This window comes from Triticum urartu, chromosome 3, assembly GCF_003073215.2.
Source record: "Triticum urartu cultivar G1812 chromosome 3, Tu2.1, whole genome shotgun sequence".
NCBI classification, from domain to species: Eukaryota; Viridiplantae; Streptophyta; class Magnoliopsida; order Poales; family Poaceae; genus Triticum; species Triticum urartu.
Window position 1 is genome coordinate 440,865,957 of NC_053024.1, and position 72,089 is coordinate 440,938,045.

Here is a 72,089-nt window from a genome sequence, read left to right on the forward strand (position 1 = left end):
TACCCTGCAGAGCCGGCTTCACTGGTGTATGCCGATTTCGGGGAGCCCTGCGTCTTGCAGGCGGGAAAGTGGTCGACCCGCGTGCTGACCGCGGGCCCTCCCGCGGGCCACGTGGCAGCGAGACCCTGCCGACGCACGCGCACGACGGGACGCCGCCGCAGGCCCGGGCCCGCCAATCCTAGGCCTCGGCCCGAACGCCGATCTTCTGCGGCCCAGGTGGACCGCTCGCCTTCCCGTGGCGATTTTATTTCGCCGTTAGGGCGCAATAAACGCGGGACGTGGGGGAGTGGGCACGATCGATCCCCACGTTTCCCCACGCCGCGCCTCCTCGGCTCCGCCACGCGAGCCTATAAGTAGGGGGAGGAGGGGGAGAGATAGAGGTCGCACGCTCTCTCTCGCTCCGCCCCTTCTCGTCCTCCTTTCTTCCTCTCGTTGCCGCCGCAGCCTCCCGTCTCAGCACCGCCGCGCCGCCACATCGTCTTGTTCCCATGGCGCTATCGAGCTCGTGGGATGGCTCCAACGTCCATGAGGACCATGTTGAGTTCCTCCGCCAGACTCGGCGCCTGCCCGACGCCAACCTCGTGCGGATACGCCTGGCGCCAGGGACGGAGATCTCACCGGCACCGGAGGAGGGCGAGCGGGTCGTCTTCCGCTCGCACTTCCTGCACGGCTTCGGCCTTCCGGCAAGCGGATTCCTGTGCTCCTTCCTCGAGTTCTACAATCTTCAGCCGCATCATCTCACGCCTAACGTGGTGCTGCTACTGTCGGCCTTCGTCTCTCTCTGCGAAGGTTTCTTGGGGCTGCTCCCCACGCTGGAGCTTTGGGGGGAATTCTTCCAGACCAAACTCGGCACCGTCATCGCAGGCGTGCCCGCCCCCTGCGGGGCCTTCATCGCCATGAGGAGGTCGGGCGAGAACAACCCGTTCCCGTCCATCCCCTTGATCCAGTCGGTGAAGATCTGGCAGAAGTCGTACTTCTATGTGAAGAACGTCGCCCAGCAAGGAGACCACGTCAACCTGCCGGCTTACGTAGCCGGCCCGCCGGCTGGGAGGCAGCCCTCATGGAGTTTCCGGTCCAGGTCATTGTCTCAGGCCAGGAACGCGGTCGTCTCCCGGCTTCGGGTGATGATCCAGTCGGAAGGCCTAAGCGGGGCCGACTTGGTGGCCGCCTTCGTGGAGCGCCGGATACTTCCTCTCCAAAGCCGGCCCCACATGATGTGTCATATGAGTGGCCGCTTCGACCCAAGCCGGCTGAGCACCAGGGAGATGCCTCACAGGGAGGTGTCGTACATGGTAAATCATATCTCCAATTGCAAGCTCGCCGAGGACTGGCGATACGGCAAGGCGCCGTATTCTCGCGCCAACCCTCCGCCCGTGGTAAGCTTTCCTCTCTTTCTTCTTTTTGTTGGTAGCCGGCTTTACGATGGCCGGCTTCTGATCGGTCGGTTCTTCTTAGCAGAACCCCCTTCTTCCGCCAACGACCGGGGCAGCAGGGATAGAACGCCAGTACGTCCCCGACCGCACGGTGGACGACGTCGATGACCCGGATTTGGGGGTGGCCGCCATGGAAAACGCCGTCGTGGGGGACGACGCCGAGCCCGGAGGCACAGGGCTTACCGCCAGCTTCGAGGACTGGCCGGATGATGCCGAAGCCGAAGTCGCCCCGCGTCGCCAGTCGGCGGCCGACCATCAGGGCGCGGGCTTGTGCACCGCGCCGGCTGCCGGCGGCGGCGCACAGAAGCGCCGGGCCGCATCAATCCTCTTCGGCAGTCGGCCGAAGAAGTCCAAAGCCCCCACCGCGGAGACCAAACGAGATGAGGCGGCCGCGAAAGCGGCCCGCTTCCGCAAGGCGGTGAAGCAGCCTCAGGCGGTCTCAGCGTAAGTCGTCAATTGCCTGGTCGCATGCTTTTCATCGTTCTCTCCTGTTCGAACATTCTTCCTAACCTTTTCCCACTCGCTGGACAGGGTGCCGCTTTCCCTTGAGCGGGGTCTGGGCGGCTCCGTAGTTGGGCCGACTGGAGGGTCTTCGGGCTCCCGCCGCGTGGACCCCCGCGCCGACCTCAGGGAGGCCACGGAGCGGAACGCCCGTGAGGCGCGGGAGGAGCGTGAGGCGGCGGAGAAAGCGGCCGCCCAGGCGGCGAGGGAGCAGGCCGACGCGGCAGCCAAGGCCCCGGCGGAGGCGGCGACCGCGGAAACGGAGGCGGAGGGTTCACGTAACCAGCCTCCGCTGCTCGCCATTCCCCTCCGAGCCGTGGCCCCTGACACCCCATTCCCCCTGGCGGAGGAAATCGTCCAAGACCCGCCACTGATGGAGAGGAGGGAGGACCTCGTGGGCTTCGCGGGGAGAGCGCCGCCGGCAGCGCCAACCGGAGCGGGCCAAGGCAGCCAATCGTCAGCAGCGCCAGAGGAGCCGGCCGGGGGTGAGCCGGAGGACGGAGCCGGCTTCGTGGTGCAGCCGGTGACGCGTCGGCGCGCAGGGGGAGGCGCCGCTCCGCCGGAGCCGCGCCGAGTTGCGGGCGCTGGCCAGTCGGCGGAGGCTCTGGAGGCGGCAAGCACCGCCACGTCCGAGTGGACTCCCAGCGGGGGGGACTGGCGAGCTGAATGTGGCGGCTCAAGAGGTCCGGAGCCGGCTTCAAGCTCAGGCCGCCCTGCTGCAGCAGTACACACAGGAGTTCCTGTCGACGCGGGCCGCCATCCAGGTGAGTCTTTCATTCTTGGCCGCTTTGGTCTCTTGATTTGTTCCGTGGGGGCGCGTCAGCGCACCCACTGGGTGTAGTCCCCGAGATTCGGGCCGACTGCTGAGCAGTCGGGTCGGATCTTTCTTGACGACTACCTTATTTTTGCTTCCTGTCTGAACTTCCAGGAATATCATAACTCCCGTCCTGCCGCCTTCAACTCCCAGGCTCAGGAGTTGGGTCGGAAGACCGACGACCTGGCCGACAGCCGAAGTAAGTGCTTGATCTTGTCTGTCTCCTATGGGGGCGCGTCAGCGCACCCACTAGGTGTAGTCCCCGAGATTCGGCCCGACTGCTGAGCGGTCGGGTTGGATCTTCCTTGACAACTTTTTCCTTATTGGTTTTTTTTCTTTTGTTCTTTCAGGGGCCAACGCCGATTTGAGGAGGGAGCTCGGCGAACCGCAGGCCGCCCTTCGTACCAAGGATGCTGAGTACGCTGCCTTGGTCCAGGAGCGTGACCGCCTGGCCAAGAAGCTGGCTGACCAAGAGGGGAGCCACAAAACGGCCCTGCAGAAAGCGGAGGATAGAGAGGCCGCCCTGAAGGCAGAGTTTGAGACTGAGGCGGCGATCTGGGCTGAGACCCGGCGAGCGCTGGATGAAGGCTTCGGCCGCATCCAGGACTTGATCGACGGTAAGCCGCCTTCCTCGCTCCTCTCCTGCCCCTTGCCGCCTGGTTTTTGGCCTGACTTGTGCTGCTGCCTATTTTCTTGTGCAGACTACTTTCCCGGCTACTCCACCTTCGCCGCCCAAACCATCGAGGCCCATCGCGAGGCGCGCCGTCAGGCGGGGGTCAACATTGCGCCGGACGCGAATCGGACGCTTGAGGAGCAGCTCTTGGCTGTCCAAGCGCGGCAGCAGCCGGCTCACCGGATGCTTCGCCGGCTCCAACGTGCCGGGGCGCAGGTGTTGGCCGCCCTCTGGCCCGGCGAGATGATCCCCCGCACCCCAAGCCGGACTGCCGACTGGCTGGAGGTCGCAGTCGGTCGCTTTGAAGCTTGGAAGGTGTCGGCGGCCCGTCTTGGAGCCGGTCGGGCGTTGGAGTTCGTTCGAGCTTGGTACCCAGGGCTGAACCTGGACCAGCTGCGCACTTGGCGGCTGGAGGCCGACGCGGAGCTGGAGGAGGTGCGGCCGGCTATCGCCCAGCGTGCTTCGACGATCGCCGAGTGCACCGACATCAGCGTTTTTGCACCTGAAATCAATGATGACGGCGTTGCCCAGCCGGAGGAGTGGTTCGGGCTGAACCCGGCGGTGGGCGAGGACTCGGCAGAGGAGATCGCCTCCAGCGACGAGGGCGAGGATGACGAAGAAGAGGACGGTGAAGATGTCGAGCCGGCTAGTGGACCAACCGGCCGGCCTCAGGCTGATCGTGCCTCCAGCAACGAGGCGTGTGGAAGCGCGCCCTCTGCGGGAGGCAGTGATCAAGCCGAGGTTCGCCAGCCGGCCACTCCTTCAGCCGGCACAACCGTCTCCGCCGACCAGCCCGGCTCGTCGGTCGGTCCGCCAGCTTGACCTGCCGTCCTTATTTTTCCTGCTTGTTGCCTTTTGAACAATTTTTATTAAGCTTTCGCAATTCCACCCACTGGGGGTGTATCCAAACTATGTTGAATGCTGGCCTCTTGGAGGTCTTTTATGTAAATATTATTATGCGCATGTTTGGTTTCCATTCGCGTATGCTTTTTATCCTTAGGCTTTTTCCTTTGCCGCCTTCCCTCTTTGGGGAGGCAAGTACTCGAGCTTTCTTGGATTGAAGTGAAGTGAATGGAAACCGGCCGGCCGGCTACTTCGGTAGTCGGTCGGTGGTAGGCGGCAAACCGGCTTTCGTTATATTAGTCTTGGTTCCTGGCCATTTTTCGTGTGGGCATCCTTTCCTGCTTTCGGCTCTTGCCAGCCGGACAGCCGGTTCTTCGAACTGCAACTTTGGCAAGAGCTAAGCCTGAGTGTCGGCACACTACTTGTCTGACCGCGGGTAGGACTTCTAATATAACTCCAGTTGGCCAGTCCCCGGGCCGACTAGTCGAACCCGGTGCCGGACGGAACAAGTAAATGAAACGACAAAGTCATAAGCATGATATTTCATTCATAGATAAAAGATGGCAGTCCCCGAGCCCTCCTTGGGGGGCCTATTGTCTCGTATTTAGTACAAAAGTTGGCGTGATACATACTGCATTTCAACTGTAAAATCTTCGAAGGAGGTTGGCGTTCCATGGTCGTTCCGACTCCTTGCCGGAGTCGTCTCTCTTTCGTGCCTTCGGCTTCTGCGCGTCGATCAGGTAGTAGGAGTCGTTGCCTAAGGCTTTGCTGATGACGAAGGGGCCCTCCCAAGGGGCCGAGAGCTTGTGCTGGCTGGCTGTTCGCTGGATCAGCCGGAGCACAAGATCGCCCTCTTGGAAAGATCTTGGCCTGACCTTCCGACTGTGGTAGCGGCGCAAACCCTGCTGGTAGATGGCAGACCGGCTGAGGGCTAACAGCCGGCCTTCTTCCAGCAGGTCGACGCCGTCTTCTCATGCTTCCTTGGCCTCCGCTTCCGTGTACATGGTTACTCGAGGCGAGTCGAACTCGATGTCGGTTGGGATGATCGCCTCGGCACCGTACACGAGGAAGAAAGGAGTGAAGCCGGTTGACTTGTTTGGGGTAGTGCGCAGACTCCAGAGGACAGCCGGCAGCTCATCGAGCCAACAGCCAGCTGAACGCTCCAGTGGTACGACCAGTCGGGGCTTGATGCCGGAGAGGATGAGGCTGTTGGCTCGCTTGACCTGGCCGTTTGACTGCGGGTGGGCGACGGATGCTAAGTCCAGCCGGATACCTTGGGCTGCGCAGAAACGTGCCAAGGCTCCTTTGGCAAAATTCGTGCCATTGTCGGTGATGATGCTGTGTGGCACGCCGTACCGAATTGTTATGTCTGCGATGAATGTCACAGCAGTCGGCCCATTCAGCTTCTTGATCGGCTTTGCCTCAATCCACTTGGTGAATTTGTCCACGGCGACGAGCAAATGCGTCATGCCGCCGCGCGACATCTTGAATGGGCCCACCATGTCCAGTCCCCAAACGGCGAAGGGCCAGGTGAGGGGAATGGTCTTGAGTGCCGAAGCCGGCATGTGTTGCTTGGAGCTGAAGAGTTGGCACCCTTTGCAATATTTAACTAATTCTTTGGCGTCATCCAAAGCAGTCGGCCAGAAGAAACCATGGCGGAAAGCTTTGGCGACGAGTGATCTTGAAGCCGCATGGTGGCCGCATTCTCCTTGGTGAATATCTCTGAGGATTGCAATGCCCTTCTCTTGCTCGACGCACCGTTGGAGGACTCCAGTGACACTGTGCTTGACGAGTTCTCTGTTGACGATTGTGTATGCTCCGGCTCGACGTTGGACTTGTCTTACCTCTGCTTCGTCAGCCGGCAGATCTTGGTTTACTAGGAAGTTGAGGATGGACTGAGCCCATGACGGAGCCGCGACTTCTCCTACTACCAATGTGGCTACTGCCACCAGGGTGGGCGGGCTGGGTGGTGAAATGCTGGAGTCGGCCGCCGGCTGTAGTGTTGGTGCAGTCCCCGGGCCGGCTACTGCAGTCCCCGAGCCGGGTGTGGCAGTCCCCGAGCCGGTTGCCGAAGTCCCCGGGCCGACTACTGAAGTCCCGGGGTCGCCTGCTTGGTTCTTCGAGCCGGACCCGGCCGCGTCAGGGTCAGGCGGTATGAAGATGGAATCGGACTCTGGAGACGGCTTGATGGACGGCTTGAGGAGGCGTTGTAGAGCGACGCCGGTTGGTATTGCTTGCCGAGTGGAGCCTATTCGAGCCAGGGCATCGGCTGGCTCGTTGTCGGCTCGCGGTACGTGGAGGAACTCGCGTCCTTCAAAGTATCCGCTGAGTTGTTGGACCAGGAAGCGGTAGCTTGCCATATTTGCATCCTTGGCGTCCCAGTCGCCGGATGATTGTTGAACCACCAAGTCTGAGTCGTCATAACATAGGATCCGGCGGATGCCGAGTTCCTTGGCAAGCCGGAGCCCGTGTATGAGTGCCTCGTACTCGGCTACATTGTTGGAGGCGGCAAAGTGAATCTGCAGCGTGTATCTGAGCTTGTCGCCTTTGGGAGAGGTAAGGACGACGCCCGCTTCCAAGCCGGTGCGCATCTTGGACCCGTCAAAGTGCATGCGCCAATGGGTGGAGTCGGGAGCCGGCGGCAGGTACTGGGTCTCGGCCCAGTCGACGAGGAAGTCGTCCAGTGCTTGGGACTTGATGGCGGTGCGGGGCTGGTAGAAGATTGTGTAAGGGGCCAGCTCGATGGCCCATTTCGCCACCCGGCCGGATGCGTCCCGGCTGCCTATGATCTCGGCCAGCGGGGCGGTGCATACGACCGTGACGGGATGCTCTTGAAAGTAGGGCTTCAGCTTCTTGGCGGTGAAGTACACGCCGTAACACATCTTCTGGTAGTGCGGGTAGTTCTACTTTGAAGTGGACAGCACCTCGCTCAAATAATACACCGGCCTCTGGACCGGCTGGGCTCGGCCTTCTTCTGGGCGTTGGACTACGATGACGGTGCTGACCACCCGGCTGGTTGCGGCAATGTAAAGGAGCATGGGCTCTTTCTCAGTCGGCACCGCTAGGACGGGCGGCGTGGCCAGCATCTTCTTCAGCTCGTGAAAAGCTTGGTCGGCCTGGTCGTTCCACTCGAAGTGAGTGCTCTTCTTCATGAGGCGGTAGAGGGGGAGAGCTTTCTCTCCGAGCCGGCTGATGAAGCGGTTCAGGGAGGCCAAGCATCCGGTGAACTTTTGGACGTCTCGAAGCTTGGTGGGGATCGCCATTCTCTCGATGGCCTTGATCTTCACCGGGTTGCATTCGATGCCGCGTTCGGAGACCACGAACACGCATTTCTCGGGGTTGAGCTTGATTTGGAACCGGCGTAGGTTCTCAAACGTTTCTTTGAGGTCTTCCAGCAAGGTGCCGCGCTTCTCCGTCTTCACCACAATGTCGTCCACGTAGACGTGAGCGTTTCTGCCGAGTAGCTTGAGGAGGCACTTCTGCATGCAACGCTGAAAAGTGGCACCGGCATTTCTTAAGCCGAATGTCATAGTCAGGTAGCAGAAGGCTCCAAATGGCGTGATGAAGGCGGTCTTCAGGCGGCCGTCCGGATCTAGCTTTATCTGGTGATACCCTGAGTAAGCATCCAGGAAACTCAACAGCTCGCATCCGGCCGTGGAGTCTATCACTTGGTCAATCCTCGGCAGGGCAAAGGGATCTTTAGGGCAGGCCTTATTGAGGCTTGTGTAGTCTATACACATGCGCCACTTGTTGTTCTTCTTTAACACGAGGACCGGTTTGGCGAGCCACTCTGGAAAGAAAACTTCCATAATGAAGCCGGCTGCCAGAAGCCGGGCTATCTCCTCTCCCACAATCCTGCGTTTCTCCTCCGACAGTCGGCGAAGGGGTTGTTTGACTGGCTTTGCGTCTTCTCGGACGTGTAGTTTGTGCTTGGCGAATTCCTTCGGGACGCCCGGCATGTCCTTGGGGGACCATGCAAAGATGTCCCGATTCTCATGGAGGAAATCGGCGAGCTTGCCTTCCTATTTGCTGTTTAGGTTTGCCCCGATGACGGCAAACCTCTCTGGGTGCTCGGGGTCAAGAGGTATCTTCTTCGTCTCCTTGGCCGGCTGGAAAGATCCTTGAGCATCATGCTCCTTGGGATCGGGGGACACAGCCGACTACTTGCCGGCTATGGCCACGACTCGGTCCAACATCTTCTTTTCCTCGGCAATCACAAGGGACTCGGCCAGCCGGCTGCTGGCTGCTGTGCACTCAGAGGACTTCTTGTAATCGCCGGCTACGGTGATGACGCCTTTGGTGCTTGGTATCTTCATCTTGAGGTATGCATAGTGGGGAACTGCCATGAATTTGGCCAAGGCAGGTCGGCCAAGCAATGCATGGTAAGGGCTTTCCAGGTCCACCACTTCAAACCAGATTGCTTCCTGGCGGAAATGCTCCTTGTCCCCAAAAAGTACATCAATCTTGATCTTGCCAATGGGGGCGCAGGACAGGCCAGGTACGATGCCATGGAACACTGTCCGAGTAGGCATGAGTTGCTTTGTCTTGACGTTCAGCTTCTCCAGGGTGTCGCGGTACAAGATGTTGATGCTGCTCCCGCCGTCTATCAGCACGCGGGAGAAGCGGGCGGCGCGTCTGTCCATCGCGAGGGTGGCTTCCAGGACCAGCGCATAAGAGCCGGGAGACGGCTTCACCTCTGGATGGTCGGCCTGGCTCCAGCTGATGGGCTTTTCTGACCAATGCATGTGTCCGGCGGGGTTGGCAGCGACCACGCTGACTTCCTGGTGCTCTCGGCGTTTGCCACGCCGGTCTTCGAGCTGGCTTGTAAAGACGATGTAGGTTGCTTGCTCGTTGGGGAATTCGTCGTGCACTGCTCCGACTGCGGGCCGAGCGGCCGGAGGCGGCGGGCCGGCAGGCGGAGGCGGCGCGAGCCCCTCACCCTTAGAGATTCGGGTGAGCCAATTGCACTTCCGGGTTGTGTGGTTGAACGGCTTCGCGCCGCTATGGAATTTGCACGGGGCGTCGAGAGTTTGCTCGTAGGAGAAAGCCGGCTGCCAAGCCGGCCGGCCGCCCTTGGGCTTCTTGGGCGCAGGTCGCCCTTCAGGCAGCGCATCTTCGACCGTGGCCACCTGCCGACTGGCGGGAGGCGGCGCAGGGCCCTTGCGCTTGTGGTCGTTCGGGTGTGGGCGTCGGCCGGAATCCCCTGCCGGCGTCTTGGGCGCCGGGTTTAGTACTTTCCCGGACGCGTCTACCCGGAGCTCGGTCTTCATCGAAGAGTCGGCGGTGGCGTATTTGTCTACTATGTCCAGAAGCTCGTTGAGGGTAGTCGGCTCGTCGCAGAGGAGCTTGTGCTTGAGGAGGGTACCTTCTTGGCACCCGGCAGTGAAATATTCGATGGCTTGCACCTCGTGCACCCCCTCGCAAGAATTGCGGAGCTCGGCCCAATGCGTGAGGTAGTCGCGAGTGGATTCGGCTGGGCCCTGTACGCACAGGGAGAGCTGCCTGGGCTTGGGGGCCCGCTTGTAGGTGCTGGTGAAGTTGCGGATGAAAGCTTCGGTGAAATCTAGCCAGCTGTTGATGCTGAGAGGCTTAAGGCTGTTGAGCCAGGTCCGCGCCATGCCTTGCAGCATGAGGGGCACGTACTTCACGGCAACACGCCGGTTGCCATTGGCTATGCTGACCGCCGTGGAGTAGTCGATCAACCAATCTTCCGGCTTCACGGAGCCGTTGTACTTGGGCGTGTCTCTTGGGAGCGAGAACCCTTTGGGGAAAGGCTCGTCGCGGATGCGGGTGCCGAAACAAGGCGGGCCGACATCGTCTTCTTCTTCCAGCGCCAGGGATCGCACCAGGCGGTCGATCCGATGGCGGGCGTCATTCTCGCCGACTCCTTCGCGGCGACCTAGTCGGCCGCTGAGAGTCGGGTGCGCCACTGGCGGCGGGGTGGGATATCTCTCTCCACGGGGTCGAGGCGGAGGCGGGTTGCCCCGCCATTCCATGGCTCGGGGATGGCCGTCCGCGTCTCGCTCGATGGAGATTCGGGTCCGGCTTCGGCTGGCTGCCGGCTCTTTCTCGCGCCGCGCGCGGGCGTTGCTCGTAGTCGGTGTCTGGGACGTCGCGCTGTGGTCTCGGCGCGGGGGAGGGCTTCCCGCGCGGGCGTTGGCTTCGTGCCGCCATGCGGCCGCGTCAATCAGTTGCTGGATGCGCCGGGTCATGTGGGGGAGTTCTTCGGCCTCCAAGCCGTCCAACTCATCCACGGCCGCCTTGGCGGCACGCAAGTTCTCGAGCGGAGTAGCATAGACCGGTCGGTCGACTCCCAGCGTGTCGGCGATGACGGCGCCGTGTTGCTTGACAACGCCGGCCTGGCTTGGCCCGCCCGGGGCCGGCGTGCCGAAGGCGGCGCGGTTAGCTTCGCGCTGGTAGGCCTCAGTGAGGCGTCTCACGGAAGTCAGCCTCCGGCCCTCTGCGAGGAGGGCGAGGCGGCGCGCCTCGAGTGCTTCATCGTCGGCATCAGCCGGGAGGGGGTGAACAAGTCGTGGGCCGCCGCGTGTGGGGCGTCGTGGGCGCTCTTGTCAGCAGCGCCGTCGTGGCCGATGACCATCACCTCGGTGGTGACAGCGCCGCAGCCATCGGCTCGGGGAAGCGGGTCGTTGTAGATTGCGACGTTGGTGGGGAAGGTGCCGAAGGAGGCCGCGTCGGAGTCGACAGGCAGCGGGTCGGTGGAGCCAACCGACTCCAGATCCACAGCGGGCTCGCTGGAGACATGGAGCTGGCCGAGGAGGTTAGCGAGGTGGTCGGTGCCCGCATCGGAGGCGAGCTCGTCGGAGATGAGGGTTTCGTCGAGGAGATCGGCGGGGCTGCTCGGCGCGCAGATGCTGGTGACGCCTTGCAGCGCGTCGTGGCAAGCGCCATCGGCGTGCCGGGCTGGCTACGCTCGCTGGGGAGAAAGAGGGTTCCCGTCCAGAACAGGTCTCCGGACGACGGTGCACCTGGCCCCACGATGGGCGCCAAATGTCGGGTGGTAGGTGCGACATATGCCAACAGGTGGCTTATCATTGTGGGAGCCAGTAAGACGTCGCCGGTGCCTGGAAACGGGATGAGGCGAAGACATGCACGCCGGCGAATCTTACCCAGCTTCGGGGCTCTCCATGGAGATAACACCCCTACTGCTGCTCTGCGGGGTCTCCGCATGATCACTAGATGGACAAGTAACTACACAATGCTCCTTGAGCTGTTCGGTGGAAGGAGGAAGAAGGGCACGGCTAGCTTGCTTCTTCTCCTTGCGTGGTGTCTAAAACTAGCTAGGGGTCGAACCCTTTGCATGGGTGCCCCGGGGGGTTTATATAGGCCTACCCCCCGGGGGTACAATGGTAATCCGACTGGGCGCGGGGCCCAGCCGTCTGTGACTGCGCTCGCCGGCTTCTGCGCCGGCTGCTGGGGCCCGCCGACTGGTGGGTCCCGCCAGCTGCCGGCCCCTTGGTCGACAGGCAGGCCCCACTGTCCAGGACCTGGTCGGCGGCTGGTTACTGTTGCTCCATCTTGGTGACGTGGGCTTCGTCGTGGTAGGCGTGGCTACAGTGCCGCCGCCCGGCGGGCGATCGCTGTAGCCTCACCGTGTCTTGTCTCCTTAATGGGGCGTCTCCTTCGAGGGAGGCAGCAAGCCGGCTGCGGGGAGCCGGCTCTGTCTTGGGCCGACTGGGGGAGGCCAGGCCGCCTTCGGGCGTCTCTCTGCCCATGGGGCCCACCGCCCGTGGGCCGCGCTGGCGGCCCGTCGTGGGTGACATCAGGGTCAACATGGCAACAGTGCCGCGCCGGACGGGTCATGCCCACCCCGTACGGCGCTCTGTGCCAGGCGTGCTCCGGGATTCGGGGGTGGCAGGCTTCACTGTAGCCACGCCCCGTCACATCGCCGCTAGGTGGATGCAAACTTTGAGGGTACGGTCTCGACCGCTTTATGGGAGCCGGCTTCTTGGAGTCGGCCTTCTCACGGCCGGCTTCTCGAAGTCGGCCCTCCCATGGCTTTCTTCATGAGGGCTAAAGTCGGGCCGCCTTCCGAAATCCGGCCTGGGTGACAGCCAGCAAGGGGAAGGCGGCCCCATGTCATGGATTCTTGAGAGCCGGACGGGATCGTAATTTTTTCAGAAGGGCCAGGGGAAGCCGGCTAGGCTACCCATGGCTATTTACTCCGACAACAGATGCGCATAAATAAGATGCGCCCTGTGTAGATAGTAGCCCCTGAGACTCTGTGCGTTGTCAAAAGTGACGACGCGCAGAGGATCATAATCCCAGGTCTAATATGCCACCTTCATACGCAGGTGGCGAAGTGTCCGGTGGCCAGCCGGACTGATGAATTTGCCGAGCTAAAGCGGCAACTTGACGTGGCAGATGCCGACATCGCGCTTGTCAACAAGCGGCTTGAGGAGGCACAAGGTATGTAATTCCTCCGGCGGCACCTGGTAAGAGGAGCTTTATGCCAATATCTTACAATGTGTGCGCTTGATGCAGATGGTGCTGCTGCCATGGAGAATCTTCGGGCGGAACTTGCCCGAGCCAAGGAGCAAGCCAGGAAAAGTGATGCGGCTGCCGGAAAGGCAATTGAAGAGCTGAAAGCGGAACAGGCTGCTCACTGCCGAAGCAAGAAGGAAATGGCCGAGATGGCCGTGAAGCTGAAGAACGCTGCTGACCATTGCAAGCTTCTTGAAAAAGAAGATCGGGCGGAACAGACGGACCTGAAGAAAGCCGTTGCCGATGCCAAGGATGCTCGCTCTGCGATGAGAGCTATGAAGGAGGAGCTGCGTTAGGCCGGAGAGATCGCGGCTCGAAAGCCCTTTATACTACGGAGGAAGTTCTGTGATCCTAAACATGCTCCGTTAGACCAGATGTGGAGTACGGCGGACACCTATCTGGATTTAGCAGCGAGTGCCGCAGATGCGGCCGAACACTTCCGAGATCAAGAAGATCGCGAAGTGGAAAAGCTCTTCTGGTCGCAGTTCCACAATCCAGAGCGTCCACTGTCATTAGTCGATCGTTTGGCCGAATGGGCCAAGCTAAATAGGTTGTCCGGACTCGCCATGAAGTATGTCATGAGTCATCTGTGGCCAGAGAGGCCAGAGCCGAAAAGTTATTTCAACTTGGTGCAGCAGTTCCTTGGTGTGGCACCGCATATCAATGCGATGAAGAGGTCAGCGTGCATAGAGGGTGCGCGGATGGCTCTTGCCCGTGTCAATACATACTGGGCGGAAATGGAAGCCACCGCTGTTGCATCCCCAGACTCGGATGGAAGCCGAGTACCTGCCGAGCACTATTTTCAGGAAGTTCTGCAAGGCGCTCGTTTAATAGAGACGCAGTGCTCGAAGGATACTATATTCGAATAGAATATATTATTGTAAAACAATATTTTGATAAATTGTAGAAGCTTTTTATACTTGTGCCTGCAAGTATTATAATACCTCCTGTGCGGCCGTTTAACATATATGTATATATAATATGAAAGATGGCAGTCGTCGGCTTCAGCCCCCACGCACATAATGCGGGGGTGTTCGCAGAAGGTGCATTTTCACACTTGATCCAACGTCTTGGTCCTTCAAAGGAGGTGATAGCGCAGCGAACTAGGCAATCGGACTATGATGCTTTATCACTTTCACTTAGCCATAGGAGTTTGACAGTGAGACTACTTACATAGCCCCTGGTGGCGCCTGCGCTCGCCCAAACTCGGGGCGCGTATGTGCCTGGTCAGGAAACGGCCCTTCATTAATGCGGAGGAATCCTAAAGATTCCGGTAAGTCATCAAGTGGTTGACCAGTCTCACGCTATATCATGATAGTCAGTTTTCGGCTTTCTCTACTGAGGTGCTCGCCTGGCTGAACCGGGGCACAATCGCAGTAGTTCTCGGGTGCCGCCTTAGCCGATAGAGTGGAACGTAAGGCAGCCAAACACAGGAGCCGGGCAAACCCAACATTTGACCAAATACATGATTCGGAGCTGATGCATATAAGGCCAAACTCGCAACGCCGAACACTCCCTAATGTATTCAGTCTTTATGAGGGCGGGCGGGATAACGCCCTTAGTAATAAGCCCCTAGTGTCCAGGTACGCGCAAAACTCTGACGTGGCCACATGCCAAAACGCCAGCCTCCTCCTTGGTTATACCAAGAAACCAGGGGATGTGTATAAACAAGAGACAGTAAAAAAGGTTTACGCAGGGTCTTAATCTGAAAAGAATCCTTGGAACGGGTCCCTGCTGCACGTCTGCGCCTGTGTCTCCGTTGTGCCGTATCCTGGACGGGCATAGCACGGTGTTCATCTGTAAAAGAGAGGAACTTAGTTTAGGAAAGATCGTGCCGAACATGAGTTATACTAAATAAACGAAGTATAAATCGAAATGGGTAAAATTGAGCTTTATTGTCTCTTGTTTTATATGCGCGGAGCCCCTAGTACAGGGGTATACGGCTATTAAGCCTTTATCAATTGTATGTTTATGCCAGACTCGTCTAGCCGTGTCCGTGGTCTTGACGACCTGTTTAGGTGCTTTGGCTGGTGAAGCCGCTTTATTGTGGGGCTGTCAAGGCAGCCGCACTGTCTTCCGCGCGGGGGGAACACTCAATGTTTTCCCTTTAATGAGATGATGCCTCGTGGACCATGCATCTTAAGCGTAAGAGATGCATAATGCAGTATTGCGTTAAAGCGGGCGAAAGCTTCGCGTCCCAGCAGTGCTTGATAGCTACTTGAGAATGGGGCGATGTGGAAAGTTAGCTGTTCGCGACGGAAGTTATCGGGGGAGCCGAACATAACTTCTAGCCGGAGAGAACCCATGCAACGGGCATCCGGGCCTGGCGTTACCCCTTGAAAGGAGGTTTTGCTATGTCGAATTTTTGTTGGGTCTATCCCCATGTTGCGGATTGTGTCCTGGTATAACAGGTTTAGACCGTTGCCGCCGTCCATCAGGACATTTGTAAAGTGGAGTCCGCCGACTATTCCGGCGCTGGTCCTTGCTGCGTCGGGGTTTTCCGTTTCCATCCCTAACTTCGGATGTACTTGGGTCGCTGGTGCTACATCTTGCCAACCAGCTGTCCTCTCCTGCGCAAAAGCGGGTCATGAGGCTTGTTAATGCGGCCATTGTTATTGGCTTTTCTTGGCCGAGGTGTCTGGCGAGCCATTCGTCTCGAGCGTTATGCTTAAAAGCTGCTAGGGCTTCGGCGTCCGGACAGTCGACTATCTGATTCTTTTTAGTAAGAAATCTGTTCTAGAATTTCCGGGCTGACTCTCCGGGCTGTTGAGTTATGTGACTGAGATCGTCTGCATCCGGAGGGCGGACATAGGTCCCCTGAAAAATTGCCCGGAAAGCATCCTCAAGCTCCTCCCAACTTCCAATGGTGTTTTCGGGAAGGCTTTTAAGCCAATGCCGGGCTGGCCCTTTAAGCTTGAGGGGTAAGTATTTTATGGCGTGGAGGTCATCTCCTCTGGCCATGTGTATGTGGAGGATATAATCCTCGATCCAGACCCCAGGGTCTGTTGTTCCGTCATACGCCTCTATGTTTACGGGCTTGAATCCCGCTGGAAATTCATGGTCCAGCACCTCATCGGTGAAACATAGGGGGTGTCCGGCACCCCTGTATTTGGGTGTGCCGTGATGTTCGGATATTTGTTGTGTTGCATTGCTTACTAGAGCTTGCTTTCTTGGCCCGTAGATAGATCTGGCTGGGCCGTCTTTTTTATGCGGATCCTTTGGTGGATCGCGTGACGGCTTGTGTGTGGCGCCGCTTGCCGCTCCATGCTGGCCATGCGGCCGTCTATCCGACCGGGTGGCTTTCCTATTTTTTGACTACGGGGGCTCTAAGGCCTCCTCGTCAAATTCAGGCAGTAGCTTTCGCTTTGGATAGCTTTTTGTGCGGCGACTGCCGCCATATTTGTCTGCGGTGTTGCGTACTTTGCTCCATCTGATTTTGAGTGCATCTTCCGCAGTTTTGAGCTTCCGCTTCTGCTTTTTCAGGCTATGCGCAGTGGCGACGAGCCTTTTGTGGAGGTTCTTCTGCTTCATGAGTTTATCCGGCGTAAGGTCATCCGGACTATTGTTTTCGCCGGGGACGGGGTGCTCGGTTTGTTTATCCAAGTTGCCCTGTTCGGACGTTTGCTCGAAGGCATGTTCGTCGTCCGCCGGCTTGTCCTGCTCTACGGCTGGGTCTGTATGGCTGCTGTCTCTGTCGAGGCGGGGCTTGGAGCGGCGCTTAAGTCGCCGCTTTGATTGCTTTTCGAGTGAACGATCCCTCATTGCATCCCTGTGTTCCTCGTCGTCGCTTCCTTTGGGTGTGTCCACCATGTATACATCATGAGATGAGGTGGCTGTCCAGTGCCTTATAGGCATTGGTTCATGTTCATCTCCTACATCGTCGTCCATACCGTCGATGTCTTCGGAGTCGAAGTCGAGCACGTCGTTTAAATTATGGACAGTGGCTACGAAGTGGGTGGTGGGTGGGCATCGAATTTCTTCGTCGTCCACATACCAATCCTACCGGTCATAGTCTGGCCAGGACTCTCCTGACAAAGAGAGAGACCTGAGTGAATTCAGAATGTCGCCGAAGGGCGAGTGCTGAAAGATGTCTGCGGCGGTGAACTCCATGATCGGCGCCCAATCGGATTCGATCGGTAGGGGCGCGGAGGGCTCGGAGTCCGGAGAGGAGTCCGACACCTTGGAGTCACGGGCTTCGCAGAGGACAAGGCTGGTGCTCGGCTTGATCGCCGTAGAGATTGCAGCCCCCGAGGCGGTGTCTAACCACCCATCCTCGATTCGTGTGATCGGCTCCGGGCTAGAGGTCGGAGCGGACACAGGTGCGGCCTCCAGGGCATTGTTCGGCGGCAAAGCTAGATCATGCCCATCGTGACAGTGCGGCGCGCTCGGCTGTGGCTCGAATCCGTCGAAGATCAAGTCTCCGCGGATGTCAGCCGTGTAGTTCAAATTTCCAAATCTGACCTGATGGCCAGGGGCGTAGCTTTCGATCTGCTCCAGATGACCAAGCGAATTGGCCCGCAGTGCAAAGCCGCCAAATACGAAGATCTGTCCGGGGAGAAAAGTCTCACCCTGGATCGCATCGCTGTTGATGATTGGAGAAGCCATCGGGCCTAAAAGTGACGAGACAGGGGAACTCTCAATGAAAGCACCAATGTGGGTATAAAAACCGGCGGATCTCGGGTAGGGGGTCCCGAACTGTGCATCTAGGCGGATGGTAACAGGAGGCAGGGGACACGATGTTTTACCCAGGTTCGGGCCCTCTTGATGGAGGTAAAACCCTACGTCCTGCTTGATTAATATTGATGATATGGGTAGTACAAGAGTAGATCTACCATGAGATCAAGGAGGCTAAACCCTAGAAGCTAGCCTATGGTATGATTGTTGTTCGTCCTACGGACTAAAACCCTCCGGTTTATATAGACACGGAGAGGGCTAGGGTTACACAGAGTCGGTTACAATGGTAGGAGATCTACATATCCGTATCGCCAAGCTTGCCTTCCACGCCAAGGAAAGTCCCTTCCGGACACGGGACGAAGTCTTCAATCTTGTATCTTCATAGTCCAGGATTCCGGCCGAAGGTACAGTCCGGCTATCCGGACACCCCCTAATCCAGGACTCCCTCACCCTGGTCCTCTCCCCAAATATTGAGCAGGAAGGGAGCCAACAACGACCAATTTGAAAGGGGACGGCTAGTACAGCTTATCCTGACAAAAGTAGTCTTCGCCTGCCAAAGGCTCTCGTGGTGACGCCGTCTTGGGTTTCACGGTGACCTCCGTCCTGCTGTCCTACCGGTCTTGGTCTCGTTGCACCGATATGGAAACCTTTGCTTGACGCCTCGGTACTCATCGTCTGTGCTTGCCTCCTTAGCACCGAAGTGGAAACGAGGACACTATGCGCGCTGGCGCCCTCCTGGCACCCGCCTGGCCTTGGTCGTCATGGCTCACGTCACTGGAACCTCGCGAGGTTTGTCTTGCATTGATCTCTCCGCCCCTCGCGAGCCAGCCTAGTGAGGCCGCTCCTGAGGAGGTCTTGTGTCATCTGCCTCGCGAGGCTTGGCCCCTCGCGAGGGTCTTGAATGCTTGTTGGTGAAGATGGGACGTACGGGCCCGCTTGCAGAGCCACGCCGTCAGCCGTAGGCAGGCAAGTCTGGGGACCCCCATTCGCAGAACACCGACAGTAGCCCCCGGGCCTAAGGCGCGCTCGGGCTTGGCTTCGAGGGGAAGCCGAAGGGCAAGTGCGGAGCGCCGCGGGCCCCATTAGCCTGCGGCCTTGGTCGATGCGTGGAGATTGATTGGACCTGGGCATCTCCGCTTCCCCATGTCGCCTCGGCAACTGCCCGATTTGACGAGTCCCTGCTGCATGCAAGGAAAAACCATCATTACCTGTGATCGTGGGGGGCGCTGGTTGGCCTTCTTCTGCTATAAATGGGGAGGGGGGCAGAGCCCCCGTCGCCCATATCTTCCCATTCCACTCGCTTCTCCCTCTTTGCTCCATCGCTTGTTGCGACACCAATGGCGCCGTCGAAGAGGTTCTCCGCCGTGGAGAAGGGGAAGGCCCCTCGCGAGGGCCCCGACTCTCCGGTGCCCAAGCGTGGACGCGGTCGTCCCCGCAAGCACACCGCGACCCCCGAGGCGGCCTCCCGCGGCCACGGCGGTGCTGCTTCGCGTGGCAGGGGTCGCTACAGTCGTGCCAGTCCTGTTGATGAAGGGAGACGTGCGTGGTCGCGCGGCCTCCCCGGCCGCGCTTCCACTCGGTAGAGGTGCTTCCAGAGTTCGTCGTCTAGTCGGAGAACCCGGCCGGCAACTGGCTTCAGCTCCCATGCTTCTTCGCCGATGAGCTGCCGGCCTCAGGTCCAGGCCGGCTCTAGCTGCAGGCGGACGACTGCTACAGCAGGGCTTCCTGGGTCGCGGTCGAGGTCTCCGTCGCGGGCAACATAGCCCTGGCCCATGGCCCGCAGACGTTTGCCCGCGTGCGTGGCCTGGGCAGGCGGTGCACCCTTCATTTCAAGTATGACGGTGACGCGACCCTCTACGTCAGGGTGTTTGGGGAAGATGGTCGCCGCATCGGGTGCTGCCCCGAGGTCAACGATGGTGAGGAGGTGCTCGGCCTTGGCGATGGTCATGATGAGGATGAGGGCGAACCCGCCCTTGGGGCCGACCACGTCTCGTCCAGCTACGACGGCTCTTCCTCTGGCGACAGCTCCAGCAGCAGCGGTTACGACTAGCCGCCGCGCCCGCTTCGAAGGCGGCAGTGGGTCGTCTCATCGTCGCGTCTCCGTGAAGTGCGAGGAGGGGTCTGGCTGAGCTCGGGATGGCGCCAAGAGCCCGCCCTCGCGGATCGCTCTAGGGGCACGCGCCGCTTTTATTTTGCTCTTCCTTTCCTTCCTGTGTTAAGAAAGAAGCCAGTATGGGTCCCCGAGGGGCGTGCAACGAACTATGATTTTTCAAGTATTATGCTATGTTTATCATTCATGTTATGTCGCAACATCGACGTTTTATGTAGAGATAACTTAGCTTGGCTTGCTCGGAGTGGTCTCCTCATCACGAGGCGCTTGCTTCCTGGTGCCTGCCGAGGCCTCCCTGGCCTGGTAGGTATTTAGGAACTGCAAAAAATTCGTTATGAGGCTTATCGTTCGCCCGAGCCTTGGTCACAGGCGCCGCTGGCCTTGACCCAGCGCTTCATATCGCAGTACCCGTGGGGCACAGATTAGGACAGGTGCGCCAGCTTGTGGGCTCGAATGAGGGTGCCTCGCGAAAAGCAGACGAAAGGCTGAAAAGGGAAAACGCTCACGAGGGCACCCGTCCAGCCCCCTCGCGAGGAATAGGACAGAGAGTACAGGTCGACCAAAGAAATGAAGGCAGAAACAAAGGCAGAAAGCGATAGGACAATACCAGCAAGAGACACCAGAAAGAAAATTTCAATTAAAAGAGGGGCAATCCAACTTCGGAAAGCAAATGAAAAGCCGCGTCCGGCACCTAGTCTAGTCTTCATGTCTTCTCACCAGCGCGGAGCTAAGTGCTGCCACTAAGACATGGGAGGGAGCCCCCGAGGCCCAAGGGTGGCACTCCTGAGACTCCGGGGCGTGTACAGCCCCACTCATTATTACATGAGAGTGTCACAAGCGGATACCTTCACAGGAACGGGGCCTTGCTTCACAGGCGCTGGGCCTTTCTTCACAGGCGATGGGCCTTTCTTCAGGGGTAGAACTTCCGGAGGTGCTGGATGTTCCAGGCGTTCTGGATTGGTACCTCGTCCTGTGTCTCCAGGCGCGCGGCGCCAGGCCTGGAGACATGGACGACCTTGAACGGGCCCTCCCACATGGGTGAGAGCTTATGCAGCCCTTCCCTGGAGAGCACCGCCTCAGGACGAGGTCACCCACCTCGAGCGTCATGGAGCGAACGCTACGACAGTGGTACCACCGCAGCGCCTGCTGGTATCTTTCCTCCCGTAGTGCAGCTTCATGGCGACGTTCCTCCCCCAACACGAGGTCCACCCCCCGCCTGGCGTCCTGCTACGTTTCATCGAACGCCAGGACCCTTGCGGAGCGATGTCTGACTTCGTGAGGGAGGACTGCTTCTTGCTACCTCTTGAGCACTGCGTTGGTGTTCCCTTGAAGAGAAAAGGGTGATGGAACAAAGTAGTGTAAGTTTTTGAGAACCAAGTTATCAATCCAGTAGGAGGCTACGCGCGAGTCTCTCTCACCTACACAAAACAAATAAATCCTCGCAACCAATGCGATAAGGGGTTGTCATGTTGGGGAACGTTGCAGAAAACAAAATTTTCCTACTCGTTTCACCAAGATCCATCTAGGAGTTCATCTAGCAACGAGTCATCGGATGCATCTACATACCTTTGTAGATCACGCGCGGAAGCGTTCAAGAACGGGGATGAGGAAGGTGTACTCGACGTGATCCAAATCACCGATGACCAAGCGTCGAACGGACGGCACCTCCGCGTTCAACACACGTACGGGACGGGAGACGTCTCCTCCTTCTTGATCTAGCAAGGGGGAAGGAGAGGTTGATGAAGATCCAGCAGCACGACGGCGTGGTGGTGGATGCAGGGCGTCACAGTAGCAGGGCTTCGCCTATACTACGAAGGAGAGACGTAACGGGGAGAGAGGGAGGCGCCAGGGGCTGGGGTATGAAGTCCCTCCTCTCCCCCACTATATATAGGAGGGCCAAGGGGGGGTGGTGCGCAGCCTAGGAGATCCAATCTCCTAGGTGCGGCTGCCAAGGGGAGGTTTCCCTCCCCCCCCAAGGCCCCTAGGGGTGCCTTCCACTAGTGGGACTCCTCCCCCATGGAAACCCTAGGCGCATGGGCCTATAGGGGCTGGTGCCCTTGGCCCATCTAGGCCAAGGCACACCCCCTACAGCCCATGTGGCCCCCCGGGACAGGTGGCCCCACCCGGTGGGCCCCCGGGACCCCTCTGGTGGTCCCGGTACAATACCGATAACCCCGAAACTTGTCCCGATGGCTGAAACAGCACTTCCTATATATAATTCTTTACCTCGGGACCATTCCGGAACTCCTCGTGATGTCCGGGATCTCATCCGGGACTCCGAACAATATTTGGGTTACTGCATATTCATATGTTCACAACCCTAGCGTCACCGAACCTTAAGTGTGTAGACCCTATGGGTTCGGGAGACAGGCAGACATGACCGAGACGACTCTCCGGTCAATAACCAATAGCGGGATCCGGATACCCATGTTGGCTCCCACATGCTCCACGATGATCTCATCGGATGAACCACGATGTCGAGGATTCAATCAACCCCGTATGCAATTCCCTTTGTCAATCGATATGTTACTTGCCCGAGATTCGATCGTCGGTATCCCAATACCTCGTTCAATCTCGTTACCGGCAAGTCACTTTACTCGTACCGTAATGCATGATCCCGTGACCAGACACTTGGTCACTTTGAGCTCATTATGATGATGCATTACCGAGTGGGCCCAGTGATACCTCTCCGTCATACGGAGTGACAAATCCCAGTCTTGATCCATGTCAACCCAACAGACACTTTCGGAGATACCCGTAGTCGACCTTTATAGTCACCCAGTTACGTTGTGACGTTTGGTAGACCCAAAGCACTCCTACGGTATCCGGGAGTTACACGATCTCATGGTCTAAGGAAAAGATACTTTGACATTGGAAAACTCTAGCAAACGAACTATACGATCTTGTGCTATGTTTAGGATTGGGTCTTTTCCATCACATCATTCTCCTAATGATGTGATCTCGTTATCAATGACATCCAATGTCCATAGTCAGGAAACCATGACTATCTGTTGATCAACGAGCTAGTCAACTAGAGGCTTACTAGGGACATGTTGGTGTCTGTTATTCACACATGTATTACGATTTCCGGATAACACAATTATAGCATGAATAAAGACAATTATCATGAACAAGGAAATATAATAATAATGCTTTTATTATTGCCTCTAGGGCATATTTCCAACATGTCAATCCCTACACGGTCACTTACGAGAGTGAGATCTGATAGATATGATAAGATAATATTTTTGGTATTTTTATGATAAAGATGCAAAGTAAAATAAAAGGCAATAAAAATAGCTAAGTGTTGGAAGATTAATATGATGGAGGATAGACCCGGGGCCATAGGTTTCACTAGTGGCTTCTCTCGAGAGCATAAGTATTCACGGCGGGTAAACAAATTACTGTTGAGCAATTGACAGAATTGAGCATAGTTATGAGAATATCTAGGTATGATCATGTATATAGGCATCACATCCGAGACAAGTAGACCGACTCCTGCCTGCATCTACTACTATTACTCCACACATCAACCGCTATCCAGCATGCATCTAGAGTATTAAGTTCATAAGAACAGAGTAACGCTTTAAGCAAGATGACTTGATGTAGAGGCATAAATTCATGGAATGTGATAAAAACCCCATCTTGTTATCCTCGATGGCAACAATACAATACGTGCCTTGCTGCTCCAACTGTCACTGGGAAAGGACACCGCAAGATTGAACCGAAAGCTAAGCACTTCTCCCTTTGCAAGAGAGATCAATCTAGTAGGCCAAACCAAACTGATAATTTGAAGAGACTTGCAAATATAACCAATCATACATAAAAGAATTCAGAAGATCCAAATATTGTTCATAGATAAACTTGATCATAAACCCACAATTCATCGGTCTCAACAAACACACCGCAAAAGAAGATTACATCGAATAGATCTCCACGAGAGAGGGGGGGACTTTGTATTGAGACCCAAAAAGAGAGAATAAGCCATCTAGCTAATAACTATGGACCCGAAGGTCTGAGGTAAACTACTCACACTTCATCGGAAGGGCTATGGTGTTGCTGTAGAAGCCCTCCGTGATCGATGCCCCCTCTGGCGGAGCTCCGGAACAGGCCCCAAGATGGGATCTCGTGGATACAGAAAGTTACGGCGGTGGAATTAGGGTTTTGGCTCCGTCCGTGGTCATTTGGGGGTACGTAGGTATATATAGGAGGAAGGAGTACATCGGTGGAGCAACAGGGGGCCCACGAGGGTGGAGGGCGCGCCTGGGGGAGGGTAGGCGCGCCCCCTACCTTGTGGCTTCCCTGTTGGTTGCTTGACGTAGGGTCCAAGTCTCCTGGATCATGTTCGTTTCGAAAATCACGTTCCCGAAGGTTTCATTCCGTTTGGACTCTGTTTGATATTCTTTTTCCCCGAAACTCTGAAATAGGCAAAAAAAACAGCAATTCTGGGCTGGGCCTCCTGTTAATAGGTTAGTCCCAAAAATAATATAAGAGTGAATAATAAAGCCCAATAATGTCCAAAACATAAGATAATATAGCATGGAGCAATCAAAAATTATAGATACGTTGGAGACGTATCACTTCTGCTCCGTAGACGAGGAAGAACGGGGTCTCGCCTGTCGGCTTGGTGGCGGTGGTGCGGATGGACCACAACACGGACTGGAGCTCATCGTGCCAGCCCCTGCCGCAGGCCTCGAGCTTCTTCTTGAAGGTCCTGGTCTTTAGGCCTCTCAGGACCTCCGCATTGGCGCATTCGGCCTGGCCATTGCTCCTGGGGTGCGCTACCGAAGCGTAGCAGATCTGCGTTCCAAGGTTAGCACAATATGTCTTGAAGAGGTTACTAGTGAACTGCGAGCCATTATCGGTGATGATGCGGTTGGGGACCCCAAAATGGCTCACGAGGCCCCTGATGAACTTGACCGCAGAGCCAGCTGGGATGGTGCGGACGGCTTCCACCTCCGCCCACTTGGTGAACTTGTCGATGGCAATGTAGAGGTATCGGTAGCCCCCATGCGCTCGAGGGAACGGGCCCAGGATGTCCAGTCCCCAGACTATGAACGGCCACGAGAGTGGAATGGTCTGGAGGCCCTATGCTGGCTGATGGATCTGCTTGGCGTGGAATTGGCAAGCCTCGCGGGACTTCACCAGTTCAGCTGCGTCATTGAGCGTCGTAGGCCAGTAGAACCCGCTGCGGAATGCCTTGCCGACGAGGGTTCGTGACAACGAGTGGTGCCCGCAGTCCCCGTCGTGTATGTCGGCTAGCAGCTCTTTCCCCTGTTCCCTAGAGATGCAATGGAATGAAACGTCATTTGGCCGCTTCCTGCGTAACTCACCGTCCTGGATGCAATATGTCGTGGCTTGCCGGGCCACACGCTCCATGTCTTCCTCCTTCTCTGGCAGCGTCCCTCGCATCAGGTATTCCTTGAATTCCTTGGTCCAGCATCCCTCCTGAGGTTCGAGCGCCAAGAGTAGGCGCGCTCACGAGGTCGGGCCACATGCTGGGGCTCCCGTGGCAGGTGGTTGTGGGAGCTCCTCCTGAGGCTGCGCTGTCCTTGAAAGCGATGGTGTCGCCGACGGCTTGAAGAGCCGCTCCTCAAAGACGCCAGGTACTTGGAGCTGTCGCTTGGATGCCCTTCTGGCAATGTCGTCAGCTTCCTTGTTGGTTCCTCGGGGCACATGCTGCAACTCCAAGCCCAGGAACTGCTTCTCCATCTTGCGTACCTCCGCGAGGTATGCCTCCATGTGTTCATCCTTCGGCTCATATACCTTGTTGGAGAAGTTGACGAGGAGCTGCAAGTCGCCCCTGATGGTGAGACGCTTCACCCCCAGTGCCGCCACAGCCTTCAGGCCGGCTATGAGGCCTTCATACTCTGCGATGTTGTTGGAGACATTCTCGCCCTGCTGGAGGCGGAGCTGCACGGTGTAGTAGAGCTTGTCCCGAGTGAGCGAGATGAGCACTGCTCCAGCCCCCGCTCCTTGGCACGCGAAGGCACCATCGAAATACATGACCCAGTCGTCGGGCGACTCACTTCCCGGCTAGAGGGACCGGTCCTCGCCTATTTCAAGCGCTGGGGTGTCTGTCCATTCTGCCACAAAATCGGCGAGCGCGGCTCCCTTGATCACCCTGGTGGTGCTGAACTCCAACTGGAACACTTGCAGCTCGATGTTTCACTCGGCGACCCTCCCGGCGGAGTTGGGGCTCCTGAGCACCCTCTCCAATGGGTAGGCCGAGACGACTTTGATTAGGTGGCCTTGAAAGTAGTGCCACAGCTTTCGTGAGGCCACCAGGAGCGCGAGTAGGAGCTTCTAAGGCATGGGGTATCGTGCTCTTGCATCCCGCAACACCGTGCTGAGGAAGTATACCGGTGCCCAACGAGGGTAGGCGTGCTGATGAGGCTTGCGTCTTCCGGGAGTTGGGGTGCCTCCTGAGGTGGTGGAGCCCCCAACGCTTGATCGCTTGTCGGGGCCTTTGCGGGTTCAGGAGCGTCGTCCTGCTGAGCTTGATCTTCTGCTGTTGCTGCGGTGGCCCTTGTGGCGCCCTCCTGGTCTTGCGTCGTCTCTGCTGGGGGTGTAGCTCGGCGCGATGCGCCCTTGGCTTGGTGTTCTTCCCAAACCGTCACTAGAGCCGCGCTGGCGGAGTAGGGAGTGGCGGCAAGATAGAGCACTAGGGGCTCGAGGGGTCGCGGCGCCACCATCACTGGAGGGATGGTCAGGTATCTCTTGAGGTCTTGAAATGCTCGGTCGGCCTCCAGGGTCCACTCGAATGGGCCCTTCTTCTTCATCAGCTTGAAAAAACGTAGGGCGCGCTCTCCCGGTTTGGAAACGAAGTGTCCCAACGCAGTCACCCGCCCAACAAGCTTCTGCATTCCCTTGAGGGTCTGCGGTGGGATCATGTCTTCAATGGCCTTGACCTTCTCTGGGTTGGCCTCGATCCCCCTGTGGGACACAAGGAAGCCTAGCAACTTGCCGGAAGGACGCCAAACACGCACTTCTCCGGGTTGAGTCGCAGGTCCACCTGGCGGAGGCTTTCAAAGGTCTCCTCCAAGTCTTGGATCAAGGTCCTCGCCTTCCGAGACTTCACCACGATGTCGTCGACATAGGCTTCGGCGTTCCTCCCGAGCTGCCAACCCAAGGCGATGTGCATGAGCCGCTGGAAGGTTGCGCCTGCGTTGCGTAGCCCGAAAGGCATGCAAGTGTAGCAGTATACCCCGCACGGGGTCAGGAAGGTTGTCTTTTCCACATCTTCTACCACCATCTTGATCTGGTGATACCCTGAGAACGCATCCAGGAAGCATAGCAAGTCGCACTCGGCAGTGGAGTCGACGATCTGGTCGATGCGTGGAAAGGGGGAACGGATCTTGGGGGCAGGCCTTGTTGAGGTTGGTGAAGTCGACGCACATCCGCTCCTTCCCGCCTTTCTTGGGGACGACGGCGGGGTTTGCCAGCCACTCGGGGTACCAAACCTCGCGAATGACACCCGCAACCTCCAACTTGCGGGTCTCTTAGACAATGAAAGCTTGCTTCTCCGTGGACTGCCGCCTCGCCTTCTGCTTCACGGGGCATACGTTGGGGCACACCTTCAGGTGGTGCTCTATCACCCCTCTTGGGACCCCTACTAGCTGATCGGGCTCCCAAGCGAACACTTCCTTGTTTGCGCACAAGAACTTCACCAGCGCCTCCTCCTGATCAGGCTCAAGGTTGGCGCCAATGGTAAAGGTGGCCCCTGAGGACCCGTCCTCCTCAACTGGTACTTGCTTGGTTTCTGCCTTGTCCTGAGTGAAAAACTGCTTCTTCTTGGTTGGTGCGGCTCCCTTGGCCTTGGAGGTATCCGCGTTGGCGGGTTGTGCTGTCGCGGCGGCCTTGAGGGCGAGCTTGAGCATCATCAAGGCTTCCTTGGTATCCCCAACTACCATGAGGACACTCTTGCTCCCGGGCATCTTCATGAGGTTGTAAGCTAGATGGGTCGCCGCCATGAACTGAGCCAAGGCTGGGTACCCGAGGATGGCGTTGTACGGGAGGCCAATGTGGGCGATGTCGAAGTCAATGAGCTCGGTGCGGTAGCTGTCGCGCGTGCCGAAGGTCACAGGGAGGCGGATCTGCCCCAGGGAGCGAGCGGAGCCTCCACAAACCTGTGAGAAAGGCTTGCTAGGGCGGAGCCGCTCGAGCGGTACGTGAAGAAGGCTGAAGCCCTCGACGGAGAGCACGTTGAGGCCGGCGCCACCGTCAATGAGCGTCTTGGTGATGGACACATGGCAGATGGTGGGCATGCAAAGCATTGGGAGCGCACCTGAGCCGACAGTGGAGGCGGGATGATCCCCCGAGTCGAAGGTGAGGTCGGCCTCGGGTGCGGCCCAGCCCGGCGGAGCCCCCGGGCGCTTGGAAGTGGCACCGATCTGGCGAAAGAACGGCTTGACATGACGATCCGAGGGTGGTGCTTGTGAGCCGCCGAGGAGGGTTGCAACCGCGTGGTGCACCGGTGCCGCGTAGCGCGCAACGAAGAGGCCGCGCAACTCCTCCCAGAACGTCACCGTGGATCCGGGGAGGTAGAGCAGCCAGGCGCGCGGTGCGTCAGTGAGGGTCATGGGAAGCCAGTTGGCCATGACCTTGTCGTCGTCCCCGGCCTTAAGGACGGCCTCCTCATACGCTAGTAGGAAAGCCGACGGGTCCGCCGCGCCGTCGTAGCGCGGCGGCATCTCCAGCTTGAACTTGGGTGGCCACTGCACCTGCCGCAGGGCGGGAGCAAGGGCTCGGAGCCCCCGAGAGTCACTATGGGCACCCGTAGATCCAGCCGGCAGGGCGGCGGCAACCATGGAGAATGGGCGTGAAGATGGTGGAGCGCGAATCGACGGAAGGAAAACTCCGGCGCACCCCTACCTTGCGCGCCAAATGTCGGATTTCGGGTTCCGGCAAAACCCTTAAGGTTTGAATACTGGGATGCACGCGAAGATCTCTCCCTCACCGATCACGCCCTCACTCACTTCGCGATTTCTAAGCTAGGCACATGAACTCACAACACACGAGACACAAGATTTATACTGGTTCGGGCCACCGTTGTGGTGTGATACCCTACTCCAGTGTGGTGGTGGTGGATTGCCTCTTGGGCTGAGGATGAATAGTACAAGGGGAAGAAGAGCCTCCTGAGGAGAGGTGTTCTTGTGCTTGGTGAACTTGTGGTTGTCCGGATCCCTCCGCTAGCTATGGTGGTGGCTAGTCCTATTTATAGAGGCCCTGTTCCTCTCCCCAAATATTGAGCGGGAAGGGAGCCAACAACGACCAATTTGAAAGGGGACGGCTAGTACAGCTTATCCTGACAAAAATAGTCTTCGCCTGCCAAAGGCTCTGGTGGTGACGCCGTCTTGGGCTTCACGGTGACCTCCGTCCTACCGTCCTGCTGGTCTTGGTCTCGTTGCACCAATATGGAAATCTTTGCTTGACGCCTCGGTACTCTTCGTCTGCGCTTGCCTCATTAGCACCGAAGTGGAAACGAGGACACTGTGCGCGCTGGCACCCGCCTGGCCTTGGTCGTCATGGCTCACGTCACTGGAACCTCGCGAGGTTTGTCTTGCCTCGATCTCTCCGCCCCTCGCGAGCCAGCCTGGTGAGGCCGCTCCTGAGGAGGTCTTGTGTCGTCCGTCTCGCGAGGCTTGGCCCCTCGTGAGGGTCTTGAATGCTTGTTGGTGAAGATGGGCCGTACGGGCCCACTTGCAGAGCCACACCGTGGGCTGCAGGCAGGCAAGTCTAGGACCCCCGTTCCCAGAACGCCGACACCAATCATAAGTGCATATGATCCAAGAAGAGAAAGTATGTTAGCTTATGCCTCTCCCTCATATGAAATTGCAATGACGACTACCGGTCTTGTTAACAATTGCCTAAGACAATTCCGCACACCGACCCATCATTATTCCACACTCGCAATTTATAATATTTAGTAATATATTCTAATTTTATGATAACAACACCTACTTTTATATTTTAGCTCTTCGATATCACGCAAAGTTATCCTCTTCATACCCACAACGTAGTTTTATTTCTCATTTCTAGTTGGAAGCAAACGTTCGGTATACGTAGAGTCGTATGAGTGACAGATAGGACTTGAGAGAATATTGATCTTACCTTTAGCTCCTTGTGGGTTCGACACTCCATACTTATCACTTCCACCATTGAAAATTGCTACGATGATTCCCTACACTTGGGGATTATCAGCTAGTAGTACAGGTTAGGTCTTTTAGTCATCACAGGGCGGCGTTTGGCGGATGGTGACCCTTCTTCGTCGAGTTGGTCTTCCGGACTCCGATCCTCTCCTAGATCGATTGAAGGGTTCAACGACGACAAATGCGGCTCCAAGACGTCGATCTTTAATGGCACATGCATAAAGACTTCCCGATTGTCATCAACAAGCTCATGCCGGCTCCAATAGGGAAGCGGAGACAGCGGCGTGTCGGCAGCTCGTCCTAGCGATAGTACTGGTCATTTGATGGTCTAAATATCTTGATATAATTTGATTAAGTTTGAGATGCTTTGTATTTCTGATGAACTTTTATAAGAGATCTGGATGCTTTTCTCTGAAGAAAAAAAACATTTCTCTCATTGGTAAGCAGTCAAAGTGTACGCTCCATGCACCCACCAGCACGGCATATAAGAGACGGAGCACTAACACCAAAAGAGAAATATTTCCAGCCGATCTGCACACGATCGATCAAAGAAGCGGTCAAAGGATGTTCTAGATGAAACAAGTAGCACTCAGCATCGCTAGACCAAAGACCCGTCTAAGCATTTGAATATTACACATACAAGTCCTTTCCTTCCGCAGGAGAATCTGTTAGTCCAGTCAAACTTCTTACTCTTCCAACCGGGACAACGAGCCCTAGCCAGTGACGCCGCAGTGCGATCTTTGCCTCTCCGGCCGGCCACCAGCTCTATAAAAGGGTCTCCCATTCCCCCGCACTGGCACACACCGAACCATCACGACCGCCCACAGACGCCGGCTGTGTCGTATGAACGCCGGCACGCTGACCGCTGACGGCTGAGCGAGCGGGAGGAGATGGGGGAGAGGTGCGCCCTGGCCACGGAGCTGGCGCAGGTGCTCGACACGGTGAGGCAGCTGGAGGCGCACATGGGCGTGAAGGGCGGCGCTGACAGAGGGGAGACCTGCCGGGCGCTGGTGTCGAGCATGCGCTCCTCCGTCGACAGGTCCATCCACATCGCCATGTCGTCGTGCTGCGTGGTCCTCGGAGCGCCGGAGTCGCCGCCGTCTGCAGGAGGCAGCCCCCGCAGCGGCGGCTCTGACCAGGCTGCCGACTCCCCTTGCCGCGGCGCTCATGCAGCTGGGCAGTCCAAGAAGAGGTAATTAAGAGCAAACAAAAGCCTAAATCCAAGCTTGTTGATTATCCCGTTTCTTGGTATTAAGATGGTTGCTAGGAGTGCAGGAAAACACAGCCCAAGTGGAGCACGCAGGTGAGGGTGAACTCCGTAGAGGACGTCGGCCCCCTCGACGACGGCTTCAGCTGGAGGAAGTACGGTCAGAAGGACATCCTCGGCGCCAAGTACCCAAGGTCAGCGACGACGCTCGAGCACCTCAGACCAAGCGAGCGAGCTATCATTTCAAGAGGACTGACTAAATTGAGCTTCTTGCAGGGCCTACTTCCGGTGCACCCACCGGCACACGCAGGGCTGCTACGCCAGCAAGCAGGTGCAGCGTGCTCACGGCGACCCGCTGCTCTTCGACGTCGTGTACCACGGGAACCACACGTGCGCGCAGGGCAAGCACAGCAACAGCCAGAGGCCGCAGCCCGCAGCAAGCGGAGAGCACCGGCAGCCGCAGCCTGCAGGCGGACAGGAACGGATCTCCGTTGGACAGGAGACCGAGGGCGGCGTGGCGCCTGCGTTCTCGTTCCCCTCCAAACAAGCAGGCGCCGACACGGGCAGCGACTTCCAGGCCGGCTGTGCCACCACTGCATCCCCCTTCATGTCGCCGGCGACGTCAGAGTGCAAGGCCTCCACGACGGAATCCCCGATGGGGGACATGGACTTCATGCTCCAGCTGGCCGACGCCGATTTCTTGGACAACTCGCGCTATCTCTAAGTCTCCGCAGGACTACTAGGCAACGAATTATGAGTTCAGGATGCTAGCTCCGAGCTTGTAAGATTCTAAGCTGATGAATGCACATGCCACTTGTTCGAGCTTTACACTGCATGCCGCTTGTTCTGAGTCCTGATGGATCTGAATTAAGTGACGACCAGATGAGTCATCATGGATCTGAATTCTGAAACCTACGTTCGTGGACCAGGGTCGTACCAGATGCCAGGCCCAGGATTATCATGAAAAATATAACTTGCCGTCACCAGCAGGTCACTGAGACACTGACTAGCCACGACAAAACGAAACAGCAAAACAACAATAAAGACTGGATGATGCCGCGAGAGGCAGTCAAGTCTGACGATGACAGACATAGATGATAATGTTAAGGTTGCATTTGGATGTCATTAGTCGGGGTCAGAATCGTGAATTGTTATTCCCATGGTCTCTTTGGGTGACTTCGTGCATCTCTAGCAGATCCCCTAAACATACTTCTACTTCTATCGAGAATCCTAGACGCACAGCAGTTAGGGGCTTCTCACGGGATAAACAACGTTAATTAATCCCCCCCCCACCCCCCCCCGCGCGCGATTTTCAGGGGGTGGGCCCCACCTCCTTTCCCATCTCCAATAGAAAACGTCCACCTAAGCCCAGTCCGTTGAATCTGTAATAACCATCCCATGTGTGTAGCATTGCTCTACTTCTATTCAAGGGTTAAAAGTGAGTTTTAGAGAGTTAAGCAAGAGCTAGCAGATTTCTTAAAACCAACTTTACTATAAAAAATTGTCTCACTCAAAGATTTTTAGGATATATAAGGGTTTGCTATCTGCAGAATAGTGATTTCCCTAAAAAAATAGTGAAGTGGGAAAGGAGGCGCTTTTGACAAATTTTATATAGGGAATCTGCTACAGATGCCCTTAGTAACCTTCAGAAATACTGAGCGTCCCTCCCGCCCACCTCCACGAGCATGCGCTCAACACAAAGCCCTCCCACTCTACTTTCAGCTGAACATTACCCCCCCCCCATCCCAAATGATGGCATCTCCCAAACCTTCCTCGTTGTCTCTCTGGCCATCTTTGGACGTCCTCCCCGTGAGAACCTTCATCTCCCGTTATCTGCTTCACTTCGACATCAGATAGGCCATCGGCGACATGGTTCCAGCGAGCTCTCTTCCCCGCCACCTCACGTCTCAATCTTTTGTGCAACCTACTGGATCGAGGTTGTGGTTGAGTTGATCCTACTCGTGGAGGAGAGAGATGGTAGGGGCACGGGAGGTACGTGACGAATGCACGGCAGTCGTCGGGGATGGGAGACACAAAGGAGTGCCAATGGGAGGGGCGGTTGTGTCCGTAAATTGGTACACATTTCTAACTACTGTAGCAGGCCGAAGTTGTGTGTTTATATTTGGATGAAACGACGTCACGGTGGAGTACAGGATATTGCTGTTACATGGAGAGATGCTATTCTTACATGTTCCTACAAAATATTTACGTATTGTTAGAGGATGTGTAACTGTCTTGTGTAACTGTCTGGAGTAGAACATGGAAATGACGACCATCAAATTGAACTAGCACGTAACAATTTTGTAAACCTATATGTAAGAATAGCATCGCTCGTTGGTATAGTTATGTGAGGATCAAGAAGACGAAGATTACAACTCATGTGGGTAGGCTTTACTCAACCATAACCAAGATACAAGATATCTAGAAGATTTCACTTTAACAGCTCGCCTCAAATCATGCTTCGGTAAGAGTGATATTGCGCTTGAATTCTTCTAGATGTCAAACTAGTAAATCCTTTGTAAAGACATATGCAACTTGATCCTTTGAAAACACAAACTGAGTTTCATTAAACTTACTGATCACCCTTTCTCTAACAAAGTGATAGTCAATCTCAACATGCTTGGTATGAGCATGGAAGATGGGATTGGCTAAGAGATAGATTGCAATATTGTCACATCATAAACATGAAGTTTTTCATGTAGGCATACCCAACTCTTTGAGTAGTAATTGTACCCAAATAAGTTCAAGTGTATTATTAGCAAAAGCCTTATACTCTGCTTTTGTACTTGATTGAGATACACTGGCTTGTTTCCTGACACTCCAAGATACTAGGTTTGATCCATAAAATATTGCAAACTCTCTCTTTGATTTTCTATCATCAATGCATGCCCAATCTGGATCTGAGAAATCATTTAACAAAGTGGATGATGACTTTCTATATGCAAGGCATGTGTTGATCGTGTGTTTAACATATCTAAGGTACTGCCCCGGGTTGTTATATCTGTTGACCTGATGCATGCGATCCCAAGAAGAATTTGAGGACACCATCCCACCTGGTGCGGTAGACCCCAAAGCGGGGTCATCTGTACTATCATCACTAGCAGACACAGACCCTGCGTGTTTAGGCAATTCAATGTGTGGAATTGAGCTGTTGGTGCAAACAAACTCTGTGGGCCTAGGCGACAGGCCACCCGATCGCACACGGTGGACAATTGGTGGTGTGGTGCCTCCTGGTTGACTGGTCGGAGTAGTCGGTATCAAGGTAGCCATGACATCAGGTGTAGAGTGATGGGCCTAGGATCACACACACGAATCAACATGGGATTGCGTACCAAGATCTCGTTCGAATCTCGTGCCGCCTCTTTCACCTTGCACCACATGAGATTTGGGGTTGTTTAACCCCAAATTTTAATTTTTTTTGAATGGGATTTTCACCTAGATATTTTTGTGTCACATGTATCAGGCACGTTCATGTGACCTATCTTGTAGTAGGTGTGTTAGTAGAACAAGTCACATTTTGAGTATTAGAGTTATTGTCACTCCACTCCATCGAGGAGAGGCTACTGAAGGAAATATGCCCTAGAGGCAATAATAAAGTTGTTATTTATATTTCCTTATATCATGATAAATGTTTATTATTCATGCTAGAATTGTATTAACTGGAAACTTAGTACATTTGTGAATATATAGACAAACAGAGTGTCACTAGTATGCTTCTACTTGACTAGCTCGTTGAATCAAAGATGGTTAAGTTTCCTAGCCATATACATGAGTTGTCATTTGATTAAACAGGGTCACATCATTAGAGAATGATGTGATTGACTTGACCCATTCCGTTAGCTTAGCATTCAATCGTTTAGTATATTGCTATTGCTTTCTTCATGACTTATACATGTTCCTATGACTATGAGATTATGCAACTCCCGAATACCGTAGGAACACTATGTGTGCTACCAAACATCACAACGTAACTGGGTGATTATAAAGGTGTTCTACAGGTATCTTCAATGGTACTTGTTGAGTTGGCATAGATCAAGATTATGATTTGTCACTCCGATTGTCGGAGAGGTATCTCTGGGCCCTTTCGATAATGCACATCACTTTAAGCCTTGCAAGCAATGCAACTAATGAGTTAGTTGCGGGATGATGTATTACGGAACGAGTAAAGAGACTTGCCGGTAAGGATATTGAACTAGGTATTGAGATACCGACGATAGAATCTTGGGAAACAAACATACCGATGACAAAGGGAACAACGTATGTTGTTATGCGGTTTGACCGACAAAGATCTTCGTAGAATATGTAGGAGCCAATATGAGCATCCAGGTTCCGTTATTGGTTATTGACCAGAGACGAGTCTCGGTCATGTCTACATAGTTCTCGAACCCGTAGGGTCTACGCGCTTAACGTTCGGTGACAATCAGTAATATGAGTTTATGTGTTTTGATGTACCGAAGGTAGTTAGGAGTCCTGTATGAGATCGGGGACATGACGAGGAGTCTCGAAATGGTCGAGACGTAAAGATCGATATATTGGACGACTATATTCAGACATCGTAAAGGTTCCGAGTGATTCGGGTATTTTTCGGAGTACCGGAGAGTTATGGGAATTCGCCGGGCAGTATATGGGCCTTATTGGTCTTTAGGGGAAATAGAGAGGGGAGGCTGCGCCCCCCCCCCCAAGGCTTAATCCGAATTGGACTAGGAGGTGGGGCGGTGCCCCCTCCTTCCTTCTCTTCTCTTTTCCCTTTCCTTCTCTCCTACTCCTACTACATGGAAGGGGAGAATCCTACTCCCGGTGGGAGTAGGACTCCCCTTGGGGCGCGCCTAGGAGGGCCGGCCTCTCCCCCTCCTCCACTTCTTTATATACGGGGAGGGGGGCATCCCTTGGAGACACAACAATTGATCATTGATCTCTTAGCCGTGTGCGGTGCCCCCCTCCACCATAATCCACCTCGGTCATATCGTAGCGGTGCTTAGGCGAAGCCCATCGTCAGTAGCTTCATCAACACCGTCACCACGCTGTCGTGCTGACGAAGCCCTTCCCGAAAGCTCTACTGGATCGTGAGTTCGCGGGATGTCACCGAGCTGAACGTGTGCTGAACGCGGAGGTGCCGTACGTTCGGTACTGAGGATCGGTCAATCGTGAAGACGTACGACTACATCAACCACGTTGTCATAACGCTTCCACTTACGGTCTACGAGGGTACGTAGATGACACTCTCCCCTCTCGTTGCTATGCATCACCATGATCTTGCGTGTGCGTAGGAAAATTTTGAAATTACTACGTTCCCCAACAGTAGCATCCGAGCCAGGTTTATGCGTAGATGTTATATGCATGAGTAGAACACAAAGGAGTTGTGGGCGTGGGTATATACATATTTCTTGCCATCACTAGCTGATTCTTGATTCAGCGGCATTGTTGGATGAAGCGTCCCAGACCGACATTACGCGTACGCTTACGCGAGACTGGTTCTACCGACGTGCTTCGCACACAGGTGGCTAGTGGGTGTCTATTTCTCCAGCTTTAGTTGAATCGGATTCAATGAACAAGGTTCTTTCTGAAGATCAAAAAGCAATCACTATACTGCGTTGTGGTTTTTGATGCGTAGGTAAGAACGGTTCTTGCTCAGCCCATGCAGCCACGTAAATTTTGCAACAACAAAGTAGAGGACGTCTAACTTGTTTTTGCAGGGCATGTTGTGATGTGATATGGTCAAGACGTGATGAGATATAAATTATTGTATGAGATGATCATGTTTTGTTAAAGTTATTGGCAACTGGCAGAAGCCTTATGGTTGTCTATTTATTGCATAAGATGCAAGTGCCATGTAATTGCTTACTTTATCACGATGCAATAGCAATAGTTGCAAAAGAAATAGTTGGCGAGACAACCATGTGACGACACATTGATAGAGATCAAGATGATGGAGATCATGGTGTCATGCCGGTGACGATAGAGATCATGACGGTACTTTGGAGATGGAGATCAAAGGCGCAAGATGATCATGGCTGTATCATGTCACATATATTGATTGCAAGTGATGTTTATCCTTTATGTATCTTATTCTGCTTTGATTGACGGTAGCATTATAAGATGATCTCTCACTAAAATTTTTATGGTACAAGTGTTCTACCTGAGTATGCACCATTGCAAAAGTTCGTCGTGTCGAGACACCACGTGATGATCGGGTGTGATAAGCTCAAAGTTCTTATACAACGGGTGCAAGCTAGTTTTGCACACGCAGAATACTCGGGTTAAACTTGACGAGCCTAGCATATACAGATATGGCCTTGGAACACTGAGACCGAAAGGTCGAGCGTGAATCATATAGTAGATATGATCAACATAGTGATGTTCACCATTGAAAACTACTCCATTTCATGTGATGATCGGTTATGGTTTAGTTGATTTGGATCACGTGATCACTTAGATGATTAGAGGGATATCTATATAAGTGGGAGTTCATAAGTAATATGATTAATTGAACTTTAATGTATCATGAACTTAGTCCTGATAGTATTTGCATAACTATGTTGTAGATCAATAGCTCACGATGTAGCTCCCCGTTTATTTTGATATGTTCCTAGAGAAAAACTATGTTGAAAGATAATTGTAGAAATGATGAGGATTGGATCCGTGATCTAAGGATTATCCTCATTGCTGCACAGAAGAATTATGTCCTTGATGCACCGCTAGGTGATAGACCTATTGCAGGAGCAGATGCAGACGTTATGAACGTTTGACAAGCTCGGTATGATGACTACTTGATAGTTTAGTGCACCATGCTTTACGGCTTAGAACAGGGACTTCAAAAATGTTTCGAAGGCCACAGAGCATATAAGATGTTCCAAGAGCTGAAATTGGTATTTCAGACTCATGTCCGAGTCGAGAGGTATGAGACCTCTGACAAGTACTTTGCCTACAAGATGGAGGAGAATAGCTCAGCTAGTGAGCATGTGCTTAGAATGTCTGAGTACTACAATCACTTGAATCAAGTGGGAGATAATCTTCCAGATAAGATAGTGATTGACAGAGTTCTCTAGTCACTATCACCAAGTTACTAGAACTTCGTGATGAACTATAATATGCAAGGCATAACGGAAACGATTCCCAAGCTCTTCGTGATGCTGAAATCGACGAAGGTAGAAATCAAGAAAAGCATCAAGTGTTGATGGTTGACAAGACCACTAGTTTCAGGAAAAGGGTAAAGAAGGGGAACTTCAATAAGAACGGCAAGCAAGTTGCTGCTCAAGTTAAGAAGCCCAAGTCTAGACCTAAGCCTGAGACTAAGTGCTTCTACTGCAAAGGGACTAGTCACTGGAAGCAGAATTGCCCCAAGTATTTGGCGGATAAGAAGGATGGCAAAGTGAACAAAGGTATATTTGATATACATGTTATTGATGTGTACTTTACTAGTGTTTATAGCAACCCCTCAGTGTTTGATACTAGTTCAGTTGCTGAGATTAGTAACTCGAAATGGGAGTTGCAGAATGAACAGAGACTAGTTAAGGGTGAAGTGACGATGTGTGTTGGAAGTGGTTCCAAAATTAATATGATCATCATCGCACACTCCCTATACTTTCGGGATTAGTGTTGAACCTAAATAAATGTAATTTGGTGTTTGCGTTAAGCATGAATATGATTCGATCATGTTTATTGCAATATGATTATTCATTTAAGTTAGAGAATAATTGTTGTTCTGTTTACATGAATAAAACCTTCTATGGTTATACACCCAATGAAAATGGTTTGTTGGATCTCGATCGTAGTAATACACATATTCATAATATTGAAGCCAAAAGATGCAAAGTTAATAATGATAGTGCAACTTATTTGTGGCACTGCCGTTTAGGTCATATTGGTGTAAAGCGCATGAAGAAAATCCATGTTGATGGGCTTTTGGAATCACTTGATTATGAATCAGTTGATGCATGCGAACCATGCCTCATGGGCAAGATGACTAAGACTCCGTTCTCCGGAACAATGGAGCGAGCAACAGACTTGTTGGAAATAATACATATTGATGTATGTAGTCCGATGAGTGTTGAGGCTCGCGGCAGGTATCGTTATTTTCTGACCTTCACAGATGATTTGAGTAAGACATGGGTATATCTTCTTGATGAAACATAAATCTGAAACATTTGAAAAGTTTAAATAATTTCAGAGTGAAGTGGAAATCATCGTAACAAGAAAATAAAGTTTCTACGATCTGATCGTGGAGGACAATATTTGAGTTACGAGTTTGGTCTTCATTTGAAACAATGCGGAGTAGTTTCGCAACTCGCGCCACCTGGAACACCACAGCGTAATGGTGTGTCCGAACATCGTAACCGTACTTTATTCGATATGGTGCAATCTATGATGTCTCTTACCGATTTACCACTATCATTTTGGGGTTATGCATTAGAGACAGCTGCATTCACGTTAAATAGGGCACCATCTAAATCCGTTAAGATGACGCCATATGAACTGTGGTTTAGCAAGAAACCAAAGTTGTCGTTTCTTAAAATTTGGGGTTGTGATGCTTTTGTGAAAAAGTTTCATCCTGATAAGCTCAAACCCAAATCAAAGAAATGTGTCTTCACAAGATACCCAAAGGAGACAGTTAGGTACACCTTCTATCATAGATCCAAAGGCAAGACATTCGTTACTAAGAATGGATCCTTTCTAGAGAAGGAGTTTCTCTCGAAAGAAGTGTGTGGGAGGAAAGTAGAACTTGATGAGGTAACTCTACCTGCTCCCTTATTGGAAAGTAGTTCATCACAGAAATCCGTTCCTATGACTCCTACACCAATTAGTGAGGAAGCTAATGATGATGATCATGTAACTTCAGATCAAGTTACTACCGAACCTCATAGGTCAACCAGATTGAGATCCGCACTAGAGTGGCACGGTAATCCTGTTCTGGATGTCATGTTACTTGACCATGACGAACCTACGAACTATGAGGAAGCGATGATGAGCCCAGATTCCGTGAAATGACTTTAGACCATGAAATCTGAGATGGGATCCATGTATGAGAACAAAGTATGGACTTTGATTGACTTTCCCGATGATCGGTGAGTCATTGAGAATAAATGGATTTTCAAGAGGAGGACGGACACTGATAGTGGTGTCACTATCTACAAAGCTTGAATTGTCGCAAAAGGTTTTCGACAAGTTCAAGATGTTGACTATGATGAGATTTTCTCACTCGTGGCGATGCTTAAAAGTCTGTCTGAATCATGTTAGCAGTTGCCGCATTTTATGAAATATGGCAAATGGATGTCAAAACTGCATTCCTTAATGGATTTCTTAAAGAAGAGTTGTATATGATGCAACCAGAAGGTTTTGTCGATCCTAAATGTGCTAACAAAGTGAGCAAGCTCCAGCGATCCATCTATGGACTGGTGCAAGCATCTAGGAGTTGGAATATATGCTTTGATAAAGTGATCAAAACATATGGTTTTATACAGACTTGCGGTGAAGCCTGTATTTATAAGAAAGTGAGTGGGAACACTACAGCATTTCTGATAAGTATATGTGAATGACATATTGTTGATCGGAAATAATGTACAATTTTCTAGAAAGCATTAAGGAGTGTTTGAAAATAGTTTTTCAAAGAAAGACCTCGATGAAGCTGCTTACACATTGAGCATCAAAGATCTATAGAGATAGATCAAGACGCTTGATAAGTTTTTTTAATGAGTACATACCTTGACAAGATTTTGAAGTAGTTCAAAATAGACAGTCAAAGAAGGTGTTCTTGCCTGTGTTGCAAGGTGTGAAGTTGAGTAAAGACTCAAAACTCGACCAAAACAGAAAATAGAAAGAGAATGAAAATTCATTCCCTATGCCTCAATCACAGGTTCTATAAAGTATGCTATGTTGTTTACCAGTCCTATTGTATACCTTAGCATGATTCTGCCAAGGGAGTACAATAGTGATCTAGGAGTAGATCACTGGACAACGGTCAAAATTATCCTTAGAGGACTAAGAAAATATTTCTCGGTTATGGAGGTGATAAAAGAGTTCGTCGTAAAGAGTTACGTCGATGCAAGATTTTTACATCAATCTAGATGACTCTAAGTCTCAATCTGGATACATATTGAAAGTGGGAGCAATTAGCTAGAGTAGCTCCGTGCAGAGCATTATATACATAGAAATTTGCAAATACATACGGATCTGAATGTTGCAGACCCGTAGACTAAACTTTTCTCACAAGCAAAACATGATCACTATTTGGCTGTTAAACACATAGCGATGTGAACTAGATTATTGACTCTAGTAAACCCTTTGGGTATTAGTCACATGGAGATGTGAACTAATCACATAAAGATGTGAACTAGATTATTGACTGTAGTGCAAGTGGGATACTAAAGGAAATGTGCCCTAGAGGAAATAATAAAGTTGTTATTTATATTTCCTTATATCATGATAAATGTTTATTATTCATGCTAGAATTGTATTAGCCGAAAACTTAGTACATGTGTGAATATATAGACAAACAGAGTGTCACTAGTATGCCTCTACTAGACTAGCTTGTCGAATCAAAGATGGTTAAGTTTCCTAGCCATAGACATGAGTTGTCATTTGAATAAACGGGATCACATCATTAGAGAATGATGTGATTGACTTGACCCATTCCGTTAGCTTAGCATTCGATCGTTTAGTATATTGCTATTGCTTTCTTCATGACTTATACATGTTCCTATGACTATGAGATTATGCAACTCCCGAATACCGGAGGAACACTTTGTGTGCAACCAAACGTCTCAACATAACTGGGTGATTATAAAGGTGCTCTACAGGTATCTTCGATGGTACTTGTTGAGTTGGCATAGATCAAGATTAGGATTTGTCACTCCGATTATCGGAGAGGTATCTCTGGGCCCTCTTGATAATGCACATCACTTTAAGCCTTGCAAGCAATGCAACTAATGAGTTAGTTGTGGGATGATGTATTACGGAACGAGTAAAGAGACTTGTCGGTAACGAGATTGAACTAGGTATTTGATACGTCCATTTTGCATCATGCTTTTATATCGATATTTATTGCATTATGGGCTGTTATTACACATTATGTCACAATATTTATGCCTATTCTCTCTTATTTTACAAGGTTTACATAAAGAGGGAGAATGTTGGCAGCTGGGATTCTGGGCTGGAAAAGGAGCAAATATTAGAGACCTATTATGCACAGCTCCAAAAGTCCTGAAACTTCACGGAAGGCATTTTCAGAATATATAATAAATACTGAGCGCAAGAAGTTCACCGGGGGGCCACACCCTGCCCACGAGGGTGGGGGCGCGCCCTACCCCCCTGGGCGCGCCCCCCTACCTCGTGGGCCCCCTGGTGGCCCTCCGGTGGCCATCTTCTGCTATATGGAGTCTTTCGATGAGAAAAAATGATAAGCCATCTTTCCGGACGAGACTCCGCCGCCACGAGGCGGAACCTTGGCGGAACCAATCTAGGGCTCCGGCGGAGCTGTTTTGCGGGGGAAACTTCCCTCCGGGAGGGGAAAAATGCGATAGCCTGGCTTATTAGGGATGATAGATTACTCATATCAATAAGGAATTCCTTCTTTTCGGGGAGCCCATTCGGACAGAACTCCAAAGTTAAGCGTGCTCAGCTTGGAGTAGTGTCAGGATGGGTGACCGACCGGGAAGTTGCTCCCGAGTGCGCATGAGTGAGGATAAAGTGCGCAGAAAAGACTAGTATTGATCTGTGGGGCCAGTCTAGATCCCGCCAGGAGTAACGACCACCAGCGGGTGTGTCCGGGGCATTACAGAAATCATCGCCATCGTCATCACCAACGCTCCTCTCATCGGGAGAGGGCAATCTCCATCAACATCTTCACCAGCACCATCTCCTCTCAAAACCCTAGTTCATCTCTTGTATCCAATTCTTGTCTCCAAGTCCAGGATTGGTTCCCGTGGGTTGCTAGTAGTGTTAATTACTCCTTGTAGTTGATGCTAGTTGGTTTATTTGGTGAAAGATCATATGTTCAGATCCTATATGCATATTAATACCCCTCTGATTATGAACATGAATATGATTTGTGAGTAGTTACGTTTGTTCCTGAGGAGATGGGAGAAGTCTTGCTATTAGTAGTCATGTGAATTTGGTATTCGTTCGATATTTTGATGAGATGTATGTTGTCTCTCCTCTAGTGGTGTTATGTGAACGTCGACTACATGACACTTCACCATTATTTGGGCCTAGAGGAAGGCATTGGGAAGTAATAAGTAGATGATGGGTTGCTAGAGTGACAGAAGCTTAAACCCTAGTTTATGCGTTGCTTTGTAAGGGGCTGATTTGGATCCATATGTTTCATGCTATGGTTAGGTTTACCTTAATACTTTTGTTGTAGCTGCAGATGCTTTCAATAGAGGTTAATCATAAGTGGGATGCTTGTCCAAGTAAGGACAGTACCCAAGCACCGGTCCACCCACATACCAAATTATCAAAGTACCGAACGCAAATCATATGATCGTGATGAAACCTAGCTTGATGATATTCCCATGTGTCCTCGGGAGCGCTTTACATCATATAAGAGTTTGTCCAGGCTTGTCCTTTGCTACAAAAAGTATTGGGCCACCTTGCTGCACTTTATTACTCTTGTTACTTGTTACTCGTTACAAATTATCCTATCACAAAACTATCTGTTACCTATTATTTCAGTGCTTGCAGAGAATACCTTGCTGAAAACCGCTTATCATTTCCTTCTGCTCCTCGTTGGATTCAACACTCTTACTTATCGAAAGGACTACGGTAGATCCCCTGCACTTGTGGGTCATCAAGACTCTTTTCTGGCGCCGTTGCCGTGGAGTGAAGCGCCTTTGGTAGGTGGAATTTGGTAAGGAAAAATTTATATAGTGTGCTGAAATTTATTGTCACTTGTTACTATGGAAAGTAATCCTCCGAGGGGCTTGTTAGGGGTATGTTCACCCCGACCAGTAGAGCAAAGAGTTGCTCCTCAACCTACTAAACCTAATGAAAATGAAAATGTATGCTTTGAAATTCCTTCGGTTATGTTAGAAAAATTGCTAGCTAATCCTTTTGCAGGAGATGGAACAAAACATCCTGATGAGCACCTAATATATGTTGATGAAGTTTGTGGATTATTTAAGCTTGCAGGTGTGCCCGGATATGTTATTAAGAAGAAGGTCTTTCCTTTACCTTTGAATGGAGATGCATCGACATGGTATAGGCTATGTGATGATACAGGGTCATGGAACTACAAACGATTGAAATTGGAATTTCATCAGAAGTTTTATCCTATGCATCTTGTTCATCGTGATCGCAATTATATATATAATTTCTGGCCTCGCGAAGGAGAAAGCATCGCTCAAGCTTGGGGGAGGCTTAAATCAATGTTATATTCATGCGCCAATCATGATCTCCCAAGAGAAATGATTATTCAAAATTTATATGCTCGGCTTTCTGATAACAATCGCACCATGCTCGATACTTCTTGTGCTGGCTCTTCTATGACGAAGACTATTGAATTCAAATGGAATTTATTGGAAAGAATTAAATGCAACTCTGAAGATTGGGACCTCGACAAAGGTAAGGAGTCAGGTATGACACCTAAGTTTGATTGTGTTAAATATTTTATGGATACCGATGTTTTCCGTAAATTTAGCACTAAATATGGACTTGACTCTGAGATAGTAGCTTCTTTCTGTGAATCTTTTGCTACTCATGTTGATCTCCCTAGGGAGAAGTGGTTTAAATATCATCCTCCCATAGAAGTAAAAGTAGTTGCACCTATTAAAGTTGAAGAAAAGACTGTCACTTATAATGATCCTATCATTCCTACTGCTTATGTTGAGAAACCACCTTTCCCTGTTAGGATAAAAGATCATGCTAAAGTTTCAACTGTGGTTCGTAAAAGCAATATTAAAACTTATACACCTCCTGAGCAAGCTAAAGTTGAACCTAATATTGCTATTGTTAAAGATCTCTTGTCTGATAATATTGATGGGCATGTTATTCATTTCCTTGATGAGACTGCTAGAGTTGCTAAATGCTATGTCTTGAGCTTGCGTTGGTTTTCCCCGAAAAGGAAAGGATGATGCAGCAGAGTAGCGTAAGTATTTCCCTCAGTTTTTCGAGAACCAAGGTATCAATCCAGTAGGAGCTCACGCTCAAGTCCCTCGTACCTGCACAAAGCGATAGCTACTCGCAACCAACGCGATTAGGGGTTGTCAATCCCTTCATGGTCACTTACGAGAGTGAGATCTGATAAATATAATATTTTTGGTATTTTTGGTATAAAGATGCAAAGTAAAAAAGTAAAAGCAAAGTAAAAAGAAAAGCAAGATTAAAGTGATGGAGATTGATATGATGAGAATAGACCCGGGGGCCATAGGTTTCACTAGTGGCTTCTCTCAAGAGCATAAGTATTCTACTGTGGGTGAACAAATTACAGTTGAGCAATTGACAGAATTGAGCATAGTTATGAGAATATCTAGGCATGATCATGTATATAGGCATCACGTCCGTGACAAGTAGATCGAAACGATTCTGCATCTACTACTATTACTCCACTCATCGACCGCTATCCAGCATGCATCTAGAGTATTAAGTTAAAAACGTAGTAACGCCTTAAGCAAGATGACATGATGTAGAGAGATAAATTCATGAAATATGAAATAAACCCCATCTTGTTCTCCTCGATGGCAACGGTACAATACGTGCCTTGCTGCCCCTTCTGTCACTGGGTAAGGACACCGCAAGATCGAACCCAAAGCTAAGCACTTCTCCCATGGCAAGAACTACCAATCTAGTTGGCCAAACCAAACAGATAATTCGAAGAGACTTGCAAAGATAACCAATCATACATAAAAGAATTCAGAGAAGATTCAAATATTATTCATAGATAGGCTTGATCATAAACCCAAAATTCATCGGTCTCAACAAACACACAGCAAAAAGAAGATTACATCGAATAGATCTCCACAAGAGAGGGGGAGAACTTTGTATTGAGATTCAAAGAGAGAGAAGAAGCCATCTAGCTACTAACTATGGATCCGAAGGTCTGAGGTAAACTACTCACACTTCATCGGAGGGGCTAGGATGGTGTAGAAGCCCTCCGTGATGACGGCCCTCTTCCAGCGGAGCTCCGGAACAGGCCCCGAGATGGGATCTCATGGATACAGAAAGTTGCGGCGGTGGAATTAGGTTTTTGGCTCCTGTTCTGATCGTTTGGGGGTACGTGTGTATATATAGGAGGAAGAAGTACGCCGGAGGAGCAACGAGGGGCCCACGAGGCAGGGGGCGCGCCCTAGGGGGGGCGCGGCCCCCACCCTCATGACCGCCTCTTTTGTTCCTTGGAGCAGGGTCCAAGTCTCCTGGATCATGTTCGGTGAGAAAATCACGTTCCCGAAGATTTTATTCCGTTTGGACTCCGTTTGATATTCCGTTTATCTGGAACACTGAAATAGGCAAAAAAACAACAATTCTGGGTTGGGCCTCCGGTTAATAGGTTAGTCCCAAAAATAATATAAAAGTGGGAAATAAAGCCCAATATAGTCCAAAACAGTAGATAATATAGCATGGAGCAATCAAGAATTATTGATACGTTGGAGACGTATCAGGCATCCCCAAGCTTAATTCCTGCTCGTCCTCGAGTAGGTAAATGATAAAAAGAGAATTTTTGATGTGGAGTGCTACTTGGCATAATTTCAATGCAAATCTTCTTAATTGTGGTATGAATATTCAGATTAGAAAGATTCAAGACAAAAGTTTATATTGACATAAAAATAATTATACTTCAAGCATACTAATAAAGCAATTATGCCTTCTCAAAATAACATGGCCAAAGAAAGTTATCCCTACAAAATCATATAGTCTGGCTATGCTCCATCTTCACCACACAAAGTATTCAAATCATGCACAACCCCGATGACAAGCCAAGCAATTGTTTCATACTCTAAATTTTTCAAAACTTTTTCAATCTTCACGCAATACATGAGCGTGAGCCATGGATATAGCACTATAGGTGGAATAGAATGGTGGTTGTGCAGAAGACAAAAAAGGAGGGGAAGATGGTCTCGCATCAACTAGGCGTATCAACGGGCTATGGAGATGCCCATCAATAGATATCAATGTGAGTGAGTAGGGATTGCCATGCAACGGATGCACTAGAGCTATAAATGTATGAAAGCTCAACAAAAGAAACTAGTGGGTGTGCATCCAACTTGCTTGCTCACGAAGACTTAGGGCAATTTGAGGAAGCCCATTATTGGAATATACAAGCCAAGTTCTATAATGTAAAATTCCCACTAGTATATGAAAGTGACAACATATGAGACTCTCTACATGAAGAACATGGTGCTACTTTGAAGCACAATATATGAGACTCGCTATATCACGGTGCTACTTTGAAGCACAAGTGTGGTAAAAGGATAGTAGCATTGCCCCTTTTTATTTATTTTCTTTTTTGGGGGGCCTTCTTTTTTTTCTTTGGCCTTTCTCTTTTTTCCTTTTTTTATTGGGACAATGCTCTATTGAATGATGATCATCACACTTTTATTTATTTACAACTCAATGATTACAACTCGATTCTAAAACAAAGTATGACTCTATATGGATGCCTCCGGCGGTGTACCGGGATATGCAATGAATCAAGAGTGACAAGTATGAAGAAATTATGAACGGTGGCTTTGCCACGAATACTATGTCAACTACATGATCATGCTAAGCAATATGACAATGATGAATGTGTCATGATGAACTAGATGGTGGAAAGTTGCATGGCAATATATCTCGGAATGGCTATAGAAATGCCATAATAGGTAGGTATGGTGGCTGTTTTGAGGAAGGTATATGGTAGGTGTATGATACCGGCGAAAGGTGCGCGGTATTAGAGAGGCTAGCAAAGGTGGAAGGGTGAGAGTGCGTATAATCCATGGACTCAACATTAGTCATAAAGAACTCATATACTTATTGCAAAAATCTAGAAGTTATCAAAGCAAAGTATTACGTGCATGCTCCTAGGGGGATAGATTGGTAGGAAAAGACCATCGCTCGTCCCCGACCGCCACTCATAAGGAAGACAATCAATAAATAAATCATGCTCCGACTTCGTTACATGACGGTTCACCAGACGTGCATGCTACGGGAATCACAAACCTTAACACAAGTATTCTTTAAATTCACAACTACTCAACTAGCATGACTTTAATATTATCACCTCCATATCTCAAAACAATTATCATGCTTCAATCTTTTCTTAGTATTCAACACACTCAAAAGAAAGTTTCACAAATCTTGAATACCAAGCATATTATTATTAAGAAAATTACCATGCTATTAAGAGACTCTCAAAATAATTTAAGTGAAGCTTGAGAGATCAATAGTTTCTTTAAAACAAATCCACCACCGTGCTCTAAAAGATCTAAGTGAAGTACATAGAGCAAAATTATAACACTCAAAAGATATAAGTGAAGCACATAGAGCAAAATTATCTAGATCAAAAGATATAAGTGAAGCACATAGAGCAAAACTACTTAGCTCAAAAGATATAAGTGAATCACATAGAGCAAAACTACTTAGCTCAAAAGATATAAGTGAAGCACATAGAGTATTCTATCAAATTTTAATTCATGTATGGATCTATCAAAAGGTGTGTACAGCAAGGATGATTGTGGCATACTAAGATACAAAGACACAAATAATACAAGACGCTCCAAGCAAAACACATATCATGTTGGTGAATAAAAATATAGCTCCAAGTAAATTACCGATGGAAGTGGACGAAAGAGGGGATGCCTTCCGGGGCATCCCCAAGCTTTGACTTTTTGGTGTCCTTGGATTATATTGGGGGTGCCATGGGCATCCCCAAGCTTAGGCTCTTGCCACTCCTTGTTCCATGATCCATCAAAAGAATTCACCCAAAACTTGAAAACTTCACAACACAAAACTCAAAATAAAAAACTCGTGAGCTCCGTTAGCGAAAGAAAACAAAAGACCACTTCAAGGTATTGTAATGAACTCATTATTTATTTATATTGGTGTTAAACCTATTGTATTCCAACTTCTCTATGAATTATAAACTATTTTACTTGGCACAAACACTAATTAAACACAAAAACACAACCAAAACAGAGGATAAATAATTTATTTCTAAGAAGGAGCAAAAATCAAGGAATAAAAATAAAATTGGGTTGCCTCCCAACAAGCGCTATCATTTAACGCCCCTAGCTAGGCATAAAAGCGAGGATAGATCTAGGTATTGCCATCTTTGGTAGGCAATTCTTCAATTAGGCATCTACCATCTTTAGGAATTTCTTTCTTTTTATTAATTATCAAACTTTTAGGAACAAGATCGAAAAATTCATTTGTAATAAATGGTTCCTTAATGATAGCAAAAAGATTGGGATGGATACTTATAGATTTAAGATCCGCAATTTCCTTACTTGATGGTTCACCCTTATTTTTAGGAACATACATAAGCTTGGCGATTTTAGTAGGATGTAACATCCCAAATTTTCAATTTGTAATGTTATACATTAGGTCATCGTGCATATCATATTTTATTTTGCTTTTGGTTTTGATCCTAGAAAATCCTAAGCAACTCAAGGACCCACGGAGAGAGTTGGGGATTTCGTTATTTACATATTTGAGTTTTCTCAAATTATGTAAACAAGATCATTTGATTTTATTTATTTTATCATCAATTATTTCTATTACAAAAATATGAGAGAGGGAATAAAATGACTTTCCCAAAATATAGAAATATTGAGGATTTAATAAAAAAATCAAATAAGTTTTATTTCGGAGTTTTACGGTATTTTTATTTGAATTTAGGAAAAATGCGCGTTTTTCAAAGTTTTAGTTTGGGCCCAGATAAATGTTCACTTTATCGGGCTTGATTTTAGGAACCCGGCAAAATTTATTTCGTGATTTTTGGAGTCCGTTTAGTATTTCTTTCTATTTTTCTTTCGAGCGGATTTAAAAAAAAGGCGAACCGACTACGGGCCGTATTCGGCCTGGACTCCGCCGGCCTAGGCTATATAAGCCGCCGCCCCGGCCCGAGGAGAGCCCAGCCGCCAGCGCCCGACCTAACCCTAGCCGCCCGCCGCCGACTCGCCGGAGCGCGCGCCTTTCGCGGTTCGCCGCCGCCTCGTTTTCCGTGCAGTTTTTTTAAAAAATAAAAAATAAAATTCTGTTCGTCGTTTTTTCTTTTTTGTCGGATTTTCCGCGGTTATTTTCTGATCGTGATTTCTGATCCGATTTTTCGTTTTAGTATAACTTTTCGCTCGTTTATCGGAATCAGGCGATTCAAGCGCCTGGAGTTTCGTCTCGAAACCCTTTTTCCGAATAATCAACTTAAAAAAGTTTTTGTTACTGTAAAATTTGCCCTAGATCCAGATTATTAGAATGAAGTTGTTTTCTTTCGCCGTTTGATCTCTTTTGCTTCGTTCGATTTGATTCTTTTGCCAAGCAGGGTTCTTAAGTTGAACTTTCTGGTTAGATATTCTATTTGAGTTTTATCTGTGCATTAGATGAGTACTTATTGTATGCTTGTTGTTTGTCTGCGATAGAATACCCGGAGTGCGCCGCCTGTTACGTTGAATCTCTAGGTTACGCGGATCATCAGCAAGGCAAGTAACACTTTGATCATACCTTTTCTACAACCCAGTTTTATTGCATTAGATCAATCCTCACACATTGCATGATTAGGATCTAATTAAATTGTGGGATGGGAAGTAGATGAGGTAGTACCTATTACCTGTTTATTATCAAACCTTTGGGAGTTACTTCTACGTTTGCTTATTATGCCATGCTATGCTAGTAGACGTGGATTGGGTGAGTGAAATCCATGACAGATGTGAGATTGATAATTAATGGTTTATCTAAGGTGGCAACTTAAACACACATCTGGGTGGATTGAGGCACCTGGTTTCCAGGACTTGCCTGTTTTTCTTTTGGACCGCCACCCAAGCTCAAAGGGATCATGAGATTATCCATACTAGAAACTTCCGTGTGCAGCCACAAGCCATTATGGGCTCTGGCATAGTTGACTAAGTTGTGCGAACTCTTATAGTGGTAGACTAGCAGATGTAGGGGTTGTAGGTGGTACGGTCTACCCGATCGTAAGGTGCTAACGCTTCTGAAAGACTATGTCTCGGTCATCCGTCTTCTCAAACACCCTGCAGTGCGAGAAACCAAACGGAGGCGATCGAGTCTTGTGGGGAAAAGTGCGCAAACCTCTGCAGAGTGTAATAAACTAATCATGGTTAGCCGTGTCCCCGGTTATGGACATCTTGAGTATCTAGTACCTGGATTATCATGTGAATCTCAACATGTTACTCTAAATAAATTTTGTGGGATTTTAATGATGTTACTTAATTGGGATTGAGAATGCTGTCAACCATTCTCAATGTTTAACAACCACCATGATAGTAATTAATTTTATTCCTTTGAAGTAGGGAAAAATTGGCTTTACGCAAAAACAGTAACCATAGAGCTTTCCACCAGCCAAATATGCATATAGTATAGCTGTTGCATTTCATTATTCTTTATGTGTTACCTTGCCAGCATATTCCATGTGCTGACCCGTTTTTGGGCTGCAACGTTAATGTTGCAGACTTTTCAAACGACGATTAAGGAGTTTAGGTCGTGGTTCTATACTCAGTGATGCCGTTGGAGTTGATGGACTCACTTATCTTCCAAGCCTTCCGCTGTTATCGTTATTAGATGGCCTTAAGCCATATTTATTGTAATAAGTTCTCTTTTGAGACACTCGATGTAATAAGTGTGTGATTGCTACTCTGCTATAAATCCTCTGAGTACTGTGTGGTGTCAGCATTACTGATCCAGGGATGACACCGGAGCACAGAGATCAGACTGTTTTAGGTCTGGTCGCTACAGAGATGGTATCAGAGCACACGCTGACTGTAGGACACGACCACTAAGATAAAGACCTAGATCACTACTCACTCTCTTCTCTTCTGACTTCTCATCTTTTCTACTCTTTAGGATGGCGGATGCAAGAAACCAGTTCACCCAACCAGATGAAGATACACCCTTTGGAAGCCGCCTGAAGGAAGTCACTAGATACTTGAACATAGGAATACCAAGCTTCACGGGAACCTACAACGCCACTTTACCTGAAGAAGAGCGCTGGATGATTCAAGTTCAAGTTCCAGGAAGGACGTTCATGCCAGTCACTGAGCCCATAGAGTTTTCTTTTGATGCACCAACTTGGAGTCTAGGAAAGAGTATGGCAGCTCACATCGCCATGGGACGCATCGGATAAGTCTACCGCAAGGATCTCAAGGATACTATCTACCAGATTTGTGGGCGCCGAGATGAACACTGGGAGATGATTAGCACCAGGAAAGATAGATCAATTGCAGCTTTTATTCAGGAGTTAAACCAGCACATTCGACGACAGGAGAATCAGATGTGCGCCGACATGATAGATCTGAAGAAGGCTAGGACTAGAATTAAGGAACTAGAGGAAGAACTCAAGGCTACACGCGAAGATTTTGAAGAAGAAATTGAAGTATTGGTGGAGAAGAATGACGATCCGATCAAGAAGATTGGAGTATTTATGGGAGGCCCGACACCAGTAGATGAAGACGAGGAACCCAAGGAGATTAGCCCGAAAGACTACATCATCATCGACGCCACCGACTCGGAACAAGATAGTAGCGATGATGTCTATGTTGATGAAGCAGGAGCAGATATCATGGAGTCTACAACCGTAGAATATTTCTAGTAGACCACCTCATCAGTAGTAGAAGTCCACCATGTAAATATAGCAGTCCGAGCACTTTTGCGATAGTTAGATCGATTGTATGCCTTGTTTGTTTGATTGAAGTGAATTGTGTGCTTTTGCCTCATGTGCATATGGGTAGTGTTTTCCCTTTAGACCCCCTCTATTCTTATACCTCATCTTTTCTAAACCCTCAGATGCCTCCGAGACGTGACCTCGGATTTGCTTTTCCGCCGGAGCTCACCCAGTTGATCCAGCAGCAGAACACCTTGATGCAGTTGCTAGTTCAAAATCAGAATCAGGGGAACAACAACAACAACCCACCACCACCACCACCACCACCTGTTGACCACTTAGCCCGTTTTCTTAGGCTGAATCTGCCGGTGTTTCCAGTAGCACCGAGCCGATAGTAGCAGATGATTGGCTCTGCAAGATAGCTAGGGAGTTGACCACAGCAGGATGCACAGATGTGGAGAAGGTGAAGTTTGCCGCACATCAGTTAGAAGGACCCGCAGCATCTTGGTGGGAGAATTTCACAGCCACCTTCCTAGTCGACACTGTCACATGGGACCAGTTTCAGCAGGCTTTTCGTACTGCCCATGTTCCAGCAGGAGCAATGGCCATGAAGAAGCGTGAGTTTCGTAACTTGTGCCAAGGAGGACGGACAGTTGGCCAGTATGTGGAGGAGTTTAGCAAGCTAGCACGTTATGCCCCAGATGACGTTGCTACAGATGCAGCTAAGCAGGAGAAATTCCTGGAAGGATTGAATGATGAGTTGAGTATGCAGTTGATGGTAGCCACCTTCAACAACTACCAGGAGTTGGTAGATCATGCTCTTATGATTGAAGGGAAGCAGCAGCAAATTGAGAACCGCAAGAGGAAGTATGGACAAGGAAAGTATAATTCAGGAGCTCAGCAGAAGCCTCGTTTTACCCCTAGACTAGGAGGACATTTTCAGCATACCCATGGAGTAGGTAGCTCGCACAATCACAATGGCACCAAGAATGGTAATGGGAATGGAGGAAGTAATGGACAGAACCGCATCACCCCATTGACCCCAGCCAAGAAGGATTTGAGCCACGTCACTTGCTATAAGTGTTCGAAGCCAGGACATTTTGCAAATGAATGTCCTGAAGGCCAAAATGGCAATGGAAGTTCTGGAAAGAAGCCGAACCCTTTCAACAGGGGACAGGTGAACCCCGTTAATGTGGAGGAGGTTGAAGCTCAGCCCGATGCAGTACTAGGTAAGTTTTTGGTTAAGTCATTTACTACACTCGTTGTTTTTGATACTGGTACATCACATTAATACATCTCAAGGGGATTTGTGGATAAGTATAACCTACCAACCCAAGCCCTTAGGTCACCCATGTTAGTAACCTCGCCAGGAGCAGAGTATGTGGCAAGTCTATGGTGTGATCGGTTACCATTAAGGATTGGTAACTATGTTTTTCCCTCAGTCCTAATAGTATTGGAATCTCAAGGATTGGATGTGATATTAGGCATGGATTGGTTATCAAAGTATAAAGGGAATATTGAGTGTGCTAGTAAGACAATTTTGCTTACCACACCAGAAGGGAGAAGGATCAAGTATGTATCTCGGCATGTACCAAAGAGGACCCAAGTAAACTGCCTAACAGGAGTTGTGCAGGAGGAAGTACCAGCGGTAAAGGATTTTCCTGATGTATTTCCCGAAGAGTTTCCAGGCATGCCACCGGATAGAGACATTGAGTTTTTGATTGAGCTTTTACTAGGCACTGGGCCAATATCGAAGAGACCATATAGGATGCCAGCAAAAGATTTGGTGGAAATTAAGAAGCAGATTAAGGAGTTACTGGATAAGGGATATATTCGCCCAAGTTCTTCGCCTTGGGGATCACCAGTACTTTTAGTGGAGAAGAAGGATGGATCGTTAAGGATGGTTTTTGATTATCGAGGATTGAACGAAGTAACGATCAAGAACAAGTACCCACTACCAATGATCAACAATCTGTTTGATCGGTTGCAAGGAGCTAAAGTGTTTTCCAAGATCGATTTGCGATCAGGATACCACCAGTTGAAGATTCGAGAACAGGATATATCTAAGACAGCTTTTACCATCAGGTATGGGCTGTATGAGTATACCGTTATGTCATTTGGACTGACTAACGCGCCTGCCTATTTTATGAACATGATGAACAAAGTGTTTATGGAGTTTTTGGATAAGTTCGTCGTAGTGTTCATTGATGATATCCTGGTTTATTCGAAGAATGAAGAGGAGCATAAGGAGCATTTGCGTTTGGTACTTGGAAAGCTCAGAGAACACCAATTGTACGCCAAGTTCAGCAAATGTGAATTTTGGTTGAAGGAAGTAGGATTCCTCGGACACGTTATATCTGGAGAAGGTATAGCAGTAGATCCCGCTAAAGTTGAAACTGTGACCAAGTGGGAAGCACCAACAACAGTTGGAGAGATCCGGAGTTTTCTTGGACTCGCAAGATACTACCGGAGATTTATTGAGAATTTCTCAAAGATTGCGAAACCTATGACGGAGTTGCTAAAGAAGGATACTAAGTTCAAATGGACTGAGGAGTGTGAGGCTAGTTTCCAGGAGTTGAAGAAACGTTTGGTTACCTCACCAGTGTTGATTTTGCCAGATCAAACCAAGGATTATGAGGTGTATTGCGACGCTTCACGTCGAGGACTTGGAGCAGTGCTTATGCAGGAAGGGAGAGTTGTTTCGTATGCTTCATGACAACTGAAGCCTCACGAATTGAATTATGCCACGCATGATTTGGAGTTAGCAGCCGTAGTGCATGCGATGAAGACATGGAGACATTTCCTCATTGGAAACCATTGTGAGGTGTACACGGATCATAAGAGTTTGAAGTACATTTTCACGCAGAAGGAGTTGAATCTCAGACAAAGGAGATGGTTGGAGCTCATCAAGGATTATGACATGAAATTACATTACCATCCCGGAAAAGCTAATGTAGTAGCTGATGCATTGAGCCGTAAGAGCCATGTCAATACGTTAATGACGGGAGAAATACCCAAGGAGTTAGCAGAAAACCTTCGTGAACTATGTTTGGAAATAGTTCCGAGAGGCTATGTAGCATCATTGGAGATTCAGTCAACATTGATGGATAGAATCAAAGAAGCTCAGAAAACTGACAAAGAGATTGCCGCTATAAAGGAGAAACTGAACAACGGAAAAGCTAAAGAATTTCGTGAGGATGAGCACAACACCCTATGGTTTGAGGACCGTGTTTATGTACCCAATAACCCGGAGATCAGGAAGTTGATTTTGCAAGAGGCACATGAATCACCGTATTCGATTCACCCAGGAAATACCAAGATGTATTTGGATTTGAAGGATATTTTCTGGTGGACCGGAATGAAGAAGGATATTGCGGAGTATGTAGCAGTTTGTGATGTATGTCAGAGAGTAAAGGCAGAGCATCAGAAGCCAGCAGGATTGTTGCAACCATTGCCGATACCCGAATGGAAGTGGGATAAGTTAGGCATGGATTTTATCACGGGATTACCAAGGACTCGTTCAGGCTATGACTCGATTTGGGTCGTAGTTGATCGATTGACGAAGGTAGCTCATTTCATCCCAGTAAAGACCACTTACACCAGTGCTAAGTTGGCAAAGATAAACATGACCAGGATCGTATGTTTGCATGGAGTTCCGAGGAGTATCGTATCAGATAGAGGAACCCAGTTTACCTCAAAGTTCTGGAAGCAGTTGCATGAGACTTTGGGTACTAGGCTAGAATTTAGTACAGCTTTTCACCCGCAGACAGATGGACAGACCGAGAGAGTCAATCAGATTTTGGAGGATATACTGAGAGCTTGTGCGCTAGATTATGGATCTAATTGGGACGATAATTTGCCATATGCGGAGTTTTCTTACAATAATAGCTATCAGACCAGTTTGAAGATGGCACCTTTCGAAGCTTTGTACGGAAGGAGGTGCAGGACACCGTTGTCATGGGACGAAGTTGGAGACCGCCAGTTGTTTGGACCAGATCTGATTAAAGAGTCTGAACAGAAGGTGAAGTTGATTCGCGATAGGCTCAAGGTAGCCCAGTCCAGGCAAAAGAGCTACGCAGATTCTAAATGCAAGGAGACAGTTTACGAAGTTGGAGACAGAGTTTATCTTCGAGTATCCCCACTTCGAGAGATTAAGCGTTTTGGAGTTAAGGGGAAGTTAGCGCCACGATCTGTAGGACCATATCGAGTTTTGGAGCGTATGGGAGAAGTGGCCTACACGTTGAAATTGCCAGAAGGATTGGCCGGAGTGCATGATGTGTTTCACGTTTCTCAGTTGAAGAAGTGTCACGCGGAGATGACTGACATACCCTTGAGAGACACAGTGCCATTAGAAGCAATTCAGTTGGATAACAATTTGACCTATGAGGAGAAACCAGTCAAGATTCTCGAGTTTGCCAGCTGAGTTACTCCCAGCAAGGTTATCAAGTTTTGCAAAGTTCAGTGGAGCCACCACACAGAGGATGAAGCCACTTGGGAGCGAGAGGAAGATTTTCTCAAAGACCACCCTCACCTAATTTCTAGGCAACCCGAATCTCGAGGGCGAGATTCATCTTAAGGGGGGTAGGTTTGTAACATCCCAAATTTTCAATTTGGAATGTTATACATTAGGTCATCATGCATATCATATTTTATTTTGCTTTTGGTTTTGATGCTAGAAAATCCTAAGCAACTCAAGGACCCACGGAGAGAGTTGGGGATTTCGTTATTTACATATTTGAGTTTTCTCAAATTATGTAAACAAGATCATTTGATTTTATTTATTTTATCATCAATTATTTCTATTACAAAAATATGAGAGAGGGAATAAAATGACTTTCCCAAAATATAGAAATATTGAGGATTTAATAAAAAAATCAAATAAGATTTATTTCGGAGTTTTTCGGTATTTTTATTTTGAATTTAGGAAAAATGCGCGTTTTTCAAAGTTGTAGTTTGGGCCCAGATAAATGTTCACTTTATCGGGCTTGATTTTAGGAACCCACCAAAATTATTTCGTGATTTTTGGAGTCCGTTTAGTATTTCTTTTTTATTTTTCTTCCGAGCGGATTTAAAAAAAAACGCGAACCGACTACGGGCCTTATTCGGCCTGGACTCCGCCGGCCTAGGCTATATAAAGCCGCCGCCCCGGCCCGAGGAGAGCCCAGCCGCCAGCGCCCGACCTAACCCGCCAGCCCGCCGCCGCCGCCGCCGGAGCGCGCGCCTTTCGAGGTTCGCCGCCGCCTCGTTTTCCGTGCAGTTTTTTAAAAAAAAATTCTGTTCGTCGTTTTTCTTTTTCGTCGGATTTTCCGCGGTTATTTTCTGATCGCGATTTCTGATCCGATTTTCGTTTTAGTATAACTTTTCGCTCGTTTATCGGAATCAGGCGATTCAAGCGCCTGGAGTTTCGTCTCGAAACCCTCTTTCCGAATAATCAACTTAAACAAGTTTTTGCTACTGTAAAATTTGCCCTAGATCCAGATTACTAGAACGAAGTTGTTTTCTTTCGCCGTTTGTTCTCTTTTGCTTCGTTCGATTTGATTCTTTTGCCAACCAGGGTTCTTAAGTTGAACTTTCTGGTTAGATCTTCTATTTGAGTTTTACCTGTGCATTAGATGAGTACTTATTGTATGCTTGTTTGTTTGTCTGCGATAGAATACCCGGAGTGCGCCGCCTGTTACGTTGAATCTCTAGGTTTCGCGGATCATCAGCAAGGCAAGTAACACTTTGATCATACCTTTTCTACAACCCAGTTTTATTGCATTAGATCAATCCTCACACATTGCATGATTAGGATCTAATTAAATTGTGGGATGGGAAGTAGATGAGGTAGTACCTATTACCTGTTTATTATCAAACCTTTGGGAGTTACTTCTACGTTTGCTTATTATGCCATGCTATGCTAGTAGACGTGGATTGGGTGAGTGAAATCCATGACAGATGTGAGATTATAATTAATGGTTTATCTAAGGTGGCAACTTAAACACACATCTGGGTGGATTGAGGCACCTGGTTTCCAGGACTTGCCTGTTTTTCTTTTGGACCGCCACCCAGGCTCAAAGGGATCATGAGATTATTCATACTAGAAACTTCCGTGTGCAGCCACAAGCCATTATGGGCTCTGGCATAGTTGACTAAGTTGTGCGAACTCTTACAGTGGTAGACTAGCAGATGTAGGGTGTAGGTGGTACGGTCTACCCGATCGTAAGGTGCTAGCGCTTCTGAAAGACTATGTCTCGGTCATCCGTCTTCTCAAACACCCTGCAGTGCGAGAAACCAAACGGAGGCGATCGAGTCTTGTGGGGAAAAGTGCGCAAACCTCTGCAGAGTGTAACAAACTAATCATGGTTAGCCGTGTCCCCGGTTATGGACATCTTGAGTATCTAGTACCTGGATTATCATGTGAATCTCAACATGTTACTAAATTAATTTTGTTGGTTTAATGATGATTACTTAATTGGGATTGAGAATGCTGTCAACCATTCTCAATGTTTAACAACCACCATGATAGTAATTAAATTTATTCCTTTGAAGTAGGGAAAAATTGGCTTTACGCAAAACTGTAACCATAGAGCTTTCCACCAGCCAAATATGCATATAGTATAAGCTGTTTCATTCCATTACTTCTCTATGTGTTACCTTGCCAGCATATTCCATGTGCTGACCCATTTTCGGGCTGCAACGTTAATGTTGCGGACTTTTCAGACGACGATTAAGGAGTTTAGGTCGTGGTTCTATACTCAGTGATGCCGTTGGAGTTGATGGACTCACTTATCTTCCAAGCCTTCCGCTGTTATCGTTATTAGATGGCCTTAAGCCATATTTATTGTAATAAGTTCTCTTTTGAGGCACTCGATGTAATAAGTGTGTGATTGCTACTCTGCTATAAATCCTCCGAGTACTGTGTGGTGTCAGCATTACTGATCCAGGGATGACACCGGAGCACAGAGATCAGACTGTTTGAGGTCTGGTCGCTACATAGGAGGACTAGGAGTATTCTTTACGGAAGAAAAAGCGGTTCCCAAGTTTGTAATGATACCCTCAAGTTTATCAATTCTAGTAGAATCTAAGTTTATTTTCTCATTAACTACGGGTTGCTTATCCTTAAATTTTTTCAAAGTCATTCCTACCTTAGATCCATATTGAGTAATTTGATTGTGGATCTTTTTATCTAGATTTTCAATTAATTCAATAGTAGCAACTTTATTTTCAATAATTTCAAGTCTTTGCATAACATGCTCCAAAGTTAACATGGTTCCATTAACCAAAAGAGGTGGTGAGCCTAATAAATCTAACATAGCATTATAAGAATCAAAAGTATGGCTACCCAAGAAGTCCCCTCCGATAATGGTATAGAGGATATATCTATACCAAGGATTAACACCTACATAAAAATTGCGAAGAAGAACTAAGGTAGATTGCTTCCTGGTAGATCTATTTTGAGCATTGCAAATTCTATACCAAGCATCTTTTAGATTTTCTCCCTCCCTTTGTTTAAAATTTAGAACTTCACTCTCAGGAGACAATGGAGAAGATACGAGACTAGACATGACGACAAGCAAACGCGAGCAAACAAAAGGCAAATAGAGAGGGAGGATAGGGAGAGAGAGAGAGAGAGGGCGAATAAAACGGCAAGGGTAAATTGGGGGGAGAGGAAAACTAGAGGCAAATGGCAAATAATGCAATGCGAGAGATAGGGATTGTGATGGGTACTTGGTATGTTGACTTTTTGCGTAGACTCCCCGGCAACGGCGCCAGAAATCCTTCTTGCTACGTCTTGAGCTTGCATTGGTTTTCCCCGAAGAGGAAGGGATGATGCAGCAGAGTAGCGTAAGTATTTCCCTCAGTTTTTGAGAACCAAGGTATCAATCCAGTAGGAGCCCACGCTCAAGTCCCTCGTACCTGCACAAAGCGATAGCTACTCGCAACCAACGCGATTAGGGGTTGTCAATCCCTTCACGGTCACTTACGAGAGTGAGATTTGATAGATATAATATTTTTGGTATTTTTGGTATAAAGATGCAAAGTAAAAAGTAAAAGCAAAGTAAAAAAGCAAAGCAAGATTAAAGTGATGGAGATTCATATGATGAGAATAGACCCAGGGGCCATAGGTTTCACCAGTGGCTTCTCTCAAGAGCATAAGTATTCTACGGTGGGTGAACAAATTATTGTTGAGCAATTGACATAATTGAGCATAGTTATGAAAATATCTAGGCATGATCATGTATATAGGCATCATGTCCATGACAAGTAGATCGAAACGATTCTGCATCTACTACTATTACTCCACTCATCGACCGCTATCCAGCATGCATCTAGAGTATTAAGTTAAAAATAGAGTAACGCCTTAAGCAAGATGACATGATGTAGAGAGATAAATTCATGCAATATGAAATAAACCCATCTTTTTATCCTCGATGGCAACGATACAATACGTGCCTTGCTGCCCCTTCTGTCACTGGGTAACGACACCGCAAGATCGAACCCAGAGCTAAGCACTTCTCCCATGGCAAGAACTACCAATCTAGTTGGCCAAACCAAACAGATAATTCGAAGAGACTTGCAAAGATAACCAATCATACATAAAAGAATTCAGAGAAGATTCAAATATTATTCATAGATAGGCTTGATCATAAACCCAAAATTCATCGGTCTCAACAAACACACAGCAAAAAGAAGATTACATCGAATAGATCTCCACAAGAGAGGGGGAGAACTTTGTATTGAGATTCAAAGAGAGAGAAGAAGCCATCTAGCTACTAACTATGGATCCGAAGGTCTGAGGTAAACTACTCACACTTCATCGGAGGGGCTAGGATGGTGTAGAAGCCCTCCGTGATGACGGCCCTCTTCCGGCGGAGCTCCGGAACAGGCCCCGAGATGGGATCTCGTGGATACAGAAAGTTGCGGCGGTGGAATTAGGTTTTTGGCTCCTGTTCTGATCGTTTGGGGGTACGTGTGTATATATAGGAGGAAGAAGTATGCCGGAGGAGCAACGAGGGGCCCATGGGGAAGGGGGCGCGCCCTAGGGGGGCGCCCCCACCCTCGTGACCACCTCTTTTGTTCCTTGGAGCAGGGTCCAAGTCTCCTGGATCACATTCGGTGAGAAAATCACGTTCCCCAAGATTTTATTCCGTTTGGACTCCGTTTGATATTCCGTTTATCTGAAACACTGAAATAGGCAAAAACAGCAATTCTGGGCTGGGCCTCCGGTTAATAGGTTAGTCCCAAAAATAATATAAAAGTGGAAAATAAAGCCCAATATAGTCCAAAACAGTAGATAATATAGCATGGAGCAATCAAAAATTATAGACACGTTGGAGACGTATCAAGCGGAGAGCGGCCGCGACGCGCTGCTGCAGCATGTCGCTGAGCTGTTGGACGCCGCATCCAGGGGTACGCCGCCTTTCTGCTCCCCACCTACACCTCAAGTTGTGGCCAGATTGCATGGCAGGCCCCGTCACGCTCGCATGCTCACCGGCGCACTAGAAGGGTTCAACGACGTCCGAGGGCCCCGTTCGCCCGGCCGCGCCTACGCTTCCCCCGGGTGGCGCGGGCCTGGGCGACCCCTTGCGTGGCCATACTGGGTTGGCACCCTACAACCATCAGGGGGCGCGCAGGGCTCGGCGGCGCAAAGCGCAGGGCACCTAGGCGAGGGTTCCGGAGCTGAGACTTCGGAAGCCTATGTGCCCTACATGGTGGACCAGGAGTACACACTGGAGGATGGCCCCATCTCGTTTCTCGAGCCGGGCTGGGAAGATGAGATGCTGGAAGTTGAGGCTTTCCACGAGCCGCCCAGGAGCCTCACCGACCCCGCCAACGACAACAATTACAGGGTACCACTGATATCTCAGGAGCAGGCTTACGCTAACCATGGGTCGCAGGTGGACCAGGCCACAGCGGCAGACGGGGACCCCAGGGCGGCAACCCCGCTCCAACCGAGGGTAGCGCACTGGGGGCCACGTGGGAGAGGTCTGGAGCTAGGCCCTTCCCCGCGCCGCACGGAGCAAGGTGCTGCCTAGAGATAGGTCCTCTACTGGGGAGGCACCGGCGATCCTTTCCCCCTGGCAGAGGGCCTGTGGTCGTTGAGGGCGCCGCTAGCATCCCCCTTGCACCTTGGCACCATCCTGGTTTCTGGATGCCCCAACGGTGGTCGGGGGTGGCGCAGGGCGGGGCCCTTGTGTGGCGATATGAAGCAAGGCTCACGCCTATGAAGGTCTCCGCCCGTGACACTCTCACATAATAATGAGTGGGGCTGTACGCGCCCCGGAGTCTCCAGAGAGCCTCCCTCGGGCCTCGGGGGCTCCCACCCATGTCCTAGTGGAAGCACCATGCTCCGCACTGGCCGTCGACACCGTCCCCCAATGACTATGCTCACAGCCAGTGAAAGCACTTAGCTCCGCGCTGGTGAGAAGACAAGAAGACTAGCTAGGTGCCGAACGCGGCCATTTTCTTTTACTCCCCCTGTTTTCTGTAGCTCGATTCGTCGCTGCCCTTTTTGGATTGAACTCAGAGTCTTTTCTGCCTTCAAGCGTGGGGGGTTCTTCTCTTATTGTGTCAATTTCTTGCGTTTCAGTTGCGTGCTTTGGCGCCTGCCGATCCTCCCCCTTGCGAGCGCCTCGCCATCGGGGGCTGGGCATGGTGTGAGCACAACAATCGTGCTCGGGAAAACCTGGGTGGTCACAGGCCGCCGCCGCACGCACGCCTTGCCATAGTCTGGCATCCGCTCCTCGTGAGGCTCTCGTGGGCGAGATGGCAGCGCCCTCGGGAGGTCGAAACCTCACGAGCCTAGAAGGAGCTCCTCTCAGGAGAAGGGTGCATCAACAACCCCGAGGACCGCACAAGGCCTGCCAGGACCAAGGTAAATCACAATAGCAACTCAGTCGAGGGGCTCGCAAAAACACGTTCCAAGCCCAGCATAAAGGAAAATGAAAAATATCAATTTACATGCACAAGGGGCTGCCCCTCCAAAATGCTCTCACGTCCTGAGGGGTCGCGCCCAAGTCTCTGTGTGCCGGTCCGAGCGAAGGAACGCGGGCTCAGTCAGACATCTCGCTCGCAACGTCGTCTTGGTCGCTCTCGTGCGCGTTGTTGGCGCTGTCACTGGAGTCATCTTCGCCGTCGTCGACTGCACTGTCTTCATCTGCCGCGAACACCACCACGTCATTTTCGGTGCTGAACGCCCTGACCAGGGCGTCCACGTGATTATACACCCAGTGCACCAGGTTCTCACGAATAACCCCGGGCACTGGGGAAATGATGGCATCGAAGTCGAAATGGGGGTCGTGGTCCTGGAGGAGGCTGAAGACACGGGAGAATGCGCGCCCAAGGAGGACCCGGTTCCTCTCTTCGACAAGCTCGCAAGCCCTCGCGGCCCGGTCCTCCAGGCGGGTCACGATCTTGGTGAAGAAGCGGAGATGGCTGGCGTAGTCCTCCACGCGGGGATGAGGGACGTTCTCCTCGCAGATAGAGCCCAATGCTCGGTTGGCCCTCACTCTGATATTTTGGAGCATGTTGGCGTGCTCGTGCTACAACGTCTGGAGGCGGCACGCCTCCTCCCTGTTTTGCTGCGCGAGGGACGCGGCGCCGTCGATCTGCTATTGGAGTGAGAGCAGATCCTCACAAGCCTCGGCCAGGTCGGCCTGGACAGAGGTCAGGGCCTCCGAAGCGGCCTTCTCGTGCCATTCCGCCTCGTCCAACCTTTCCCTGAGGGCGGTGGTTCTGCCATCAGCTTCGGCCTTGAACAACTTTGACTTCATATCATACTTGTTGACAAGGTTCGCGTGAGCTTCCGCTACTCTCTGATCAACCTCCTCCTGGATCTTGGCTTCGCGCAATGGCGGTGACTTCGGCCATGGCCACCCAGTGCTCCCTCGTTTCTAGCCACTTGAGCTCGAGGCTGCACTCCGAGGCTTCTAGCGCCAGCGCTTCCTCAAGCTTCAGGATCTCCTTCTCTTCGAGGGGCTCTCCCCTCATCAAGGCCAAGACGGTCCGGCACGCCTCGATCTGCTCTTCCAGAGCAGCACTCAAGGCCTGGAGCTCGTGCCCCCGCTTCTCGGTGTTCTCTCAGCGGTGGTCGGCCTCCTTCGCTTCCTCCTGGGCCCGAGCGCTGGCCTCGCGAGAGGCTGCGAGTTTCGCTGTGGCCTTTGCCTTGTCATGCCCGAGCTAAAGCTACCCAAGGTTGATGGCAACCTTCAATTGGCGCCACTCCCGAGCCAGGCGAAGGTCCTCCGTCTCGAGTCGAGCGTCAACCGCTACGAGCTCTCCTCCAAGGTGGCTCAGCATGCTCAGCGCCTTCTGCAAGAGCTCGTGGTGCATGATGCCACGACCACGTGCAAGCTCCATTGCGCGGCCAAATCCATCCTCCGCGCCTGAGGTCGCCGGGGAAGTTCGAGCTGGCCTGCTTGTCCTCGGTGAGGGGCACGAGGCTGGCGCCTTCTCCGCCGCCTCGCGGGCCCCGGCAAAGGTGCTAGATGACGTGGCCTCACCACCTGAAGACGAGGCCGGTGCTGGGGACGCCCAGCTGCTAGCGATGATCAATGGAGGAGCCCTTGGCACGCCGGCTGCGCCCCCGGCCAGAGCGCAAAGAAGTGACGCCAAGAAGGACAAGTCAAGGCTCCAGGTAGACGCATCCGCCTCCGAAGCAGGCCTCGGGCCCCGTGCGGCGGTCTACAGAGCTCAAGGTCAATGGCGAGCCCACGGTCGGTGAGGGCCGCACCTCAAGGGATTTCGTAGTCTCAGCCGAGGGAAACTTGAAGATTGTTGGTCATAAAAGGATGCAGCACTCAAGGAATCGCGCATATGAGGTACTTACTCATCTTTGGCAATGTATTTCCTCTGCTTCAGCGGCCGGTATGCGCCTCCATTGCAGCTTGGAGACACCTTCCTCTCGCGGAGTGCCTCAAAATTCAGGCGGAGTTGCCCAAAGCCCTGGGCGTGGCCACCGTCGCCTTGGGCAGTTGGTGAGGTTCCTGAGGGGGCTGCCTCGGGAGCACCCATCTGCATCGGCCCCACGACCTCCACCTCAGGACGACCCGCCGGAGCCTCGCGAGCCTTCACCCCAGGGGCCTCCGATCACGTCGGCCCTCCTGCTACTGCTTCGGGAAGGCTCGCCCAAGCCTCAGAAGCCGCAGCCTCAGGGGCCTTGACTGGTGTCATTTCCTCGGTGGCCATCTTGCTGGCGCTTGATGGTGCTCGCCCCCCTGCACCAGCTTCCGGGGCGAGCACTGATGTGACTGCAGGCAGGGGGACATGAAGACGGGGCTTTCGCACGGCCCCTTGAGGCTGCCTGGGCGCAGTCCCCATTCGTCGAAGGGGGCATCTACTTCATGAACTCCACCTTGTTCGAGCAGCAGTACAGAAGGCAGCCTTTCTCTGGCAGATCAGCTGGCGCTGGGTCACCCGTCAGGAGCTCGAGCAATGTGTGTCGCGCCTCGGGAGGAAGAGCAGGAGCATGAAGCCTCATGGGGTCCCCGTAACCGAAGAAGGCCCACATCGGCCGGGAGTGGTGCTAAAGTGGAGCAATGTGACACCGGATGAACTCCTTCACCACCATCAGCGCTGTCACCCCAAGATCCTTCAGCCTGGCCAGCCGACACCAGACATGGGCAAGCCGCCGGTCGGCAAGATTCGCGTGCCCCCAGCCGAAGCTTGGGGCAGCCGGAATCCGCGGGAGCAGCAGCAGCAGGGGCTAAGCACACCAACATCCACAAACACCCACCGCCTCCGAAAACCTTCCACGACCGGCGAGAGCTCGAAGTCGATCCCCGAGCCGGCCGTCGCCGCAACGGCCTAAACGGATATGCACCCCGAGCGCTGGAGAGCATCCGTCAGGTGCAAAGAGAAAAAGTGGCGAAGCAAGGACATGGAAGGGGCAATGCCCACCATGGCTTCGCAGACAAAGGTGAAGGCGGCAAGGAGGATGATGGATTGGGGGTCGAGGTGCAACACATTGATCTGATAATGCGAAAGCACAACATTGAACAAATCGGAGAAGGGAGGGATCAAGCCAGCCCAGAGGGTGTGGAGATGGATGGGGATCTCAGTGGCCGTCCAGTCAATCGAGGCGCAGGAAGCAGGCCAAGCCACCGTCGCCCCCACTCACTGGAATCGGAGGCAAGCGCTGGGCGATCCTTGTCCATCGCTTCCTGGATTAGCACCACCGACCGCTCGATGGCGGGCTCAAAGACCGGCGGCATGGGGGCCGAGGTATGGGACTTCTTCTTCCCTTTCTTCTTTTGGCTTGGCGTCATGGCAGCGAGGAAGTTTGGTGTCGGATCAGACTGGGGGGAAGGGTCCGCTACTTTCTAGAAGGCGGGGGAACTGTGAAACGCGCTGCCAGTAATGGAGGCGGAGCTGTGTAGACAACGGCGGCCGCCTAGCCAGGCGGAAACCGAGGCTGCATGGGAAAGTGGAGACGCCCATGTCCCATCAGTCGCCACGCATCGATCAAGGCCGCAGACGGATGGGGCCGCGGCGCTCCACACTTGCCCATTGGTTTCGCCTCGAAGCCAAGTCCAAGCGCGCCTTCGTCTCGGGGGCTACTATCGGCGTCCTGGGAACGAGGATACCCAGGCCTGCCTGCCTGCGGCCCACGACGGGGGTCCACCAGTGGCTTGGTATGGTCCATCATCTGCAGCGACAACTCAAGACCCTCGCGAGGTGTGATACGTCTCCGTCGTATCTACTTTTCCAAACACTTTTGCCCTTGTTTTAGACTCTAACATCTATGATTTGAATGGAACTAACCCGGACTGACGCTGTTTTCAGCAGAACTGCCATGGTGTTGTTTTATGTGCAGAAAATAATATTCTCGGAATGACCTGAAACTCCACGGAACATCTTAGAAAAAATAATAAAATCCTCGCCAAAGATGAAGACCAGGGGGCCCACACCCTGTCCACGAGGTGGGGGGCCCCCCCTAGGCGCCCCTACCTCGTGGCCCCCTAGATGCCCTCCGATGCCAACTCCAACTCTATATATTTGCTTTTGGAGAGAAAAAATCAGGGAAGAAATTATTGCGTTTTATTACGATACGGAAACGCCGCCAAGCCCTAAAACCTCTTGGGAGGGCTGATCGGGAGTCCGTTCGGGGCTCCGGAGAGGGGGATTCATCGTCGTCGTCATCATCAACCATCCTCCATCACCAATTTCATGATGCTCACCGCCGTGCGTGAGTAATTCCATCGTAGGCTTGCTGGACGGTGATGGGTTGGATGAGATTTATCATGTAATCGAGTTAGTTTTGTTAGGGTTTGATCCCTAGTATCCACTATGTTCTGAGATTGATGTTGCTATGACTTTGCTATGCTTAATGCTTGTCACTAGGGCCCGAGTGCCATGATTTCAGATCTGAACCTATTATTTTTTCATGAATATATGTGAGTTCCTAATCCTATCTTGCAAGTCTATAGTCACCTACTATGTGTTATGATCCGGCAACCCCGAAGTGACAATAATCGGGACCACTCCCGGTGATGACCATAGTTTGAGGAGTTCATGTATTCACTATGTGCTAATGCTTTGTTCCGGTTCTCTATTAAAAGGAGGCCTTAATATCCCTTAGTTTCCGATAGGACCCCACTGCCACGGGAGGGTAGGACAAAAGATGTCATGCAAGTTCTTTTCCATAAGCACGTATGACTATATACGGAATACATGCCTACATTACATTGATGAATTGCAGCTAGTTCTATGTCACCTTATGTTATGACTGATACATGATGAACCGCATCCGGCATAATTATCCATCACTGATCCGGTGCCTACGAGTTTTCCATATACTGGTTCTCGCTTATTTACTTTCTCGCTGCTACTGTTACAATCACTACAAAATACCAAAAACATTACTTTTGCTGTCTTTACTTTTGTTGCTGCTACCACCACTATCATATTACTTTGCTACTAAACACTTTGCTGCAGATACTAAGTTTCCAGGTGTGGTTGAATTGACAACTTAGCTGCTAATACTTGAGAATATTCTTTGGCTCCCCTTGTGTCAAATCAATAAATTTGGGTTGAATAATCTACCCTCGAAAGCTGTTGCGATCCCCTATACTTGTGGGTTATCAAGGGGCCAAACCTCACGAGGCGGACGATGCCAAGACCTCCCGGGGGGCAGCCTCACTAGGCTGGCTCCCGAGGAGCGGATATATCTATGCAAGGGGCACCTCGTGAGGTTCACGTGATGTGAGCCATGATGACCAAGGCCAGGCGGGCGCCAACAGGCGCAGCGTACCAGTTTCCTCTTTAGTGCTAAAGAGGCAGGCGTAGGCGAGGAGTCCCGAGGCATCAGGCAGAGGTTTCCTTATTGGTGCAACAAGACCAAGGCCAGTAGGACGGCAGGACGGAGGTCATCGCGGAGCCCACAGATGCGTCACCACCAGAGTCTTTGGCAGGCGAAGACCACCTTTTGTTAGGATAGCTTGTACTGGTTGTCCCCCTTCAAACTTGGCCATTGTGGGATCCCTTCCTGCCTAACATTTGGGAAGAGGACCAGGGCATCTATAAATAGGGCTAGCCACCACCGTAGCAAAGGGAGATCATTCATACCATCCTCGCACACACCAGCTCAGCAAGCTCAAGAACACCTCTCCTCAGGAGGCAGTTCATCCATTGTACTGGTTCATCCTTAGCCCACGAGGCAATCCACACCACACTAGAGTAGGGTATTACACCACAATGGTGGCCCAAACTAGTATAAGCCTCTGTGTCCCGTGTTCCTTGGGTTCGTCAAGCTCGGCCTTGAGATCGTTGTGCGAGCGAACTAGGGAGGGAGAGAGATTACTTCGTGTGCACCCTAGTGTTCGAACCTCAAGGGTTAGCCGGAACCCAGAATCCGACAGTTCACATGGCAAAGTATGAATCGGAAACTTCATTGAAAACTAACAAACTATGATCTTAGTCATTGAAGCAATTGCAATTTATCATAATATCAGAAAGAGTCAATATAAGAGCTTTTCAGCAAGTCCACATACTCAACTATCATTTAATCTTTCACAATTGCTAATACTCACGCGATACTTATGGGTACAAAGTTTCAATTGGACATAGAGAAAGATAGGGGATTATAGTTTTGCCTCCCAACCTTTTACCTCAAGGGTAATGTCACCAATAATACTTTATGATAACCTACATCCGAGTGGATATATATATCCGGATCTCTCCAACATGTAGTGCTTGCCGAAGGAAAAAGTGTAAAAGGGAAAGGTGGTGATCACCATGACTCTTGTATAAGGGTAGAAGATAAAAGTAAAAGATAGGCCCTTCGCAGAGGGAAGTAGAGGTTGTCATGAGCTTTTATGGTTGGATGCACAAAATCTTAATGCAAACGAACGTCACTTTATATTGCCGCTTGTGATAAGGAACTTTATTATGCAGTCTGTCGCTTTTATTTCTTCCATATCACAAGTTCGTCTAAATCTTATTTTCTTCACACTAATACATCATACATATTTAGAGAGCAATTTTTATTGCTTGCACCGGTGGCAACTTACTTGAAGGATCTTACTCAATCCATAGGTAGGTATGGTGGACTTTCATGACTCTCATTCCAAAAACATGCTCCGTGAAGTTCCAGGACTTTTGGAGTTGTGCAGAATAGGTCTCTAATATTTGCTCCTTTTCTAGCCCAGAATTCTAGATGCCGACATTCTCCCTCTTCATGTAAACCTTATAAAATAAGAGAGAATAGGCATAAATATTGTGATATAATGTGTAATAGCAACCCATAATGCAATAAATATCAATATAAAAGCATGATGCAAAATAGACGTATCAATCACGTCCGTGTCAAGTAGACCGAAACGATTCTGCATCTACTACTATTACTCCACACATCGACCGCTATCCAGCATGCATCTAGAGTATTAAGTTCATAACGATCAGAGTAATGCATTAAGTAAGATGAAATGATGTAGAGGAATTAACTCAAGCAATATGATGACAACCCCATCTTTTTATCCTCAATGGCAACAATACAATACATGCCTTGCTGCCCCTACTATCACTGGGAAAGGACACCGCAAGATTGAACCCAAAGCTAAGCACTTCTCCCATTGCAAGAAAAACCAATCTAGTTGGCCAAAACAAACCGATAGTTTGAAGAGAATTACAAAGATATCAAATCATTCATAAAAGAATTCAGAGGAGATTCGGATAATATTCATAGATAAGCTAATCATAAATCCACAATTCAACAGATCTCGGCAAACACACCACAAAACAGTATTACATCGAATAAATCTCCAAGAACATCAAGGAGAACATGGTATTGAGAATCAAAGAGAGAGAAGAAGCCATCTAGCTACTAGCTATGGACCCGTAGGTCTATGGTAAACTACTCACGCTTCATCGGAAGGGCAATAGAGTTGATGTAGAAGCCCTCCGTGATCGAATCCCCCTCCGGTAGGGTGCCGAAAAAGGTCCCTAGATGGGATCTCATGGGTACAGAAGGTTGTGGTGGTGGAAAAGTGTTTCCGTGGATGCCTCTGTTGGTTTGGCGATATATGGGAATATATATAGGCGCAGAAATTAGGTCAGGGAGTGCACGAGGGGCCAATAAGGGTGGGGGCGCGCCCTACCCCCTGGGCGCACCGTCCGTCCTTGTGGCCGCCTCGTGGCTCCTCTGATTTCATCTCCAAGTCTCCTGGTTGTCTTTGGTCCAACAAAAATCATCGCGAAGGTTTTATTCTGTTTGGACTCCGTTTGGTATTCCTTTTCTGCGAAACTCAAAAACAGGGGAAAACAAGAACTGGCACTGGGCTCTAGGTTAATAGGTTAGTCCCAAAAATAATATAAAATAGCATATTAATGCATATAAAACACCCGAAACAGACAATATAATAGCATGGAACAAGAGAATCAAAATTATAGATACATTGGAGACATATCAAGCATCCCCAAGCTTAAATCCTGCTCGTCCTCGAGTAGGTAAATGATAAAAACAGAATTTTTTATGTGGAATGCTACCTAACATATTTATCCATGCAATACTTCTTTATTGTGGCATGAATGTTTAGATCCGTATGATTCAAAACAAAAGTTTAATATTGACATAAAAAATAATACTTCAAGCATACTAACAAGGCAATTATGTTTTCTCAAAATAACATGGCCAAAGAAACTTTATCCCTACAAAATTATATAGTCTGGCTATGCTCCATCTTCATCACGCAAAATATTCAAATCATGCACAACCCCAATGACAAGCCAAGCAATTGTTTCATAATTTTAATAGTCTCAAACTTCTTCAATTTTCACGCAATACATGAGCGTGAGCCATGGACATAGGACTATAGGTGGAATAGAAGGTGGTTGTGGAGAAGACAAAAGATGCAGATAGTCTCACATCAACTAGGCATATCAACGGGCTATGGGGATGCCCATCAATAGATATCAATGTGAGTGAGTAGGGATTGCCATGCAACGGATGCACTACAGCTATAAGTTTA

General features: G+C 50.3%; 1 protein-coding gene across 1 annotated transcript; it reads left to right on the forward strand.

The window, feature by feature from the left end:
• Positions 1-30,487: 30,487 nt before the first annotated feature.
• On the forward strand, positions 30,488-31,736 carry LOC125548454 (transcription factor WRKY19-like). The gene is made up of 3 exons (XM_048712045.1): positions 30,488-30,893; positions 30,977-31,102; positions 31,185-31,736. The coding sequence occupies exons 1-3, from the start codon at positions 30,592-30,594 to the stop codon at positions 31,630-31,632; spliced, it is 876 nt and encodes a 291-aa protein (XP_048568002.1). The 5' UTR covers positions 30,488-30,591; the 3' UTR covers positions 31,633-31,736.
• Positions 31,737-72,089: the final 40,353 nt, after the last annotated feature.

Bases quoted from the DNA above. Each gene is read 5' to 3' on its own strand.
- LOC125548454 (XM_048712045.1), top strand. From the start codon at position 30,592: ATGGGGGAGAGGTGCGCCCTGGCCACGGAGCTGGCGCAGGTGCTCGAC. The intron at 30,894-30,976 runs GTAATTAAGAGC...CTAGGAGTGCAG, and splicing joins GCTGGGCAGTCCAAGAAGAG to GAAAACACAGCCCAAGTGGA. The intron at 31,103-31,184 runs GTCAGCGACGAC...AGCTTCTTGCAG, and splicing joins CTCGGCGCCAAGTACCCAAG to GGCCTACTTCCGGTGCACCC.